We start from the raw sequence: 72,089 nt of genomic DNA, 5'->3' as shown, positions 1-72,089 counted from the left end.
CCAACTTCTTTGGCAAAAGTGATGCCCTCTCTGAGGCTTGAACTCAGGACCTTCAGATTATGAGACTGACGCGCTGCCAGCTGCGCTAAGAGGGCTTGCTGTTGAGCTTGGGCAACATTCATTTTGTCGAAGTGTATTTCCCACCTACTTTACGGTTTCAGCTTTCAAAAACTACAATCAATCCTACTTGAAAATTACTCTGTATCAATCAACGCTGCACTAGGAAGATTCCATACCCACGACCAGAGGAGTCTACGCCTTTCCAGTATTTCATAGGACCGTCTGGGTTCTGCGTTACCAGGATCAATTGTACCTGTCTTTTGCTGCTCGTTTTCCCTTTTCCTTCCCTCAGAAACCTTAGTCACTCTTACACTTTCCATGGTCTCCTCTGTTGAAAAGAGACAGGAGGTTCTCAGTTCATGATAGTTCACTGACCACCTGGATAAATGAATGAAGAAATAGCCATCAAACCTGTCTCTTGATCATACTACTGTCTTCCTTCATATCTCCACTTGCATCTACATGACTGAAGACATTGCCGCTACAAAAATACACAAAATACTTATAATGGCACCCTCTTTGTTTTTTACCCCTTTGTTTTTTCTTGTGTGCTATTAAGTATACTACGAGATTTCTTGCGTTTACGTAGTCCAATTGAATTTCGCTAACAAAACGATGTATCCTAATGTGCACTTTCTAGATGTAATGGAGGCTCAGATAATTATTGTTTCTAAGGTGCCAGAGATGCTAGGTGGCAAAGCCTGAACTGACAAGCACATTTATTTTAGATTCCAAAAGGTGAGTCTTTTCTCTGCTCCTGCTCATTATTTCTCTGCCTGTTTTTCTCCACAGTAGTCCATTCATTCATATACCACATATCTAATTCTCAACCTCCTCCTGGGCCTAGATTTCCAAGTCAACTTTGACTCATTGTCCTCCTTCAAACACCACATTCAGTGATTTGCCAAATACTGAACATTATTCTTGCAGGTCTCTTCTGAATCCGTCAGTTCCTTTCTACTCATTCAGTACATATTTGCTGGAGAGATGCTCTGTGCCAGACACTGTAGTAGGCCCAGGAATTTCAGGAGACATTTGGCCAGCCCAGACCTCAAGAAAAAGCAGGATACATATGGACAAGGAAAGATTCACTTACAGATTTGCCGTTATCAGTCTTCCTGCTATTTAAGTAATTGTTTCAGAAATATCAGTTTCAATAATGTCACTTTTCTGCACTCTGACCATTCGTGATTTCCTACTTATAATATGATCTTGCTTTTCTTTGATTTTTTTGGCTCGGCTTTCTACATAAATTGTGATTTTGCTTTATAAAGTCTATTAGATCCATTGGTGGATGGTGTTGTCCTATTCTCTAAAATGTTTGCTGATTTGTTCTCTCCTGAATCTATCAATTACTGAGAGAGGAGTGTTAATGTCTGCAACGGTAATTGGATTTTTCTATTTTCTTTCTGGTTTATCCATTTTGTTCATAAGTTTTGAAGCTCTGTGGCCAGAAACAGACATATTTAGGACAGTTGTGTCCCTTCGGTGAATAGACGCTTTATAATTATATAACATCTGTCTTTCTATCTGAGGGCCTCATCTCGTGTTAGGCAAGTGAGTGAGATAACCTCTACACTACACTGAGGAAACCCTCAGACTTCCTAAATCTAAGATAGATATATCTAAGATATTCAAGGTATGTATATATCTTAGATTTCTAAGATATATAGGATATATTTATGTTAGATTTATATATATATACACACACATACTTACATTCAAGTCTTTTTAAGTTACATCATATAGAACTCACATATTCACATCACATAAGAAAACAGCAAAAATCACAAAAGTATTACAGACAAGAACCATGGGGATTAAAAGATCAGCTTGTAGTAAAGGGATGAATATGAACCTTGAAGGATGCAGATGAGGACGAATGCACATGAGTTTGAAGGAACAGGCATAGATGTAGGAATTCCTGTGTGAGGAAACATGCCTGTTCACTTGGGATGTGTAGTGCACAAGTGCATGTGTGCCTGCTTGTGTGTGTGCCTGTTTATAAAATGAAAGGAAGTAGTGATTGAAATGCCTGTGCACATGGAGATAATGATTGGGAAAACATTGAGACTTAAGAACCCTTGAAAAAATTCCAGACAGCTTACATAACCAAATTAACATTTAAGAAAAAGGTGTTTAGTGTTGAATGTCAAAGAGCTTGGGAACAGGAAGACTGTAATTGAAGAGAAATGGAAAGAAGTTATAAATAGATTAAAGAATTGAGGTTTATTCACATTTATTCCGTCAGCTTCTGAAGTGAACAGCATGAGTCTTTCCGTAGCTCCAGTGCCCATTATACTTTGTGGTGCAGACTACGTCCTCCATAAACGTGGTAGAATGGGCAAGAGAAACACGAGTGAAAGGTAAGAAAAACATTCTGGAGAGGCTGTGCAGGAAAGATCTATGGTATTTGTCAAGATATTGGTGTAAACATTTGAGGGAGAAGTCTTGACACTGTGGCACACAAGAGATCCTGAATTAATGTCTGATGAATGGAACAATAAATCTAGACATTTCTAAGTATTTGTCAAATGAATAGAAGGATGAACAGATGAGCTGGTGTGGAGAAAAACAGATGATGAGACTATGTGCTAAATTACAGAATGAACAAGAGTTTGTGTTTTCTTATTGTGGTGAAATATACTTAACCCATTTTACATTTAAAATTCTAAGTGTTCAATTTAGTGGCATTAAGTACATTTACAATGTGAGCAACTATCACCACTACCCATTTCCAGAAGTTTCTCAGCATCCCAAACAGCAACTCTGTACCCATTAAACAATAACTCCACATTTCCCTCTCCCCAACAACCTCTATTCTTTCTGTCTACATGAATTTGCCTATTCAAGATATCTAAAGTAGAATCACAAAACATGTTTTTTAAATTGGGAAAAAATAAGCTTTCTGTATTTGGTTTTGCTCCTTACAGCTACATATTCGCAACTCAGGGGTGCACTCGGTGAGTTGACAAACCACTTGTGGGTTTGCTTTCCACACTCTCAGCAGGACTTTCCGGTGACTTGGAACTCCACTTTACAGCGCCCTGACCAGAAAGAAAGCTGGGGTTTTACTCATCCTGCTCTGCCCTGCCTTTTCCAGAGCTGTGCTGCATTTTGGCATTTTGGGTCAAGCTGCAGGAAGGAGAGAAAAGGAACAATTGGGTATATCCCACCCTCTTGGGATCTCTTCTTTCCTCTGAATAAAGAGAAAACAACTTAGAAAATGGGTACTGTCCACTGAACGTTTTAGGGGCTATTATTAGCACTGTTTCTTTATGCCCATAGGTCTTTTACCAGTGAAGCATTCAAGATGGCTGGTACTTCCTCGTTTTCTTCGACAGGTGACTAATGAAGCCGTTCTCCACGTTGTACTGTATGGACATGCGGCCCCAAGTGACAACATCGATCCCACTACCTCTCACATGCTAAGCGAGTACTCTACCACTTGAGCTCATTCGTCGCCTACCGCAAGACTTTCTGCCCTTTCCTTTATTCAGGAGTAGATGTGCGCGACTACCCACCATTTCTTGCGTCTCGGAACAAAGGAAATGTCTCGATTATTAATGGGGAACCAGGACTCGACCTAAGGCGAGTCTACTCAAAAATGGCCAAGGGCAAGGGCATGATGGCTATTCCTCTGCGAGGGAGAGGGGAAAACGTAACCAGGAGAAAGTGGACACTGGAAAAGTCTGGTGCTGTAAGATTTCACGTTCCAGATTTTCAGGGAGAGAAGCGAGCACGTCCCAGCTGGGGAGCGCCCGCCCAGAGCGGCCTGCTAATTTGGCACAGCTATCCCAGGATGACGATCTTTCTTTTAAAAGAGGCGGGATTATCACTTGTTCCTTGCAGCTCTGGACTCCCGGGAAGAAGCGGCCACTCCCGGTCAGATTCTGGGAGACCAGAGAAACCTGTTTTTTCCGTTGAGTTTCAAATAGAGGACCTTCCATGTGTTAGGCCAGCGTGGTAACGACTACACCATAGAAACCCTTTGCATCACAGGCTTTTTATATTTTGAGATGAGCATTAAATACTCGTTTTTACAATTTTTTTGGTTGACAAATACAAAATGTATATATTTATGATGTACAGCATGATGTTTTCATATATGTATACATTGTGGAATGGTTAACTCGAGCTAATTAACGTATCTATTACTTAGTGTGTGTGTGTGATGGGAACACTTAAATCTACTCTTTTAGCAATTATAAAGTACAGAATACACTTATTATTAACTGTAGTCACCATACGGCAGAGTAGATCTGACCTTATTCCTCCTGTTTAACTGAAATTTTGTGTCCTTTGACAAACATCTCTCTAATTCCATTCCTACCTCCCATCTCCTCCCCTAGCCCCTGGTAACTACCATTCTACTCTCTGCTTTGATGAGTTTGACTTTTTTAGAGTTCACATTTAAGTGAGATCGTGCAGTATTTGTCTTTCTGCGCCTGGCTTATTTCACTTAACACAATGCCCTCCAGGTTCATCGACATCGAAAATGACAGGATTTCTGTTTTTTAAAAGACTGAATAGTATTTCATTGTGCAGTTGTAATATTTTCTTTATACATTCATCTGCTGATAGACGCTTAGGTTGATTCAGCTACTTTAGTAGTAATTCTGCAATGAACATGAGAGTGCAGATATCTCTTCAATAGCCCGATTTTTGAACATATACCCGGAAGTGGGATTGCTGGATCATATGATAGTGCTCTTTTTAGTTTTTTGAGGAACTGCTGTACAAAACAGCTGCACTAATTTACATTCCTACCAACAACGTACAAGGATCCTCTTTTCTCCACATTCTTGCCAACACCTGTTATCTTTTGCCTTTTTGATAGCAGCCATTTTAACAGGTGTGGTTTTGATTTGCATGTGCCTGATGATAAATGACATTAAGCAAGTTTTCATATGCCTGTTGGCAATGTGTCTTCTTTTGAGAAATGTCTATTAAGGTCCTTTCTCCATGTTTTAATTGGGTTATTTGTTTTCTTGCTATTGAGTTGAGTTCCTGATGTATTTTTTATATCAACCACTTACAGAAGTATGGTTTGCAAATATTTTCTCCCAATCTATCGGTTGTCTCTTCACTGTTGATATTTTTTTTTGGGGGGGGGGGAGCTGTGCAGAAGTTCTTTAGTTTCATGTAATCTTATTTATCTATTTTTGTCTTTTTGCTTTTGGGGGGGGTTCATATCCAAAAAATCATTGCACAGACCAATGTTATGGAGCATTCCCCATATGTTTTCTTCTAGAAGTTTTAGAGTCTCACATCTTATGTTTGTCTTCAATCAATTTTTAGTTGATTTTTGTATATGGTATGAGATAAGGGCCTCCTATCATTTTTCTGCATGTAGATATCCAGTTGTCCCAACACCATTTATTGAAGAGACTATCCTTTCCTCATTATGTGTCTAGGCACGTCTGTCAAAAATTAATTGACTATAAATGTGTGGATTTATTTCTGCCCTCTCTATTCTGTTCCACTGGTTTATATGTCTGTTTTTCCACCAGTACTATGCTGTTTTGATTGCTATACATTTGTAGAATATTTTTAAAGTCAGGTAGTATGATGCCTCCAGTTTGGTTTTTGCTCAAGATTGCTTTGGCTATTTGGGGCCTTTTGTGCTTCCATATGAATTTTAAGGGTTTTTTTTTCCTATTTCTGTGAAAAATGTCATTGGGATTTTGATAGAGATTGCGCTGAATCTGTAGATCACTTTGGGGGGGTATGGACATTTTAATAATATTAATTCTTCCAATCTATAAACACAGGATATCTTTCCATTTGTGTCTTCCTCAATTTCTTTCATCAGTGTTTAATAGTTTTCAGTATACAGACCTTTCACCTCCTTGGTTAAGTTTATTTCTAAGTATTTTTTGTAGCTATTGTAAATGGGATCTTTACAATTTTTTATTTTGGTTAGGTTGCCATTAGTGTATAGAAATGCTAGCTTTTGTATGTTGATTTTTGTATGTTGTTTTGTATTCTGCAACTGTACTGAAATTGTTTTTTATTTCTAACAGTTTTGATTTTTGGTGAGTTTTTTAGGGTTTTCTATATATAGGATTATGTCATCTACAAACAGGGACAATTTAACTTCTTCCTTTCTAATTTGGATGTCTTTTATTTCTTTCTCTTGCCTAATTGCTCTGGCTAGGACTTCCAGTACTATGTTAAATAGAAGTGGCAAGAGTGGATATCCTTGTCTTATTCCTGATCTTAAAAGGAAAGCTTTCAATTTTTTTCCCCACTGAGTATGATGTTAGATGTGGGTTTGTCCTATAAAGGCCTCTATTGTGTTAAGGTACATTCCTTCTATACCTAATTTTTGAGAGTTTTTAATCATGAAGGAATGTTAAATTTTGTCAAATGCTTTCTCTGCATCTATTGAGATGATGAGATGGTTTTTGTCTTTCATTCCGTTAATACGGTGGATCACACATTTACAGATTTGTATAAGTTGAACCATCTTTGTATCCCTGTGATAAATCCTGCTTGATCATGGTAAATAATTGTTTAAATGTGCTGTTGAATTCAATTTGCTAGTATTTTGTTGAGTATATTTGCATACATGTTCATCAGGGATATTGGTTTGTAATTTTTTTTTTCTTTGTAGTGCTCTCCTCAGGCAATGGGTTCATGGTAATGCTGGCCTTGTAAAATGTGTTTGGGAGTATTTCCTCTACTTCAGTTTTTTGAAAGAGATCGAGAAGAACTGGTATTGCCTCTTTAAATGTTTCATCAAATTCAGCAGTGAAGTTGTCAGGTCCTAGGCTTTTCTCTGATGGTAGATTTATCACTGATTTAATCTCCTTACTTGTTTTTGCTCTGTTCAGAGTTTCTGATTCTGTCTTGCAAGTTGCATGTGTCTAGGAATTTATCCTGTTTTTAGGTTATCCAATTTGTTGGCATATAATTGTTCGTAGTAGTTTTTAAATAATCCTTTGTATTTCTGTGGTAACAGTTGTTACCTCTTCAATTCATTTCTGATTACATTTCTGATTTTGAGTCTTTGCATTTTTTTTCTTAATCAGTCTAGCTAAAGGTTTGTAAATTTTATTTACCTTTAAAAAAAATTCTTAGTTTGGTTGATCTCTTTATTTTTTCTATCTTCTGTTTACTTCTTCTGATCTTTATCATTTCCGTCTTCCTACTAACTTTGTAACTAGCTTAGTTGATTGTTTTTCCAGTCCTTGAGGTGTAATGGATGCTAGGTAGTCTATTTGTGATCTTTCGTCTTTTTTGATGAAAACTCTCTTAGAACTGCTCTTGTATCCTGTAAATTTTGGTATATTGTATTTCCATTTTCATTTGTCCCAAAGTAATTTTTCAATTTCCCTTATGATTTCTTCTTTGACCCATTGGTTGTTCAGGAGCATGTTGTTTAATTTCCACATAGTTGTGAATTTTCAAAAATTCCTCCTGTTGTTGATTTCTTGTTTCATGCCATTGTGGCCAGAAAGGATACTTGATATGATTTCAGTCTTCTCAAATTTGTTAAGACTCATGTTGTGGCCTTATATATGGCCTGTCCTGGAGAGTGTTTCATGTGCACCTGACCAGAATGTGTATTCTGGCTAGGACTTCCAGCACCATGTTAAATAGAAGTGACATTCTACTGTTGTTGGGTGGAATATCCTGTATATGTCTGTTAGGTCCATTTAGTCTAACGTATATATCAAGTCCAATATTTTCTATTGATTTTCTCTCTGGATGATCTGTTCATAGTTGAAAGTGGGGGACTGAAGTCCCCTCATATTATTCTATTGCAGTCTATCTCTTTCTTCAGATCTATGAATATTTGCTTTCTATATTTAGGTGCTCCAATGTTGGGTGCATATAAATTGATAATTGTTATATCCTGTTGATGAATCGACCTTTTTATCGTAATATAAAGACCCCTTTCTCTCTTTTCACAATTTTTGACTTTGTCTACTTTATCTGATATAAGTATATCTGCTCTCTTTTCATTTCCATTTGCACAGAATGTCTTTTCCCATCTCTTCACTTTCAATCTGTGTGTCCTTAAAGGTGAGGTGAATTTCTTGTAGGCAGCATATAGTTGGGTCTTTTTTGGGATATATTTTTAAAAATCCAGTTAGCCATTCTATATCTTTATATTGAAGAATTTAATCCATTTACATGACGGCAATTATTGGCAGTTAAGGACGTAGTATTGACATTTTGTTAAGTATTTTCTGGTTGTTTTTTAGGGTTTTTTGTTCCTTTCTTCCTCTCTTGCTGTTTTGATTGGTGATTGAATTATTTTCTGTGGTAGTATGCTGTTATTTGTTTCTCTTTATCTTTTGTGGATTTACTATAGGTTTTTGTCTCGTGGTTATCGTGAGGTTTACCTAAAACATTTTATAATTATATAATTATAACCGGCTATTTTAAACTTATAACAACTTAAATTTCAATCCCTGTTTATGTATTTCATATGTAGTCACATAACCATACCATATAAGTGAATAGCAAAAAACCAGAAATGTATTACAGAAAGGTGGCAAGGGGCAAGGCCATATTGAAGAGAAGAAATAAAAATAGATATAGCTGAGAAATGAAGATGAAGATGGCACACAGGACAGAAAGAACAGTGATGGTATAGAAATCTTTTAGTGTGTATGTGGGACATACCTATTTAATTGGTGGGGGTGTGTGTGTATGTTTGTAAAATGCGTATTGATGGAAATAGTGTTGGGAAAGCCTAGACATTTGCAGATATATTGAGGAGAGGATTAACTCCAGGCGGGTGGCTTATGTAATCGAAGTAACATTTTAGGAAGAGGATTTTAGTTGTGAATTTTAAAGAGGTTGGAATTGGAGAGAAAGCGAAATAAATTATTAAAAAAATTAAGGATCCAGGTTCATCCTCATTTATTCTGTCAGGTCCTGAGGTCAACAGCATGAGTCTTTCTTCATCATCAGCGCCTAATTCAAAATACACTCTAAATAAATGTTGTAGAATGGATGAAGGAACAGACAAATGAGAAAAGAATATTCCGGAGAGGTTGTATAGGAAGGCTCTACAGTATCTATAAAAACCCTAAGTATAAAGATTTGAGGGAGGAGAAGTCAAGGGCAATTGGGAGTTTTGAACCTGGGTGGCAGACACAAAAGAGATTCTGAATTAATGTCTGATAAATAGAAGAACTATTCCACTTATTCAGAGGTTCAAATGTAGATAGTAATGGATGTTCGGGTTTTTGGTTCTTTCTTCATTGGGCATGTACAGGTTGGGCTTGGCAATTATTTCACTAACACTCCAAGTAAAGGACTGTAAAAGGTAAAGAAAACCAAGAGAATGCAGGCTGCATTACAGAGGGTTGGAGCAGACATCCATTACCCATACTCTGGGCCCAAAATAAGGTTATTTTAGTGGTGATGGGAAGAGCTTTTTGCTAATTGAGACTGAGATTTATGTGGAGATTTAGCCTCAAAAATAAGAAAGGCTGATATCTGACACTGGAGATGACAGACAGAGAGAAAGCCAGAGTCAGGGAATGAAACATTTGGCATAAACTAAATCCTTAGAAAAAAGTCTCACAGGCAGATCAGGAATAGGGTGTATGTGGCAGCAGGCAGTTAACTGTGGTTATTTCCATCTGCCTTGGGCCTCACCTTTGCAGTACTCTGTCTACTGTTTAATGTAATAACATCCAGGGAAAATTCCTCTGGATAACCTACTAAATTACAAACAGAAGAAATGAGGACAATTTTCAAGGTCACACATGAAACCTGGTAGATTTTTTTTCTGTAAGTGCTCAGTGAGCTGGAGATTGACCTAATCATGCAATAAATGCTCAGCAGAAAATGCTGTAAAGCAATTCCTTCCTCATCAGTCCTCAGAATCTGGTGAGGGTGAGCTAGAAGGGAAGGGCAGGAAGGTCATGATCCACACTGAGCTGAGCAGTGGGACTGTCTCTGCATTTCACCTCAGGAAAAGTCTGCTTCACTTTGAGCCTATGCCTTAGAGACACCAAGGAACTGGAAATGGAGTTTCCTTGATTGCTTGGGACTTTGGTGTGCAGTCTCGAGGCTTGAGAAAAAAGAACATTTTCATATTTGGCTCTGCCGTCAGTCTGGTAAGTGGGGTACTCTATTGGCTCGTCTTCTGGCTGCCCGCAGAGGCCCAGACCCCAGCTGTCAGCCTCTGAACTCCGCCACTTTTGCTCCAGACCCAGAACAGTGGACTCATTTTCAACACTGAGGCCACAACTCAAATGTCACTGTCTCAGAGAGCCCTTCTTTGACCTCTCCAGCTGAATCCATGTCCTGTCTCTCTCTCCATCTTTTAAATAAAATTTTTAATAAATTGGAAAACATATTAAATTATTGTTTTATTTTCTATCTCTCCCCTAGAATATAAGCTTCTTGAAAAGCTGACAATCTAGATCCCCCAGTTTATACCCAGTGTCTACAGTTATGATGATACTTTTCTCATATTTTCCTGTTCAGAAATCAGTGACATGCAGAGAGAAAGCTTTCTTCTGTGTGTTTTCTTTCACAGGGTAAGTTCAAAAAGAATTCTTAAACCAAGATAAGATGGCAAGCTGTGAGCCTTTCTGGTTTTCTGGAATGAGCAAGATAATTAGCCACAGGTGAAAACAAGCAAGATTTGTCTACCCATGAAGATTTTGCAAAGTTATTTCTACTTTGTAATCATAAAGTATGCCCTTTTGAGCTCTTACTGGTTTGATGAAAAGGCAATTGGCATGACAAATTTGTAATAAATAGAAGTCATCAGCTTTTCCCAGTGGCCTGTCATGATCCTATAGTGGTTAGTATTCTGCACTGTGGCTGCAACATCTGTGGGAATCTGAATATGACAGTCTGAAGTCTGCTGCTTTTTTAATTAATCCCAGAAACTAATTCTAAGGCTTTAATGCGGAGCTAGGTTTTGTGTTATTTAGAAGATATATAAAGAAAACCTTCTTTGACTCCTTGCTAGGCACTGATTATCAAACCAGACAAGAATGAGAAAGCATGAATTTTGACAATCCATTATCCTTCAGCTTCCCTTTTCTTTCCATCTCCACTCAAGGTGGTATCCACAGTTACATTTAAAAATGAGGAGCTATCCAGATGCCTTGCTCAAAGGTATTTGCAAAGTCTCAGAAGAATAAAACAACAGGTTTTGAAGGTGAATTAACAATGATTTTGTTTTCTGAGAGTGTGCATAGGATTGAATTCCAGGAGTAAAGCTGCGAGGGAGGCCAGCTTTTTATGAAGGGCTTTGAATGTCAGGATAAAATGTTTAAGCACTGTAAGCAAAGTTTGCTGGTAAATGAATTTAGGAGAGACTGTAACTGAATTTGCATTTCAGTACCATTCCAATAGGGCACAGAGTTGAGAATTGAGTGCAAAGATCATGAGGAAGGTCAGGGTATCACCATAATGGTCTAGGCAGAGAAAGTATACATCTTTAATAGGGCAAGACAATGGAGTTAGACACCTTCATTCATTCAACAAATCTTTATGTGGGGGCATATGGCATGCCCCTAGGCTCTGGGGATGCTGAGTGCCTGTCTGAGGATTCAGCCACTGAATGGTTGCTAGATGGCATTGACCCATGGGTCACGAGTATGAGGCGCTTTAAAAATTTAATCTCATGTGGAATTACATGGGGAGATTCCAAGGAACCACTTGCGCTGGTGCGTCCGCGGCCGTCGCGAGGCGTCGGTCCTTCCCCGAGGGCGAGCGCCGGGCAGGCAGGGACTCGCCACCCGCAGCCCTGGAGCCGGGCCGTGAGCGCCTGCGCGGCGCTGGGTCGCTGTCCAGGAGATGTCTGCGCGGGAGACCCAGCTAAGCCTTGTGCGGCTACCTCCTCCTGGCTGATCCCAACCCGGTCCCCCGGCCACTCGATAGAAACACGATTCACATCGTCCCCGTTCCTGAGTGAAGGTCTCGTCTCCCGCGACCTGCTTCGCCTCGCTCGTGATGATTTCCTACACTTGACTAGGGTTCCCGGTGCATTCGGCCCTCCCTCCTTAAGCTTCTGTCCTCTATCCGTTATGAAATCGTGTAACTTGTTTGGTGTGAACTGAGACAGCTGAACTTCGGAAGAAATTAGGCAGGATTCCCTGAAAAATGTGTGTGTGTGTGTGTGTGTGTGTGTGTGTGTGTGTGTGATTATATATATATATAACTGCTCCTTGCGGAGCAGGGCTAATCAGGTAGCGTGCCCAGAGTAATCAAAATTTTTGTTAATTCTCAGGAGGGAGCATTAAAACGAAGAGCCAAAAGTTCTAAAACGGGGGACTTTTCACTCGAAATGGGCTGATGCAGAAGATACCATTAGTCAATTTGTACCAGATTCTTGATTTATTCCCTTGTAAATCTTTTCCAGCCTTCTTCACCTTCCTCCACCCAATCTTTCTCAGGTGTGTTATGATCCAACAAGAGTAATAATGCAAGTTTTATGAAGATCTCCTTATAAAGGAAAGGTTTCGGAAATACTGCTTTCTGTTTACTTTTTGATATGTGGATGATAAACAACACCCCATCTTTCCAGAACACAAGGAGGGGGCGACTTCAAGCTAGCAGTTGAATCAGGAATCTTCTGATGCATTATGCTTTGCATCATTGGCTCTGCTTAAGTCAACATGGTTTTTCAAAAAAATTGTTTTGTGTTAAATTTTATTTGTAAAACTTTCTACCAAATAAAGATGTGCAGATTAAATAAAATTTCTAAATGTGGTTGATAGCACTTGGCCTCCCTGCCATTTGTCTGCTCTCAGCTTTCCAGCTGAAAAAAATGAAAAGATTCATGGTCTTCTTGAAGTGTCATTAGTTCAATTTCCTGCCAGCCTCGGGTCCTTGACCTCAGTGGTGAGGAACGTGAAAGCAGCAGATGATGGAGATTTTAGGATTTTGTTGCTTGAAAAGGAAACCAGGTGTCAGGGACCGGTATGAACAAATGAAATAACAGAAACACTGGCAAATCCTATCAGGCTACTCATTCTCAAGAGTAGTGTTCCTTTCTGTACTTTTAGTGTACAGAGTATTCATCTCAATTGTGACTTTTATCAGAATTGTCAACAGCTGTTTGCTCAACTGTCTTCCCTACTCCATTGTAATATTCCTTGAGGGCAGCACATTCAGTGTCTACAAAAACTAATTTTACCTTAAAATTCTGCACACATGCATGTAGGGTTGAGTGAGAAAAAATGCTTGCAAGAATCAGGAAAAAGTTTTAACTTGTAAAACAGGTAGGCTCACAGGTGTATGATCCTATGCTATTCCAACCCATATGTTTAAATGAAAAAACAGAGGACTGCTATATACAAAAGTGGTTTTCTGGGTTCTTGGATATAATAACTTTGCGGCTCACAATGGCTCTTATATCCTTAAGGCAGGAGAGAGTTGGGGCTGGGCATGTGTCAATTAAATCTAAAGCCACTGACAGACCATAGGGCTAGGCTGGAGCCAGTGGCTGAGAAGTTGGCCTCCTAAGTGAGGAGAATGTCTAATTTGCTGACAGGAAAGCAAAAGCTCAGTGAACCAAGTGCACGCCAGACAGACATTTTTCATACCTTTTATATGGCTGGTTTGAGTTAATGCCAGTGATTAGGATTTAGAACACAAAACCCACCAAACTTCTTTATGAAATATTTAGCACAAAGATCTCTACATTACTAGAAAAACCTCAGGAAACTCTTAGCAATAGCTCCACAACATTAAAAACACTCAACTGGCTTTTAAAAAGTAAATTTATTACCACACATAATAAGTCCAGAGAGTAGAGAGATTCCATCATGTCATCAAGACCCATGATAAATCTTTAAATATTTTGATTTTTTTGAACTTTACACTCTGTCACTCTCAACATATGGGTCTCATACTTTGGCTGGTTCCTCTGCAGTGCCTCAAACTCTGTCCCCTGAGCAGAAAGCCGGGGCTGTATTTACCCAAGTGGCTCTGCCCTGCACTTTTCATAATTGTCTCACATTTAGGACAAAGCTGCAGGTAGAAACAGGGAGAAAAGAGCAGTTGTATATGTCCCTTGGTTTCACAGCTCCTCAAAGAAACAGAGAATTAATTGCATGGTAGATCTACACTATACTGAATGCCAGGAGGGAGCCATCACCAGCCCTGTATTGTTGCTGTTCCTATGTCTTGAACCAAAGCAGCATCCTGTTCTCAGACACTAACTTGGGTTTGGAGACCTGAGTGTTTGGAGACACGATGTCTAAATAATAAAGCTTGGAGAATGTGGGCATCGATCCCACTACCTCTTACATGCTAAGCAAGCGCTCTACCACTTGAGCTAATTCCCCACGTCAGGGGAGCATTATTTATTGTTAGCGGGTGGCCTGGAACACAGGTGATTTCAGGGCCTTCAGCAGGAAAGCAGGGCTCTAAGAGCAGATCTTCTCATTGATGGGCCAGGGCAAACAGCAGTGGCTACTCATTCTCTGCAAAGAAGGAGGAGAAAAGGGAACAAGGAGAAAGTCACAACAGGAAAACTTCACGCTGCCAAAATGTCAAGTTTAGAGTATTCCGGGACAGAAAAGGGCACGTCCCAGCAAAGGAGGACCTGCCTAGACCTGCCCAGGTAAAGCATCACAGATTTTTAAAAAATGATTAAATACTTAAAAATGATTAAATGATTTTGTGTGTGTGTGTGTGTGTGTGTGTGTGTGTGTGTGTGTGTGTTTATAAAAGTGGGACCAGAAACAATTGTAACTGTCTTGCTGCTTTTTTTCCTCTTGTGGCCCAGTCATCTAGCTTTTCCCTTCTTCAGAGATCTTAGTCACTCTTCTTTTCCGCAGTCTCCTTTGTTGATAAGAAACAGAGGCGGTGCTCAATTCATGATAGTTCACTGAGTGACCAACTGAATGAAGGAAGGAAGAAATAGCCTTCCAAGGTGTCTCCCGTTCATACTACTCTTACTGTGTATCTACACTTGCATCTCTATGACTGGAGACATTCACTCAACAAAAAACATAAACTGAACTTATAATCATATCCTCCCTGTTTTTTCCCCAATTTTTTGTGCCATGAATTATACTAGGAGACTTAGGGAGTTTACTTGATGTAGTCTGACTGAATTTTGCCAAAAAAACTATGTCTTAGTCTGCACTTTATGCACTTTTTAGAAGTAATAGAGGCTCAGATAAGTTAAGTGTTCCTAAGGTGCCAAAGCTGCTAAGTGGGAAAGCCTGAACTAAGAAGCAGATATTTTTAGATTTTAAATGTGATTTTTTCCCTCTGTACCAGCTCAGTTATTCTGCCTGTTCTTTTGCACTTTGGCCCATTCATTCATACAACTAATATCTAATTCCAAACCTCTTCCTTACTTACTTTTTGGGCTTAACGTTTTTTTTTTTTTTTCCGACAGAGTGTCACTCTGTCGCCCAGGCTGCAGTGCAATGGTAAGATCTTGGCTCACTGCAATCTCTGCCTCCCGGGTTCTAGTAATTCTCCTGTCTCAGCCTCCAGAGTAGCTGGGACTACAGGTGCCTGCCACCACGCTTGGCTAATTTTTGTATTTTTAGTAGAGACGGGGTTTCACCATGTTGGCCAGGCTGGTCTCAACCTCCTGACGTCACGTGATCAGCCTACCTTGGCCTTCCAAAGTGCTGGGATTACAGGCATGAGCCACCCCTCCTGGCCTGGGTTTAACTATTTTATTTTATGACAGGGTCTCACTTTGTTGTCCAGGTACCGGTGCGTTCTCTGTTCACTGCAACCTCCACCTCCTGAGTTCAAGCGATCCTCCCACCTCAGCCTCCTGAGTAGCTGGAACTACAGATGCATACCACCACACCCGGCTAATTTTTGTTTTTTTTTGTAGAGACAGGTTTTCACTGTGTTGCCTAGGCTGGTCTCAAACTCCTGGCGTCAAGGGATCTGCCCACCTCGGCCTCCCAAAGTGCTGGGATTACAGAAATGAGCCACCACGTCTGGCCTTGGGCTTACCTTTCAAGTCAACTTTGATTCATTGTCTTCCTTGAAACACCACATTCAGCGATTAGTCAAATAATGAACATTATTCTTGCACAACTCTTTTGAATCTATCAATTACTTTCTACTCATTTAGTACATATTCACTGGGGAGATGCTCTGTGCCAGACACTCTAGTAAGATAAGGTAATTCAGAGGAAGTACAGACACCCCAGACCTCAAACGAAGACAAGATAAATATGGACAAGGGAAGATCCACCTCCAGATTCACCATTTTCAGTCTTTCTGTCATTTCCAGCTAAATAACGCCTTCAAAAATGTTTCAAAATAACTAAGTCACTATTTCAAACTCTTTCAATGTTAGCACCCTTCTATATGCTGGACTACTCTTAATTTTCTCATTATAACATGATCTTGCTTTTCTTTTAATTTGTGTCTTTGCTTTCTACCTGAATTTTTATTTTGCATTATGAAATTGATAGGTCCATTACTGGATGGCATGGTTCAATTCTCCAGTATGTCTGTTGATTTGTGTTCTACTAAATCTTCCAATTACTGAGAGAGGAGTGTTAATGACTGCAACTATAACTGGATTTTTCTATTTTTACTTGGCGTATCCAATTTTGTTTATGAGTTTTGAAGCTCTGTGTCCTCATATACATTTGGGACAATATTCTCCTGAAAAATTGACAATCATAATTATTTAGGAGGCCTCATTATTCCTGAAAAGTTTCTCTGCTTTCAAATCTACTTTGTCTGATTTTATATATATACACCACAGCTGTCTTTGATTAGCGCTTGCATGAGGTATCTTTTCCCACTCTTTTCTTTCAATCTGCTCTATAACTTTTATTCTTATTTATAAGTGTATTGCAGGTGGCTTTCTTTAGTCAGCATATTTATTTTTAACACATTCTGATGATCTCTAGTTTTTACTTAATGCATTTAGATAATTTACATATAATGTTATTATAGATAAGTTTTTAGATAGATCTATTATTTAATAATTTATTAACCTTTTTTCCCTTTGTTTTAATTCTTCTATGTTCCTCTGTCTATCTTGTTTTGGTTTATTTCAATCTGGTTGGTAAGTGGTCTAGGGATTACCATATACATATATAACTTTTCACAGTATACTTAGAATCAATATTTTACCATTCAAGTTGAATATAGAAACTTCATCAAGAGTTAGTCCCATTACATTTACCCTTTTATCTTATGTATGTAGTACATCTAGATACAATGACAACTGCATCAGATAAAGTTACAATTTTTGCTTTCAACCATCAAACATACCTTAAGGAACTCAAGAGAAGAATAATAGTCTGTTATGTCTACCCAGACATTTTCTATTTCTGCTTTTGTTCCTTCATTGATGATGTTCTAAGTTTCCTTCTGGTATCACTTTTCTTATCTCAAACCTTTGCTAATTCTTTTCCAGCAGTTTTGCTAGGACTGAGAATGTATTTATTTACCTTCCAATGAGAATGTATTTATTTGCCTTTATGTCTGGAAGATACTTTTGCTCCACATACCATTCTGCGTTGATAATGTATTTTTCCTTTGGTATTTACTGAATGTTATGACATTTTTTTCTGGCTCCTGGGTTCCCGATGAGAAATCTACAATCATTCATTTGGTATTTTATCTTTCATTTCCCTTTGGCTGCTTTCAAAATTGTTTTGTGTTTTCTTAATTTTCCGCAGTTTGATTATGATATGTCTTGCAATGGGTTTCTTTTGGTTTATCCTGCTTGACATTTACTGAACTTTAAAAATCTGGTTTATATCTTTTGACAAATTTGATATATTTTCAGCCATTAATTCTTCTCAGTTTTATCCCACAAAGACCTCTTTGTCCTCTTACAATAATGTGAATGTTTCCAGATTACAATAATGTGAATGTTGGATTTGTTATTTTTTATTTGTCCCTGAGCCTCTGTTCAGGGACAATAAAATCCTCCTTTCTTTCTATAGGTCAGATTCTGTAGGTATTCTTGTTCCGTTTTCAAGTTCATTGACTTTTTCCTTAGTCTTCTGCATACTGCTATTGAGATCATCCAATTAAGCTTTTTATTTCCCCTAATAGTTTTGGTTAATACTTTTTTTAATTCTTAAGTTTAAATTGGTGTTTACATATTCCAAATATTTGGTGAGACTTTCCAACTTTCCATTCACTTCATGAATGCTATCCCGTAATTCTAGGAGCATTGTTATAATAACTGCTTTAATGTATGTGTCAGATGATTTTGACATATGTGTCCTCTCAATATTGTTATTCGAGGATTCTCTTTGCCATGTGAATTAAGATCTCCCTGATTTTTCATAATGCTGAATATTTTGGGGCTTGTAACCTGGACTTCTTTGGATTATGTGATGAGACACTGTGTCTTGTTGAAATCTTAAGGATAATATTGCTATTTTTGTTTTTGCAGGCACACAATTGCCTTGTATTTAAGCTCCAAGTACCAACCAGACTTCCATGTGTTGTTGTTTCACAGATAACTCTATTTGAAAGCCTTGACACTGCGGATGAGAGATCTCTGGAGTGTGTGCAACCAGTGGTCAGTGAGGACTGGAAAGTGGACCATTGTTCAGTTCAGTCCTCAGGCTCTTTTTAGGTAAGTTGTTTGGGATTAGAGCCACTTATTCACAGCTGGCAGGTGCGTCCACAAGCTCATGAACAACTTTATGGGTTTGCTTTCTACAGTATCTGTCCAGGCACATTCTAGTTACTTGACACATCCTGGTTTCAGTCCTCTCACCAGAAAGCCAGGGCTGTATTTACCCAGGTGGCTCTGCCCTGCACTTTTCACAGTTGCCTCACATTCAAGCTACAGGCAGAAACAGGGAGAAAAGAGCAATTGTTTATGTCCCTTGGTTTCACAGCTCCTCAAAGAAGCAGAAAATTAATTACACGGTAGATCTACACTATACTGAATGCCAGGAGGGAGCCGTCACCAGCCCTGTATTGTTGCTGCTCCTACATCTTGAACCAAAGCAGCATCCTGTTCTCTGACTTGTGTTTGGAGACCTGAGTGTTTGGAGACCCAGGGTCTAAATAATAAAGTTTGGAGAATGTGGGCATCGATCCCACTACCTCTTGCATGCTAAGCAAGCGCTCTACCACTTGAGCTAATTCCCCCACATCAGGGGAGCTTTATTGATCCTTAGTGGGTGTCCTGGAACACAGGGGATTTCAGGGCCTTCAGCGGGAAAGCAGGGCTCTACTAAGAGCAGATCTTCTCACTGATGGCCCAGGGCAAGGTGCAGTGGCTACTCATTCTCTGCAAAGAAGGAAGAGGAAAGGGAACAAGGACAAAGTCAAAAAGGGAAAACTCACACTGCCAAAATGTCAAGTTTAGGGTATTCCGGGACAGAAAAAGGCACATTCCAGGAAAGGAGGCCCTGCCTAGACCTGCCCATCTAAAGTGTCACTGATTTTTAAAAAATGATTAAATAATTAAAAATGATTAAATGATTTTGTGTGTGTGTGTGTGTTGTGTGTGTGTGTTTATAAAAGTGAGATAGTATTATCACTTGTTCCTTGTAGCTGAGACTCTCTGGGGATTTTGAGATGGTACAGATTTCTGGAAGGCAAAAAGCTCCTGTTGTTTTCATAACTAGGCCCTTTCAGGAATGAAGCCAGCGTGCTGACCACTACCTTAGGAAACCTCTGGAGAGTGCTTCTTTCACTTGCATCTGAGATATAGGTTGCCTCCTTGCTAAGGTGTGTCATGTACAAGTTACATGTCCAACTATATCTCAGAACAACAACAACAAAATTACAGAGCAGAGCCATAAAGAATAAGAGACAAGATCATATCAGAGTGTAAGAATATGTAAAATATTAGAGTGTAAGAATCAAAATTGAGCTATGCAGAGAAGGAGTGGACATATGGTGGAGAAAACTGGGCTGTTTGTAGGAATTCCTGTGTGAAGAAATAAACCTGTTCAATTTAAGTGCTGTGTGTGTGTGTGTGTGTGTGTGTGTGTGAAATACACATGGAGGGAAGCAGTGATTGAAAAGCCTGGCCACTTGGAGATATGTTGGGAGAGTTTTATGAAAACTCCCAAGAGTAATTGAAAAAATCCCAGGCAGAATGCTTAAATAATTAAAGCAACATGTTAGAGAAAGGTGTTTAGTTTTGAATGTCAGAGCTTGAACATGAGAAAATAGAAATTGAAGAGAAAGAGAAAGAAGTCATAAAGATATTAAAGGATTGAGGTTTACCCGCATTTATCGTGTCAGCTCCCGAGGTGGACAGCAGGAGTCTTTCTGCAGCGTCAGTGCCCATCACACTTCCTGCTGCAGAATACATCCTCCATAAACACCATAGCATGGATGATGACAGAGGTGAATGAAAAGAAAGAAAGACATTCTGGTGATGTTGTGCAGGAAGGATCTACAGTATTTGTCAAGACATTGGGTGGAGAGATTTGAGGGAGAGGAGACAAAGACACTGGGAAGTCTTGAGCCTAGTGTGGTAGACACAAAAGAGATTCTGAATTAATAGCTGATGAATGAATCCACTCATTTATTTGTATTTGTTATGTGAATGAATGTTACATGAATGACCTGGCGTGGAGAAAACAGATGGTGAGACTATGTGCTAGGGTAAAGCAAGAGCTCAAGTTTTTTTTTTTTTAATTTAGAAAAAAATCTGCTTTTCATATCTGGTTTTCCTATTTAAAGCTATGTGATTTGAGGAAAATGGTTTAACTCCTCTGAGCTTTAGTGTCATCTACAAAATTTGGATAATGATACTGAGGGAAGCTGAAAAGCCGTATCAACCAACTTATACAAAAAATAATAAACATTCACTTCCATTTCTAATGCATGGTGCTGAAAAAGTCCTTGTATGTGAGATATTGTTCACCTTTAAGGAACCTGCTCTCAAGAGCTGATGAGGGACTTTTTTTTAGTGCAGTTCTGTTGTCACTGGCTGTTGGGCTCATTTAGTTGGCACCAACAAATCTCTGTGAACATAAAAATAAAATAAAATAAAGATTGTGGAGGAATAGAATACAAACACACAGTAAGGTGAGATTTGCACAACAGAGTATAGTAAAGGATGTGTGCCTGATTCTTTTTGCATTCTCTTTGAATCATTTTTAGCCTTTATTCTAAGTCCCCAATTATTGTCATCCTTCTCCCAACAAGATCATTTCTCTCCACCGCAGATATTCTGGCCAGGCTCTCTGGTTAACCATCTTGATGTCCTGAGCACTCTGTTTGTACTGAGACTCTGATTTATGTTCAAATGATGCTCTTCCATAGCAAGGCTTCCTGCTTTGCCCAAAGAGCATTCAATTTTTCAAGCAATTTAGGGCTCCTTCCTCACCCAGTATCTATGTGAAACCTTAAAGGGAAGCCTATTCTTTCCAGGAAGATAATCCTGTTGTGGTTTTAACCTCAATCTGTAAATTCGCTGGGGTAACTGGGAAAGAAGTCATAAAGATATTAAAGGACTGAGGTTTATCCACATTTACTGTGTCAGCTCCTGAGGTGAACAGCATGAGTCTTTCTGCAGCTTCAGCCCCCATCACACTTCATAGGGGAAGAAAACATCCTCCATAAACACTGTAGCATGGATAACAGAAGGAAAAGATTCTGGAGAGGTTATGCAGGAAGAATCTACAGTATTTGTCAAGACATTGGGTGGAGAGATTTGAGGGAGAGGAGACAAAGGCACTGGGAAGTCTTGAGCACAGTGTAGCAGACACAGAAGTGATTTTGAATTAGTATCTGATGAATGCAAGAATAAATCCACTCATTTATCTGTATTTGGTAAATGAATGAATGTTACGTGAGTGAGCTGGTGTGAAGAAAACAGATGATGAGACTATGTGCTAAGTGAAAGCAAGAGCTCATGATTTTTTCATTTAGAAAGAAATCTGCTTCCCATATCTGGTTTCCCTCTTTAAAGTTATGTGATCTGAGCAAAATGGTTTAACTGCTCTGAGCTTCAGTGTCATCTATAATACTGTGGTAATAATACTTGGGGAAGCTGAGAAACTATATCGACCAACTTACATAAAAATTAATAAACAGTCAGTATAGTTTCTAGCACATAGTGCTGAAAAAGTCCTTGAACGTGGAGTATTGTTCACCTTTAAGGAAAATGTTCTGAAGGTCTAAGGAGAGAGATCAGTGCAGTTTTGTTGCCATTGGCTGATTTGCTCATTTATTTTGTAGCAACAAGCTTCTGTGATGACAAAAATGAAATAAAGTTTAAAAAGTAAAATAGATGGTGGAGAAACACAATAGGGATGTATAGTAAGGTACGATTTTCTAGGCAAAATGGATTTGTACAAAAGAATGTAGTAGTGAAGGATTTGTGCCTGATTCTTGTTGTATTATTTTTGAATCTCATTTAGCCTGTATTCTAATTCCCCAGTTGTTGTAATCCTACCCCCAACAAGATTATTTCTTTGCACCATGAACATTCTGGTCAGATTCTCTGCTTAACCATCTTGACTTCCTGAGCACTCGTGTTTTTACTGAGACCCTGATATATGCCCAAATGATGCCCTTCCATAGGAGGGCTTCTTGCTTTGCCCATAGAGCATTCAATTTTTCAAGCAATTTAGGGCTCTTTCCTCACCCAGGGTCTGTATGAAACCTTAAAGAGAAGCCTGTTCTTTCCAGGAAGAGAATTGCAGTGGGTTCTGACCTCAACCTATAAATCCACTAAGCAAGCTCCTACTGAACACCTATGATGCAAGCTCAATCCAAGAGGCCAGCACTCCACAGGGGGAAGGCAACCGAAGCAGTAGCTAATGCTTACTGAGCAGTTCTTATTGATCAGATCCATCTCTAGGTGCTGTGATCCACCCAAAAATATCCCACAATCCTATTTCCCATGTAAAGAAAGAAGACTGAAAGAAAGGGAAGCTAAATGATAGCTTCAAAGTGACAACTTCCCTGATTCTTCTACTGAAAACTGAATGTGTCACCTCCACACTGCCGAGTCCTTTACTGCCTAATGAGTCCCTCCCAGTAGATATCATCACATGACTTCTTGTTTATTTTTCTTCTTTGCTTCCTGTCTGTTTCTCCCCACTCCTTGCAACTATGACGTAGTATCACAAAGGTGAGAATATCTGTGTTTTATTCACTGTGAATTACTGTACCCAAAACAGTCTCTTAACAAGGTATGCGCTTGAGAAATATTTGTTGGATGATTAAAAGAATAAAAGAGTTCACCCACCCCACCCGATAATTATGTTTGGATGACCTTCAGAGCAGACAATTGGAAGAGAAATTTCCCCTGCTTCCCTTGTCAGCTAGAGAGGTAGACATATGACATAGCTTGTAGTTTCTTGTGTAATTTATATCTCTTCACCACACCTTGTATTCAAACCACTAAGAAGCCAAAAGAAGGAAAAAGAGAAAAAGAAAGAAAGAAAGAAAGAAGAAAGGAAGAAAGAAAGAAAGAAAGAAAGCAAGCAAGAAAGAAAGAAAGAGAAAGAAAGGAAGGAAAGCTCATTTTTAAATTTTAAGCTAATATTTGGACTGTCTTGAAATCATTATGTCATAGCATTTGTGTTCCATTATTTATCACACCTATTTCATTTCCCTTAACGGAAAGAGCGGCAAAAGCTGTACCTTGTCTGATGTTCAAACTCAGGACCTTCAGAATACGAGATTGACAGGTGGCCTGCTGCTCTAAGAGAGCAACTGTTCCTAAGAGCTGAGATCCAGATTATTAAATCTCATTTCCCACACACTGCTGCTTTATCAATTCCTAGCTTTTAAAGAACACAATCAATGCTACTTGGAAATCACTCCTTATCAGCCAGTGCTGCACTGGAAGAATTCCCCACTCAGGACAGGTGGAGTCCACCCGTTTCCAGTATTCACATAATGATAGGACCTTCTGGCTTGAGGGACCAGAAACAATTGTAACTGTCTTGCTGCTTTTTTTCCTCTTGTGGCCCAGTCATCTAGCTTTTCCCTTCTTCAGAGATCTTAGTCACTCTTCTTTTCTGTAGTCTCCTTTGTTGATAAGAAACAGAGGTAGTGCTCAATTCATGATAGTTCATTGAATGACCAACTGAATGAAGAAACAGCCTTCCAAGGTGTCTCCTGTTCATACTACTCTTACTGTGTATCTACACTTGCATCTCTATGACTGGAGACATTCACTCAACAAAAAACACAAACTGAACTTATAATCATATCCTCCCTGTTTTTTCCCCAGTTTTTGTGCCATGAATTATACTAGGAGACTTAGGGAGTTTACTTGATGTAGTCTGACTGAATTTTGCCAAAAAAAACTATGTCTTAGCCTGCACTTTATGCACTTTTTAGAAGTAATAGAAGCTCAGGTAAGTTAAGTGTTCTTTCTAAGGTGCCAAAGCTGCTAAGTGGGAAAGCCCAAATTGAGAAGCAGATATTTTTAGATTTTAAGTGTGACTTTTTTCCTCTGTACCAGCTCAGTTACTCTGCCTGTTCTTTTGCACTTTAGCCCATTCATTCATACACCAAATATCTAATTCCAAACCTCCTCTTTACTTACTTTTTGGACTTTTTTTTTTTTTTTTTTTGACAGAGTGTCGCTCTGTCACCCACGCTGTACTGCACTGGTGAGATCTTGGCTCACGGCAACCTCTGTCTCCCGTGTTCAAGTAATTCTCCTGTCTCAGCCTCCTGAATAGCTGGGACTACAGGTGCTTGCAACCACGCCCAGCTAATTTTTGTATTTTTAGTAGAGACGGGGTTTCACCGTGTTGGCCAGGCTGGTCTCAAACTCCTGACCTCAGGTGATCCGCCCACCTCAGCCTCCCAAAGTGCGGTGATTACATGTGTGAGCTACCCCTCCCGGCCTGGGTTTAACTTTTTTATTTTATTTTATTTTATTTTATTTTATTTTATTTTATGACAGGGTCTCACTTTGTTGTCCAGGCACCGGTGCGATCTCTGTTCACTGCAACCTCTGCCTTCCGGATTCAAGCGATCCTCCCACCTCAGCCTCCTGAGTAGCTGGAACTACAGATGCATACCACCACACCTGGCTAATTTTTGTATTTTTTGTAGAGACAGGGTTTCACTGTGTTGTCCAGGCTGGTCTCAAACTCCTGGTGTCACGGGATCTGCCCATCTCGGCCTCTCAAAGTGCTGGGATTACAGAAAAGAGTCTGGACCTGGGCTTACCTTTCAAGTCAACTTTGACTTATTATCTTCCTTCAAACACTACATTCAAGGATTTGTCAAATAATGAACATTATTCTTGCCCAATTCTTTTGAATCTATAAATTACTTTCTACTCATTTAATACATATTCACTGGGGAGGTGCTCTGTGCCAGACACTGTAGGTAATTCAGAGGAAGTATAGACACCCTAGACCTCAAAAAAAGACAAAATAAATATGGACAAGGGAAGATCCACCTCCTGATTCACCATTTTCAGTCTTTCTGTCATTTCCAGCTAAATAACTCTTTCAAAAAATGTCTCAAAATAACTAAATAACTCTTCCAATAATAGCACTCTTCTATATGCTGGACTACTCTTAATTTCCTGGTTATAACATGATCTTTACTTTTCTTTTAACTTTTGTCTTTGCCTTCTACCTAAATTTTTATTTTGCATTATGAAGTTAATAGGCCCATTACTGGATGGTATGGTTTAATTCTCCAATATGTTTGCTGATTTGTTTTCTACTAAGTCTACCAATTACTGAGAGAGGAGTGTTAGTGTCGGCAACTATAATTGGATTTTTCTGTTTTTACCTTGCGTATCCAATTGTGTTTATGAGTTTTGAAGCTCTGTGTTCTCATGTACACTTGGGACAATATTCCCCTGGAAAATTGACAATCATAATTATTTAGCAGCCCTCATTATTCCTGAAAAGTTTCTCTGCTTTCAAATCTACTTTGTCTGATTTTTTTATATATACACCACAGCTGTCTTTGATTAGTGCTTGCATGAGGTATCTTTTCCCACTCTTTTCTTTCAATCTGCTCTATAACTTTTATTCTTATATATAAGTGTATAGCAGGTGGCTTTCTTTAGTCAGCATATTTATTCTTAACACATTCTGATGATCTCTAGTTTTTAATTAATGCATTTAGATTATTTACATGTAATGTCATTATAGATAAGTTTTTAGATAGGTCTATTATTTAATAATGTATTAACCTTGTTTCCCTTTGTTTCAATTCATCTATGTTCCTCTTTCTCTCTTGTTTTGGTTTATTTAAATCTTGTTAGTAGGTGGTCTAGGGTTTACCATATACATATATAACCTTTCACAGTATACTTAGAATCAATATTTTACCATTCAAGTTGAATAAAGAAATTTCATCAAGAGTTAGTCCCATTACACTTACCCTTTTATCTTATGTATGTAGTACATCTAGATACAATGACAACTGCTTCTGATAAAGTTACAATTTTTGCTTTCAATCATCAAACATACCTTAAGGAACTCAAGGGAAGAATAATAGTCTGTTATGTCTACCCAGACATTTTCTATTTCTGCTTTTGTTCCTTCACTGATGATGTTCTAAGTTTCCTTCTGGTATCATTTTTCTTATCTCAAATCTTTGCTAATTCTTTTCCAGCAGTCTTCCTAAGAATGAGAATGTATTTACTTACCTTCCACTGAGAATGCATTCATTTGCCTTTATGTCTGGAAGATACTTTTGCTCCACATAGCATTCTGGGTCGATATGTCTTTTTCTTTTGTTACTTACCGAATGTTATGACATTTTTTCTGGCCCCTATGGTTCCTGATGCGAAATCTACAATCATTCATATAGTAGTTTCTCTTTCATTTCCCTTTGGCTGCTTTCAAAATTGTTTTGTATTTTCTTAGTTTTCAGCAGTTTGATTATGATATGCCTTGCTATGGGTTTCTTTGGGTTTATCCTGATTGACATTTACTGAACTTTAAAAATCTGGTTTATATCTTTTGACAAATTTGAACCATTTTCAGCTATTAATTGTTCAAAGTTTTATCCCACAAAGACCACTTTGTCCTCTTCTTTCCAGATTACAATAATGTGAATGTTGGATTTGTTATTTTTTGTTTGTGCCTGAGCCTCTGTTCAGAGACAATAAAATCCTCCTTTCTCTCTATAGTTCAGATTATGTAGGTATTCGTGTTCTGTTTTCAAGTTCATTGACTTTTTCCTTAGTCTTCTGCATTCTATTATGGAGATCCTCCAATTAAGCTTTTTATTTCCCCTAAGAGTTTTGGTTAATACATTTTTTTAATTCTTAAGTTTAAATTGGTGTTTATATATTCGAAATATTTGGTGAGACTTTCCAACTTTCCATTCACTTCACAAATGTTATCCCCGATTCTAGGAGCATTGTTATAATATCTGCTTTAATGTATGTGTCAGATGATTTTGACATCTGTGTCCTCTCAATATTGTTATTCGAGGATTCTCTTTGCCATGTGAATTAAGATCTCCCTGTTTTTTCATAATGCGGAATATTTTGGGACTTGTAACCTGGACTTCTTTGGATTATGTGATGAGACACTGTGTCTTGTTGAAATCTTAAGGATAATATTGCTATTTTTGTTTTTGCAGGCACACAATTGCCTTGTATTTAAGCTCCAAGTACCAACCAGACTTCCATGTGTTGTCGTTTCAAAGATAACTCTATTTGAAAGCCTTGACACTGCTGTTCAGAGATCTCCAAAGTGTGTGCAACCCAGTGGTCAGTGAGGACTGGAAAGTGGGCCATTGCTCAGTTCAGCTCTCAGGCTCTTTTTAGGTAAGTTGTTCGGGATTAGAGCCACTTATTCACAGCTGGCAGGTGCGTCCACAAGCTCATGAACAACTTTATGGGTTTGCTTTCTACAGTATCTGTCCAGGCACATTCTAGTTACTTGACACATCTTGGTTTCAGTCCTCTCACCAGAAAGCCGGGGCTGTATTTAACCAGGTGGCTCTGTCCTCCACTTTTCACAATTGTCTCACATTTAGGACCAAGCTGCAGGCAGAAACAGGGAGAAAAGAGCAGTTTTATATGTCCCTTGGTTTCACAGCTCCTCGAAGAAACAGAAAATTAATTACACAGTAGATCTACACTATACTGAATGCCAGCAGGAAGCTGTCACCAGTCCTGTATTGTTGCTGCTCCTATGTCTTGAACTAAAGACACCGAGAGCAGTGTCTTGCTCTCAGACACTGACTCAGGTTTGGGTACCTAAATAATAAAGCTTGGAGGATGTGGGCATCGATCCCACTACCTCTTGCATGCTAAGCAAGTGCTCTACCACTTGAGCTAATTCCCCATATCAGGGAAGCTTTGTTTATCCTCAGCGGGTGGCCTGGAACACAGGTGATTTCAGGGCCTTCAGCAGGAAAGCAGGGCTCTACTAAGAGCAGATCTTCTCATTGATGGTGCAGGGCAAGGCGCAGTGGCTACTCATTCTCTGCAAAGAAGGAGGAAAAAAGGGAAGAAGGAGAAAGTCACAAAGGGAAAACTCACGCTGCCAAAATGTGAAGTTTAGGGTATTCCAGGACAGAAAAAGACACGTCCCAGCAAAGAAGACCTATCTAGACCTGCCCAGCTAAAGTGTCACTGATTTTTAAAAAATAATTAAATAATTAAAAATGATTAAATGATTGTGTGTGTGTTGCGTGTGTGTGTGTGTGTTTATAAAAGTGGGATGGCATTATCACTTCTTCCTTGTAGCTGAGACTTTCTGGGGGTTGTGAGATGGTCCAGATTTGTGGTAGACACAAAAGGGATTCTGAATTAATATCTGATGAATGAATTCACTCATTTATTTGTTATGTGAATGAATGTTACAGGAATCACCTGGTGTGGAGAAAACAGATGGCAAGACTATGTGCTAGGGTAAAGCAAGAGCTCACGTGTTTTTGTTTTTGGTTTTTTAATTTAGAAAAAAATCTGCTTTTCATATCTGGTTTTCCTATTTAAAGCTATGTGATTTAAGGAAAATGGTTTAACTCCTCTGAGCTTTAGTGTCATCTACAAAATTTGGATAATGATACTGAGGGAAGCTGAAAAGCCATATCAACCAACTTACACAAAAAATAATAAACATTCACTTCCATTTCTAATGCATGGTGCTGAAAAAGTCCTTGTATGTGGAATATTGTTCACCTTTAAGGAACCTGCTCTCAAGAGCTGATGCAGGACTTTTTTTAGGGCAGTTCTGTTGTCTCTGGCTGTTTTGTTCATTTAATTGGCACCTACAAGTCTCTTTGAACATTAAAATAAAATAAAGATTGTGGAGGAATAGAATACAAACACATAGTAAGGTGAGATTTGCATAACAGAGTATAGTAAACGATTTGTGCCTGATTCTTTTTGCATTCTCTTTGAATCATTTTTAGCCTTTATTCTAAGTCCCAATTATTGTCATCCTTTTCCCAACAAGATTGTTTCTGTCCGCCACGGACATTCTGGTCAGGGTCTCTGCTTAACCTTCTTGACCTCCTGAACACTCTGTTTGTCCTAATAACCTGATTTATGCTCAAATGATGCTCTTCCATAGGACGGCTTCCTGCTTTGCCCAAAGAGCATTCAATTTTTCAAGCTGTTTAGGGCTCTTTCCTCACCCAGGGTCTATTTGAAACCTTAGAGGGAAGGCTATTCTTTCCAGGAAGAGAACCCTGCTGGGTTGTAACCTCAATCTGTAAATCCACTGGGGTAACTGGGGTTAGCTCAGTTACTCCAGAGCTTGCTCTCTGAGAACTGGATGGTGCTGCTACTTCCCATAAAGGCTGAATAAAAAGAGGCATCTGCAGGCAGGAGAAAGCGCTATGGTCATTGCTGGAAGATTCCTTCTGACCATTAGCTCTCTCTCTGACCTGGTGTGAGAAGGGTGACAAAAATCGGAGACTTGAAAACAGGCCAAAAAAAAAAATGGATTCCAAAGAATTTTAAAAGATCATGCACAAGTTCTTAATTAGATTCTTTTATCCAAATCCATTTTGTCTGGAAAATAATACCTTACTACGTATCTGTATTCTATTCCTCCATAATCTATTTTATTTTATTTTAATGTTCACAAGAAGCTGGATACTAGCTACCAAATGAGCAAATCAGCCACGATAACAGAACTGCACTAAAATCTCTCATCAGATATTGATACAGTCAAGACCCTCATGAATGCCTATGATACAAATTCAGTGTGAGAGGCCAGCTTTCCGCAAGGAGAAGGCAACCAAAGCAGTAGCTAATACTGAGCAGTTCCTATTGCCCAGATCCATTTCTAGGTGCTGAGATCCAGCCAGAGAATCCCACAGTCCTCATTTTTCATATGAAGAAACATGTGAGTGATTCACCACCCCAATCCTCATGTATCATCAGTTGTCAAACAAAGCCAAGTAGCCTTCTGTGCAAAAAGCTCTCCTAACCCCCAGTTGCCTTGATAGGTAAAAGTATTCTTATGACAGTGCTAGAAAAACACGGGCACAAGTGTTCCGGCAAGATGACTAGAAGGCAAGGCTAAAGTTGTCAAGGTGACAAAGTCCCTGATTGTCCTCTTGAAAACTGAACGTGCCACCTCATGTGTATATGTGTATGTGTGGATGCATATGTGTATGTTGTATGTACACACCTACACATATATCTACAAATGCATGTATGTATGCATGCATGTGTGTACACGTGCATGCACACATGTATCTGTATACATGTATTATGTACACAGTATGCATGTGTACATGTATGTGTGTCTGTGCATGTGTAGATGTATACATGCATGTACACATGCATCTACATATGCATGTGTATGCCTAAATGTGTGTACACGTGCATGCATATGTGCACTATACATGTGTACATTACGTGTGTGTATGTTTGTACACGTGTATCTGCACATGCATACGTACATGCATGCGTGTACATGTGAATACACATGTGTATGTATACATGTATGTACACCTGTGTGCACATGCATCTACATATGTGTATAACTATATGTATGTGTGTGTACCGAGGTGTACCTGCATCTGCGGGTATGCATTTGTGTACACATATGTCTGCACATGCATGCCCGCAGGCATGGATGCATGTGTGTGTGTGTGCATGCATGCATGTGTATCCATGTATGTGTGTACACAGAATGTTTGTATGTTTGTGTGTAGGTATTCGTGTATGCATAAATGTGCACATGCATGTTTGCATGCATTTGTTTACACATGTACGTTTGTGTGCATGTGTATGCACATATATGCATGTGTACATGTATACATTGTGCTCATGTGTGCCTACATGTATGTATATATTGTACATGCATTATGTGTGTATGCACATATGTATGTGCACGTGTGTGTGCATGTGTGTACATTCATGTATGCACACATGTGTTATTTATGTGTGTGCATGCATGTATTTGCATACATGCATGTGCACATATGTGCACGCATGCATGTGTGTAGGCATGTGTGTGGATGTGCACACGTATGTATGGACACATGTATTCTTGCATGCACGTGTACATGTATGTGTGCACACAGGCATGTGTAGGGATGTATGTATGTTGTATACGTGTATGTGTGTATACATGTATGTATGTACACAAAATCTGTTTTATGTACACCTAGATCTGTATTAGGGTTCTCTAGAAGGACAGAACTAACAGGATAGATGTGTGTATGAAGCGGAGTTCATTAAGAAGTATTGACTCACACAATCGGAAGTTGAAGTCCCACAATAGGCTGTCTGCAAGCTGAAGAGCAGGGAAGCCAGTCCGAGTCCCAAAACCTCAAAAGTAGGGAAGCTGACAGTGCAGCCTTTAGTCTGTGGCCAAAGGCTCAAGAGCCCCTGGCAAACCACTGGTGTAAATCCAAGAGTCCAAAAGCCGAAGAACTTGGAGTCCAATGTTTGAGGGCAGGGAGCATCCAGCATGGGAGAAAGATGGAGGCCAGAAGACTCAGCAAGTCTTCCTTTTCCAAACTCTTCTGAGTGTATGTATGTATACCTGCATGCATGTATACATATATGTTTTCAATATTTATACACATGGATTCATTTAGGATATTATTAGATCTGGCTTCTTTGATATCAACTTTTCATTATGTTTTTAAATTCCATCTATGTTGTTGGATGACCACTTGCCTGATACTGTTCATTGCAATACAGACTTCCATGTATGAACACATCACAGTTTGTATAACCATATTGCCATTGATAGCTATTACATTATATCTATCCTTCAGTTATTACAAATGATGCCACTCTAAACATTCCTGAATGTGTATCCTGGTACACATAAGCATGCATTTTCTATGCAAAAATGAGTGGAATTGAAACCCTCTTTGCAAAAATTATGACAGTGAGAAAAATCTAACATAGCTGACTATCTTGCTTCTAACTTCACAAACTGTCCTTGTTCATTCCTGGGCATAGGCCAAGCTAACTATGGAGGAATTCATAGTTTAATTTTAAAACAAAGATGATAATAGCTGCTTCCCAAAAGTAACCCCTCCCTGCTAAGGGACTGAAACTACCTTTGTAAAACTAACAAATTAGGCATAAGGTTAAAATTATGGTTCAGGAATAATGTAGCTGGAAGTCACAAGATTGTAGCCTCCTCAGTTGCTCCTATAGATAACATCACTACTGTAAAGCCTAAAATTGGTGCTTGATGTATTTTTTAGACCCTGTATTTTCATGGACCAGCTGATGTCACCTGGACAGGTAACCCATTAAAAAACAAACAAACAAACAAAAAGCCGCCAGCCTGACCAACATGGGGAAACCCCATCTCTACTAAAAACATAAAAATTAGCCAGGCATGGTGGTGCGCGTCTGTAATCCCAGCTACTCAGGAGGCTGAGGCAGGAGAATCGCTTGAACCCAGGAGGTGGAGGTTGCAGTGAGCCGAGATCGCACCATTGCCTGGGTGACAGAGTGAGACTCCGTCTCAAAAAAACAAAAAAACAAAAAGCAAACAAAAAAAAAAAACTTGCTCAGCTGGTCTCATGAACCCCTGATCCAGGAACTGACTCAGTGCAAGAAGACAGCTTTGACCCTTTATGATTTCATTCCTTACCCAACAAATTAGCATTCCCCAGTCCCTATCCCCTGTCCACCAAACTATCCTTGAAAAACTCTGGCCTCCAAATTCTCAGGGAGGTGGATTTGAGCATTATCTTTCATCCTTCCACTTGGCTGGCCCTGCAATTATTAAACTCTTTCTTTGCTGCAAAACCTGCTGTTCTCACTGCATTGGCTTTTCTGCGCGGCAGACAAGAAGAACCTGTCAAGTGATTACAGAATTGCTGGTAAGAAAAGTGTATCTTCAACTAGATACTGCCACACTCTTTTCCAAATTTACTGCATTCACTTGCACTTGCAGTAGCTGTATATTAGTGTTTTTCTTGCTCTACTTAGTTGAAGTCACTGTAACGTTTCTCATTGTGATTACTATGCATGTTCACAAACCATTTCCCTGTTTATTTCATTTTAATCTATTGATTGTATTTAAATGTATACTCTGTATTGTAGCCTCTGAAGTTATCTTAAAAACACAGCTTTTTTTTTTTTTTTTTTTTTTTTTTTGTGGTGCCACTGTTTATAACCCTTCAAGCACTTCCTAATGTTGTCTTAAAAGTCAAAGCTTCTTAGACTTTCATGTTTGGTCTGATATGGTTTGGCTGTGTCCCCACCCAAATCTCATCTTGAACTATAGTTCCGACAACCCCCACATGTCTCAGGAGGGACCCTGTGGGAGGTAATTTAATCATGGGGGTCAGTTACCCGCATGCTGTTCTCATGATAATGAGTTCTCACTAAATCTGATGGTTTTATAAGGGTCTTTTTCTCCTTTTGCTTGGCATTTCTCCTTGCTGCCACCATGTGAAGAAGGGCATGGTTGCTTCCCCTTCTGCCATGATTCTAACTTTCCTGAGGCCTCCCTAGCCATCCTGAACTGTGAGTCAATTAAACCTCTTTCCTTTATAAGTTACCCAGTCTCAGATATGTCTTTATTAACAGCATGAGAATAGACTTACACAGGTCCAATGCTTAACTCTCAAATTTTATATCCCTCTCCTCCTACATTTGAACTCATACTAAACTATTTTTAACTTCCCCCTAAAAATGAAATTTGTGTGTCTCAGTTTAATCATAGTCCTGTGAATTAATGACTCCAATCCTCTCTTCCCTTAACTTTCACAAAGATAACTACTACACATTCTTCAAAAACCTATTTATGACATCCATTGTCTATAAAGCTCTCCCCAGCCTGAAGCCTATGTTAGATTTCCTTACTGTGAGGTCCATGCAACTGTCCATAGTGCTTTCCAGGCTGTATTGCCATATTTCCATATGGAAATTCCTTCCTGGCATTTCTTGGGAAATTTATAATTTTCCAAATCGTGACAAAAATCAGTCAAGAAAGAAGGAAAATGGGGAAAGTATAATTAAAATTCTGCATAGGCAGAATAATGCCCCCCTCCAAGATATTCATATTTTAATCCTCAGAACCTGTGAATCTATTACTTTGCATGGGAACAATGACTTTGCAAATGTGATTAAAGTTAGGAGTTTGAGCTAGAGAGAGTATCCTGGATTATCCAGGTGAGCCTAATTTAATCACATGAATCCTTAAAAGTAAACAACCTCTCTCTGCCATTTCAGAGAGCAATTAAATGACAGAGGATTAGAACAAAGTGACATGAGAAGGAACTGATCTTTCATTGCTTGTTTTGAAGATGAAAGAAGAGGGTCATAAGCCAAGGAATGTAGGAAGCCTAGAAGCCAGAAAGAGCAAGGAAACAGATTCTCCGGAAAGGGACACACGCTGCCAACATAGTGAAACCCAGTTTAAACTTCTGATCTACAGAACTTTAAGATAATACATTTATTAATATATTGTTTAATACACTAAGTTGTGGTAACTTGTTACAGCAACAACAAAAAACTAATTCACATTCCTCTTAGGGCAGGGGTCCCCAAACCCCAGGGCGCAGACTAGCAACAATGTGTGACCTGCCATAGCAGGTGATGAGTGGCAGGCGACCGAGCATTACCACCGGAGCTCCGCCTCCTGTCAGATCAGATTTTCATAGGAACACGAACCCTATTATGAACTGCTCATGCAAGGGATCTAGGTGGTGTGCTTCTTATGAGAACCTAATGCCTGATGATCTGAAGTGGAACAGTTTCATCCCAACACCACCTTGCCCCACCAGTCTGTGGAATAATTGTCTTGCATGAAACCAGTCCCTGGCCCCCAAAAGATTGGGGACTGCTATTTTAGGGTATACAGGGTCATATCTGTCTTGAGAATTGCTGCTTCTCTCTTCCAAAGCGATTTGGGGGCATGATTTCCCACACACATAAAGCCCTTTGGTGAGAGTCTGCTACTCACCAAATGAATAAATTAAAACTGCCCCAATTGTGTTCAAGAATGTCTACCTAGATTTTTGGTTAGCTTGAGGTTGAGGTACTTTATGATTGTTCTCCAAAAAGAAGAATCACCGGTATCTTACAAAACAATTCCATTGACCAGAAGTTATTTCTTGACTATGTTTTACCTGCTTTTTATTTTTATTTTCTACTTTTTTCCTTCACTTGCAAAAGTTTCTCCCATTTGTTTTGAGGGCTTCTATTATCTTACACACATCAGCAAACAGTTGTTGATTGATAAACTGACAATTAATATGCTTTCTGTTAACTGAAAGATATTGTTCTTCAGCTGCAGAAGAGGAGGGACTACAAGGGTCTATACAAGGTTTTACTTGCTCATCTGAGCTGATAATGAATCCTTTTTAAACTACCTTCTTTTCTAAATTGAAACCTGAGTCTACATGACTCACTAGGCAGGATTTACAGAAAATGTATTAACTAGGATACAGAGCCAATGAATATAAAAGGTACAGCACAATGAGACTTACAGATGTAACTCAAACACTCAGGTGCTGTCACCTCTACTGTGGGCAATCTCAGAAAGATTCACTCTATTCAGGGAATATGCTTTAGGTTCACCTAAACTTCCTTATAGTTTACCTTCCTCAGGTTGTGTTAGTACCCTTGAGGCTAGTCCTCCAAGTATATCTGCTTGAGGATGGATTGAATGAAAGGAATCTTGGGAAACAGAAATAGCAAAAGAGAAATCTGAATGTAAATGAAAAACAAAGATATAATAAAATCAAGAGACAGAGACAAAGACAAAAAAAAGACTCAGAAAGAAAAAAGTCTCAAATTTTTTTGCACTTGTTTGGCATCTACGGGCTCAGACAACTTTGGATCCAAAAAGAAACAGAGAGCATGGTTCCCCTTAGAGCAGCAGTTCCCAACCATTTTGGCACCAGGGACTAGTTTTGTGGAAGACAAATTTTCCACAGATGGTGGAGGGGGATGGTTTTAGGATAATTAAAGCATATTACATTTATTGTGCACTTTACTTCTATTATTATTACATTGTAGTATATAATTAAATAATTATAGAACTCACCATAATGTAGGATCAGTGGGAGCTCTAAGCTTGTCTTTGTGCAACTAGACTAGACTCACTGGGCAGGATTTACATAAAATGTCTCATTAACTTAGATACAGAGTCTATGAGTGTAAAAGATACAGCACAGTGAGGTTTACAAATGTAATTCAAATATTCATCTGGGAGTAATGGGAGACAGTGACAGATCATCAGACATTAGCTTCCCATGAGGAGCATGCAATCTAGATGTCTCTCATCTGCAATTCACAATAAGGTTCGCGGTCCTATGAGAATCTAATGCCACTGCTGATCTGACAGGAGGTGGACCTCAAGTGGTAAGGCGGGTGATGGGGAGCAGCTGTAAATACAGATGGAAGCTTCACTCACTCGCCCATCACTCACCTCCTACTGTACAGCCCAGTTCTGAACAAGCAACTAACTTGTACGTGGCCCAGGGGTTGGGGACCCCTGCTTTAAAGAATTTTTTTCTTTTTTTGAGACAGGGTCTCACTCTGTCACCCAGGCTGAAGTGTAGTGGCACAATCTCAGCTCACTGCAGCCTCAACTCCCCAGAGGACTCCAGGGATCCTCCCATCTCAACCTCCTGAGTTGGTGGGACCACAAGTGTGCACCACTACATTCGACTAATTTTTGTATTTTAGGTGAAGATGGGGTTTCACCACATTACCTAGGCTGGTCTTGAGATGATATCGAACTCCTGAGCTCAAGCAATCCACCACCTTGGCTTCCCAAAGTGCTGGGATTACAGGTGTGAACCACCATGCCAGGCCTAGAACTAACATTTTAATGGGTATCTATTACATGCCAAGTCACTATGATGATACCTTTGCATTAATTACTACATTTCATTCTTACCTCAGCTCAGGGAGGGAGGTATTGTCTTATGAACTTGTAACAGTCAAGATGGAAAGACAAAGTAGAGCACTGTAAAACAGATAAGCTGGAGAGCTGGACGGAAAACACAGAAAGGCAGCCATGCATCATTCAGGAAAAGGAATAATGGTGAATAGCCAGATAGATTCAATGTATGAGAGAAAAGGTAAATTAAGAAGAGATGGGCTGGATGCAGTGGCTCACGCCTGTAATCCCAGCACTTTGAGAGGCCGAGGCGGGCAGATCACCTGAGGTCGGGTGTTCGAGACCAGCCTGGTCAACGTGGTGAAACCCTGTCACTACTAAAAATACAAAAATTAGCCAGGTGTGATGGCACATGCCTGTGGTCCCAGCTACTCGGGAGGCTGAGGCAGGAGAACCGCTCAAACTCGGGAGGTGGAGGTTGCAGTGAGCTGAGGTTGTGCCACTGCACCCCAGCCTGGGCGACACAGCAAGAGTCCATCTCAAAAAAAAAAAGCCAGGCACAGTGGCTCATGCCTGTAATCCCAGCACTTTGGGAGGTCAAGGCAGATGGATCTCTTGAGGTCAAGAGTTCCAGAACAGCCTGGCCAACATGATGAAACCCCAACTCAACTAAAATATAAAAATTAGCTGGGCTTGGTGGCGCATGCCTGTAATCCCAGCTGCTTAGGAGGCTGAGGCAGGAGAACTGCTTGAACGAGGGAGGTGGAGGTTGCAGTGAGCCGAAATCGTGCTACTGCACTCCAGCCTGAGCGACAGAGCGAGACTCCGTCTCAAAAAGAAAAAAAAAAAAAGAATAAAAGAAGAGATGACATGGATGAAAGACCTTTTCTGTACTAAGTTAAAATCTAGTTGGAGTAACAGGTACGGAACAATCACCAGAACTCTCAGTAACAAGCTGCAGCAGATGAAGACAAATTGAGGCCACTAACGTTGATTTTGGGTCTGACTCCTGTAAATCTCCATCAACAGTGCATGCATCAGGATCCCCAAAATCGCAAATATGCCTGCCGTAGAGACACAGAAGAGGACTTTCTCTTTTTCAGAGTTCCTTCGTGGAAACTTTCAGCTTAGATTTCGGCAGGAAAAATTCTAACATAGCCAAAACCTGCCATAGTATTCTTTAGCCTTCCTCTGACCCCAGTTGTTTCCTTAAGTACCTTGGGAATTTCCACTGAAATCTTGATTATGTCCTGTTCTTTAGATCATCTGTCTGTCCTTTATTGCATGGTCTAAGGTATTCCTTTTTAGTGTGTAAATCACTTTGGAAAATGATTTAGAAAAATAAAAAGACTGCATGGTGTCTAAGAAGAATTTAAAGGGTTTTCAAATGGAATTCCAATGTATCTACACCTTCCAAAAAAAACTGTCTCCTCAGTCTCAAATCCATTGATCACTTTCCTCTACAACTCATCAACTATCCATACTTTATCCAACCCCAACTCATACCCTGCATGCCTCTGACTTGCTTGCCTAATCATGTTCATCCAACCAACATTAATTGATCATATAAGTAACCTATTTGACGTCACTTTCTACTCAAATTTACCTTTCCACCTCAATATGATTCATACACTAAACCTATGTTGTCCCCTGATCCTGCTCCTTTTCCCTGATCTCCAATCTCTTATCCTTCTACTTGACATTAGTCCAAACTTATATTTCTTATTTCCCAAATCGCCACATCCTTATTCTTACCAAATATTTGACTGAACTAAAGATATAACTCAATCTTTCTCTCCCATAATCAGATCTTATCACATTAGTTCAGTCACTCACATGATCTAACCCTCTTAGGTGATGTCTCTTTATTCTCTCAGAAGGAGAAATCCTAGGAAACTGCAATTCCCTGCCTCATCTTATCACAAATGCTGCCCCTTATAAACGAACTGCTTCCACAGAATATGTTTCCATACAAAGGCTACTTATATGATTGTCAGATGCAATACAGGATGCCCAGTTACATTTAAATGTCGGATAAACAATGAATCATTTTTTTAGTGTATGTCCCATGGGAAAAATATATTCCCTAAAAACTTTTTAAAAATCTATTGTTTATCTAAAATTCAAATGTAACTGGGTTTCCTGTACTTTTTTCTTTCTAAATTTGGCAACCCTAGATACATACACTCTCCATAGGACCAATCTACTTTCCAGTGGATAATCTCAGAAAGAAGTTTCAGACCTACTGGCTTCTAGGAAACAAGATACTGAAATGCACCTTTCCAGGGGCTGCAGTTCACAATTTCCCACTTGCTCAACCCTAGTCACAATAGTCTTTCCATACCCTTCATCTCTATCCTCAAAGCCAGATCCTCTTCAGAACCACAAGAAGTATGTTGCCCAAGCTTAGTCTGGAACTCCTGGGCTCAAGTGATCCCCCCACCTATGCCTACCAAGGAGCTGGGGCTACAGGCATGTGCCACAGTGCCTGGTCAAAAACCTCTTAACTGAAACTCTCCTCCCTTGGTTGTCGTAGTCCACTTTTGTTTTCCTCATAATTTCCTGGCTGCTCCTTCTTACTCTTTATCCTCATACTTAAAACTAAAAATAATCTTTCTAAAGATTTTAAATGTGGGGATAATTGCCCTATTTCCACAGCTTGAAATTCCAAGAATTGCTTCCCATTTCATATAAGATAAATTCCACTAATTGAAATCACATTCAAACGTCTCTGTACTTATTTTCCATCTTCCATTTCAGGCTCATCTTCAGCCAACTGCTTACTTCTATTCCTTCGAGTCTCACCTTATGTCTCATCTCCTACAGAGTCTTTTCTGACTCTTTCTCAAAGTTCTTACAAAGTGCTTCACCTCTATGCCCCCAGATTACCTTATACAACTTCTACCTCTACCACACCACTTAAAACCCCTGCCGTCTCCATACCAGACTGTGAGCCATTAAAGGAGTGGTATTGAGTCTCACTGGCCTTTAATTCCTAACACACAGCATAGTGTCCTGTTTTTTTGGTTTTTGTTTCTTTTTGACATGGAGTTTCACTTTTGTTGCCCAGGCTGGAGTGCCCTTGGCTCACTGCAACATTCACCTCCCAGGTTCAAGCGATTCTCCTGTCTCAGCCTCCCAAGTAGCTGGGATTACAGGCATGCGCCACCACGCCTGGCTAATTTTGTATTTTTAGTAGAGACAGGGTTTCACCATGTTGGTCAGGCTGGTCTCAAACTCGCGACCTCAGGTGATCCACCCGCCTCAGCCTTCCAAAGTGCTGGGATTACAGGCGTGAGCCACCGCGCCCGGCCTATGGTGTCCTGTTAATTGGAGGTGCTCAATAAATGTTTAACTGAATAAAACAATTAATAAAGAGTACTTTGGGCCAATGTCTCCTGAAAGAAAAGGTTGAACAGTTCAATTCTACACATATTCAGACCTTGTTATACGCAGTGCAGAGATCAGAATCCAACTTGCTTAATTTTTATTCCAATAATTTTACACAATACACTCACCACTATTGAGGTAGCCATAAGTATAGTGACTGCAAGCACAGAATCTGGCATCAGACTGTTCACATTACAGCTTCATCATTTAGTAATATGTGATCCTGGGCAAGCTACTTAATCTCTCTGTGCACCAGTTTCCTCCTAAAAGAATACATATCTCACACGATTTTTGTTACAACTGAATGAGACAATAGTGTAAAGTTATTAGAACAGTGTTTGATACATGCTACACACTCAAAATGTTATTATTCAAAATATTAAGACAACCCTGAGTGGAATATTTTGACCTTGAAAGTTTCATTAAAAATAAACATGAAAGTAGAATAAGCTGCAGACCCTCTGCGGAAGAATTCCACTAGTAGGAACATGATTAGTTAATACTGAATACGTGTCTCAGAGACTGCGCTCCCCAATTACTAAACCTCAGAAACTGGCTCACAATCCAAGTCCTTGGCCAGGCTGCCCAGGGTTTAGTTTTCCATATTCCTACTACTCATCTTTTCCCTTTGATAGCTGAGGACATTTAAAAACTGTTTTTTGTTGGTTTGTTTTTTTTGATTGAACAGTTGAGCTGGGAGAATACCCAGTGTTCAACCTAAAGAACTGAGTTCTGTTCCAGCCCACCACTAGGTGATTTACTCTTAGCTGATTCCAAATCAGAAACATAATCAGCAAAGACTGGGGAACCTCCCACAGTACTTTCTCTCGCTGCTGTTTTCTCCACCCACACAAGTCCACCACTTTTAAAAGCATTTCTTCCATCTCGCTGGCCACATCTTCGTGGATGACAGCGCTGCCACTGTGCTTCAGAATCCTCTATCTCTCCCAGATCTTTCCTGGTGTTTCTCTCAGGGTCAGTGGCATCTAATCTTTGTGACTCTACTCCTGGTTTGAGTCCTCGGTTAACAGCCTTGGGGAAACTGTAACATAAACTGCAACGCTGTTGGTGCCGTTTCTTCTTAGACAGGGTGGCAGCGATCGCCTCCCCCCACAGCCGGCCTTCCACTGCGCCAGCAAGACCCCCTCCCACCAAAGCGCCGAGGGCTCCCAGAGCGCAGGCGCCCCCGGCCCCGCCCCTTTCCGAAGACTCGGCTCCTATTGGCCCAGGGGCCGGGGTTGGAACGCCCTAGTGGCCGGAGAGGGGTGATCATGTGACTTGCGGGGGTGGGGCTGCGCCGGCCTCTTCCCAGCCAGCTTGAAAGGGTTTGCGTAGCCGGCCTTGTGGGCCCTTGAAGCGCTCTGTTAAAGCGCTCTGTGGGCGGCCTGGCCCCAACTCCTCTAGTCTAGGCGCGCGAAGGGAGTTGCTCCTAGGTCTTGTCCGTGCCGGGTTCGCTTTTCTTTCCTTCCCGAAGCCTGGCCCTTAGATCTACTATCGCAGAGTCTGCGGCCGCCAGGAAGCCCAGATTCGAGTGTCCGGAGAGTAACCGGAAGTGCTGTCCCCAGGCCTAGGGGCGGCGCCGGCGGCTGCCAGGGTAAGCGCGGCCTGCGGGGCCCAGGGGTGGGATGGGTGCGCGGTGGGACCCAAGACCCACGGCCACAGTCGAGTGGGAGCAGCCCCTGTTCCTGGACACTGAGCATGTTCTGGTCTCCGCTGACGGCGGACGGAGGACTGAAAGATGGTCAATGAAAAGTTGAAAGAAGAGAACCTTAGTACGGTAGTTCCTAGAGATAATAGTAAACACTGCAAGGCACTTTTCAAAGCAATATAATCTTTCATATATATCGAGGAGAAAAAGGACCTTGAATGGATTTTTCGCTTCATCTTCAGTGCAGAAATTAGTTATGTTGCAGTTGAATCTACCTGCAGAAAAATCTGGTTTGTTTAATCTTCCTATAACCATTTCTTTTTGGAAAATGGAATTACAGATAACTTTATATTATATACACTTATCACATGCCCTTTGGGGTTTGTAGTGGTAGACGAATGGGTCTTTGATCTTAGGAGTTGAGATAATACAAACAAAAACAATTAGCAGAAGGAGAAAAAACAAACGAAAAACGAGGCTTAGGGCTTTGTTATGAAGTTACAGTTAGTAATAGAAAGATTCTTGACATTTTTCTAGAGCTGGTCGGAACTGATGGCTACCAGTGGCAGGTACTTCCTGCAGGAGAAACAGTGTAAGCAAAGATGGGAAGAGGTAAGCTATGGTTGAAGGATGCTCACTAGAATGGAGAGGAAATGGGACCAGTTTTCTAGGCCAGCTCTAGAAAAATTATGAATTATAAATTTCACAAGGTCATCGTCTACATTATTGATTTTTCCTCTAGGAGAGGCAAGAATTGAGTGTTGTGAATAGTTCTGAACTAGAGACCTTTTGAAACCAAAAGGAAGATGGTCTTGAGTCTTTCTTGTTACGGTAAGTGGTATACCAGGCTCTGTTTCTGTATAAATGTGGATGGGGGCGTGGGGTGGGGCAGGGTGAAAGACAGGAAAGTATGGGAGAAGATATATGGAAAAAGAGAATGCCCCTTTCTTAGCTCCTAAGATAGCAGAGTGATAAAACTGAGCCCTATCCTACCAACTTAAGGCTATTTTCTACTCCTTTTCAACATGCATGCATATTCACATTAGGCTTGCAGTAAAATTGCTTTTTGATTGATTTGTAGCACAAAGAGGGTAGTATGCCTAATGCTTAGGCAGGCTCTGGAGTCAGAAGATAGGTATTGAAATCCTGGCTCTGCTACTTACTATTTGTAAGTTGTTGGGTGATTATCTAACTGCCCTAAGCATCGGGTTTTCCATCTATAAGATCCAAACACTGGTATTAATACCTATTTTATAGGGTCCTTGGGAGGACTAAATGAGATAATCCATGTAATCAATGAAAAATAAATGAGAAATTTCCAAGCCTAAGGCCTATAAACACCGTCTAATTTTTAAATAATGCTTTACTAACTTTGTCTCTTGGTCCCATATACCCTTTAAGGATAACCATGAACTCTCAAGTTGTATGAATTAGCCTGTCTGCTTGGACTTTTGTTGTGTTCCAGTTTATTCCTTTCACTTCGACCCTAGGCAGGAAAGAGTACTAGTCTCTTCCTAGGATGGGGCAAGAGAAGCATCCTAAAGGAGGGTACCCTGGAGCTAAGACTTGAAAGATGTATTTGGGCTTGCTAGATGAACCAGCCAGGGCTACTGGTCTAGTCTGTTATACAGCTACTGGGGGTCCAAGGATAATGATTGCCTTTTTGTTCTGGTATTTGTTCACACTTTTCATTTATTCAACAAATGTACTCTAGGTACTAGGGATATTACAGTAAGCAAAAGACTAAGTCCTAACCCTAATAGAAGTTATATTTTAGTAAAAAGACAAACGAATAAATATAAAATGTATACCATAAAGTTGAATGGTGATAAGTGCTGTGGAGAGAAATAAAATGTGATAAAGCAACACAGGCTATTTTAGATAAGGTAGTCAGGGTATGCTGCTTTTTGAGGAAGTGATCTTCAGGCAGAGACTTGAGTCCAATAAAGGAGTAAGCTGCATGGGGAAGAGCATTCTAGGCAGAAGGAAAAAGTGCAAAAGCTCGGAGATGGCCTGTGAGGCTGAAGATAACGCAGAGGTGCCACATTATGTAGAGCAGTAAAAACTTTGGATTTTATTCTGAGTGTGCTAGAAAACAGTATTTTAAATTAGGGAAGTGTCATGATTTTTTTTTTTTTTTTTTTGAGATGGAGTCTTTGCTCTGTCATCCAGGCTGGAGTGCAGTGGCACAATCTCAGCTCACTGCAAGCTCTGCCTCCCAGGTTCACACCATTCTTCTGCCTCAGCCTTCCAAGTAGCTGGGACTACAGGCGCCTGCCACCACACCTGGCTAATTTTTTTGTACTTTTTAGTAGAGACGGGGTTTCACCGTGTTAGCCAGGATGGTCTCAATCTCCTGACCTTGTGATCCGCCAGCCTCGGCTTCCCGAAGTGCTCGGATTACAGGCATGAGCCACCGCGCCCGGCCTTATGATCTGTTTTGAGGTTTGACACCCAGACTTATTTTTTAGGTGTTGACATCTAAAAAAAGCTTGGATATGAATAGGAAAATTATTTCCTTATTTATTCAGTTTTTTTTTTCTTCTTCTTAATGCCCCACACTTCATTGGTTGTTTAGGGCAAATAAGACATCTTGGACTGATAACTTTAGGGAATAATGTAAATGATTTGCCTGGCTGTGACAAAACTAAGAATCCTTTATTTTCACTCTATTCTCCTTTTGAGCTTAACAATAATACAAATTTTAAAAGACAAAACCTTTTATGAACCCCCCATCTTATAACAGCTATTTGTCTGTATCCCGGCATATCTTTACTTAGTTGTGATTCTGAGTTGGAATTCTTCCTTTTCCTTCTAATATTTCTCCATAATTTTTTTCTAGTTTTTGCATAATCTTCATATTAATCATTAACTGGCCAAATTTTTTATTAGTTATTGCAAGTGGGTTTTGAACAAGGCTTTGCACAAGAATCAGGCATAGAAAATGGGCTTAATACATGTTAGTGGTTTTGTGCATGTGAAGGTAGAATTAAGAAAATAATAGAATCTACCATTTATTAAGCATCTACTGAGACCTAGGCATTGAGCTTAGTACCGGCAGTGTCTTTGTTCTCATAGCAACTCTGTGAGGGAAAAAGAGAATATTGAAGTTGAAGGAAATTAAGTTACTAACCCAAGTTCTCACAGCTACAAAGGAGGAGAGTGGGAATTTGAACCAAAATCTGCATCCAGAGCTTAAACTGTCAGTATTAACCACCAAAATAAACCAACCTTTAGCCACTATGTTTTTTGAAAACCAAAATAAAATACCTTTTAATTTTGAATAAGTACAGATATACAAAAAATTGCAAAATGGTACAAAGAACTCCCATATACCCTTCACCCATATGCTCTAAATGTTAACATTTTACCATGTTTGCTTTATGATTTTGCCTCTGTCTATTAAACAAACGTTTTAGTCTGTTTTGGGCTGCTATAACAGAATACCATAGACTGAGTAATTTGTAATGAACAGAAATTTATTGGCTCATGATTCTGGAGATTCGAAAGTCCAAGACGGGGGCTGGCATCTAGTGAGAGCCTTCTTGCTGTGTCATTTCATGGCAAAAGGGCAAAGAGAGGGTGAGAGCAAGCAAGAGTGCTCAGAAAGGGACCAAACTCATCTTTTTGTGAGGAACCGACTCCTGAAATAATGGCATTAGTCTATGAGGGTGGTGCCCCTGTTACCTACATACCTCCCATTAGGATCTGTTTCCCGACATCATTGAATTGGGGATGAAGTTTCCAATGCATTAACTTTGGAGGACACATTCAAAGCATAGCAATACACATATATATATATATAGATTTTTCCCTGAGCCATTTGAGAATAAATTGTAGACATGTCTCTTCTCAAACAGAGAATCAAGCCATGGAATCCTGCTCTCCTATGCATGTACAGTACTGCTAGCTACATGCCATCCCTAGGAGAACTGAGAAAACAGTCATTCGAATACATTTTCTTTGGGGACTTCTTTTCTAGAACCCTAATTGAGAAAGCCTGTCCTAAATATTCAGTTGTATATTTCCTAAAAACAAGGATATTCTCTAGAAATTATCATTACCATTATCGGAGTCAGGAAATTAACATTCATACAATAAGTACTATTATCTAATCTCCAGACCTTATTCAAACTTAGCCAATTGCTCCACTCATGTTGTTTAAGACAAAAAGAAAAAAATGTTTTCTGTGGACCAAGATCTAATTCAGCATCAGTCATTTAATTTAATTATAATGTTGTCCCTATTGTGAACATATCTTCAGACTTTGTCTTTCATACCTTTGACATTTTTTGAATATTTAGGCCATTTATTTGGTAGTTTCCCTCAGTTTGGGTTTTTCTGATGTTCCCTCGTGATCAGATTCAGTTTAGACATTTTTGGCAAGATACCGCAGAAGTGATGTTATGTTTTTCTCTTTGCATCATATTAGGAGGCTCATGATGTTTTATCTCATTACTGGTCATGTTCACTTTAGTTGAGGATACCATTAGGTTAAGGTGGTGTCTTCCAGGTTTCTATACTGTGAAGTTACTCTTTTTGTATTTATAATTATTAAATATCTAGTGGGGAGATATTTTCAGATTATGTAAATATCTTGATTCTCATAAAATTTTTCATCCAGTAGATTTTTGCACAGTACTCTTCTTTTGATTGAACATCGTGAAATTTTTAATTCCATCATTTCTTCTATATTTGTTTGCTTTTCTAATGCAAAAAAACTTTCCCTTCTATACACTTTTTTTTAATGAGTACAAATTCATGGATTCTTATTGTGTGACTAATTTATTACTGTTATTACTTATTTCAGTGTTCTGCTTTTTCCAGATTTGTACAGTGGCAGTCCTTCCATCCTGAATTGTGGGTCCTTCTGGCATATTGCACCACTTTTTGAGCACTTCCTTACTTTCTGACACATCAGGATGGTCCAGGCTTATCTTATACTTTCCAAACCGTGGAAATAGCCATTTCTCCAAAGAGTCTTGATTCTTTTCAATGGAGAATGGTATTTAGAAACCCATGTCTGAATGCTTGGTATACTCATTACTACTAGGATTTTATTGTTTCCATGACTTCTCAGCAAACATTACTAGGAAAAAAAAGTAAACATACGTAATTTCACACATATATACATTTCTTTATTCTCTATATAAACCTTAAAATCTTGACTTATACTGATACTTCTAATTCCAGTTAAACACTACAGAGTTCATTCTAGCCTTTCTCTCTTCTGTTTGTAGCCTTCTTCATTGACAATGGGGAATCTAGGTGACATTATCCATAGTATATTTACTTATTTATTCAGTCCTAGGATACACATTAAGTAGTGTACCCTTATCCCAACAGGGGAGAAAATCTGTACTGATTCGAGTTATTTTTATCTTTAGATTGAATATACATAGTCCCAATATTGTGTTAGAGTTATTTTTTTTCCTCTTCTGTGTAGTTGTTATTTATTTGAAACACAGGCGCATTTGTTTTTATGCTTTTCTCCTCCATCTTGACTAGTTCATTAGTTCATTCATGTATTGAATATGTAAAATGTAACATAATTCTAAAAGTAAAAATATGTGTGCTGTGTATTCATATTCTCAGAGAAATGTGACTCTTCTCCTCCACCCAATTCTGTTTTCCTGTGCCATCAATTCCATTTTTATCTGCCTTGTAATGATAACCAATCTCATTAGTTTCTTGTTTTTTGGGGCAAGTGGAGAACTACATATATAATTTTTTATTTTTACTTTCTTACATAAAATACAACATACTTTTTTACACTTTGCTTTTTTAAATTTATAATTTATCCTGGAAATCACTCCACATCAGTTGATAAAGATTTTCCTCATTCTCTTTTACAGTTGCATAGTACTCCATTATGTGTGGATGTATGTACCATAGTTTATTCACCATTTTCTTACATACAGATATTTATTTTAAATATTTTCCCGTTACAAACATTACTATGAGTAATTTTATGCTTTATATTTTCATGTTATTGGAGGTGAATCTTCAGAGTCCATTTCTAGAAACGGGATTGCTGAGTCAAAAGTAAATGTATATCTAGTTTTGTTACATATTGCCACATTCCCCTCCGGACGAGATTGTACCCATATGCATTCCCTCCAGCAACGTATGAGTTTGTTTGTTTCCTTACAGTGTTGACCGCAAAATGCATTGTCATGCCTTTTAATGTATACTGATTTAATTGGTGATACTGGTATTTCATGTACTTTTAAAAAATTATTTCTTTTTTTATAGAGTTACCAGTTTGCATTCCCTCCAGCAACATATGAGTGTGTCTGTTTCCTTACAGTGTCGACAACAAAATACATTGTCATACCTTTTAATATATGCAGATTTAATTGGTGAGAACTGGTATTTCATGTACATTTAAAAAATTATTTCATTTTTATAGACTTTATTTTTTAGAGAACTGTTAGGTTCATAGCAAAATTGAGCAAAAAATACAGAGAGTACCCATATGTCCCCTACGACTCTCTTTACCCTGACACATGCACATACCACACACATAGCACACACAGCATCCCCCGCTGTTAATCTCTTCAACAGAGTGATACATTTCTTACAATCAGTGAACTTAAGTTGATACATCATTGCCACCCAAACTCCATAGGTTACATTAGGGTTCACTCTTTATGTTGTACATTCTATGGGGTATCTACAATTTTTTTTATTTTTTTGAGATGGAGTTTCACTCTTGTTGCCCAGGCTGGAGTGCAATGGTGCGATCTCAGCTCACTGCAACCTCTGCCTCCCAGGTTCAAGTGATTCTCCTTCTTCAGCCTCCCTAGTAGCTGGAATTACAGGCTCCTGCCACCAGGCTCAGCTAATTTTTTGTATTTTTAGTAGAGACGGGGTTTCACTATGTTGGCCAGGCTGATCTCGAACTCCTGACCTCAGGTGATCCACCCGCCTCAGCCTCCCAAAGTGCTGGGATTGCAGGCATGAGCCACCATGCCTGGCTTGACTTGCCAGTTTTTTAAAACTGGTTTGTTTTCTTGTTGAGTTTTAAGAGTATATGTATATTTTTGTATATTTTGGAGATTTTTAAATGTTTGGAATAACAGTCTTTAATCAGATGTGTCTTCTGCAAATATTTTCTCCCAGTCTGTGGCTTGTCTTCTCATTCTCTAGACAGTTTATTTCATAGAGCAGATATTTTAATTTTAAAGTCCAGCTTATCAATTTTACTCCATGGATCATACCTTTGTTGTTGTATCTAAAAAGTCATTGCCAGCACAGGCATGGTGGCTCACGCTTGTAATCCTAGCACTATGGGAGGCCAAGGTAGGCAGATCAGTTGAGCTCAGGAGTTCAATACCAGCCTGGGCAACATGGTAAAACCCATGTCTCTACCAAAAATAGAAAAAATTAGCCTGGAGTAGTGACACATGCCTGTGGTCCCAGCTACTCAGGAGGCTGAGGTGGGAGGACCACTTGATCCTGGGAGGCGGAGGTTGCAGTAAGTTGAGATTGCACCACTGCACTCCAGCCTGGGACACAGAGCGAGACCCATCCCAAAAATATAAAGTCATTGCTATACCCGAGTTTATCTAGATTTTCTCCTATGTTATCCTCTAGAAGTTTTATAGTTTTGTGTTTTATACTTAGGTATCTGATTCATTTGGGGTTTGTAAATTTTTTTTAATTGAGAAGTAAGTATGTATGTATTTATGATGTAGAACATGATGTCTCAATATATGTATACATTGTGGACTGGCTAAATCAAGCTATTTAACATATATTACCTCACATACCATTTCTTGTGGTGAGAACATAAAATCTACTCTCAGCAATTTTCAAATATGCAATGTATTTTTATTAGGCATGATGTAGAACTCTAGAACTTACCTACAGTAGAACTCTAGAACTTATTCCTCCTGTTTAACTGAAATTTTGTATCCTTTGACCAATTTCTTCCCAACCCTGCTATGTCTCAGCCTCTGGTAACCACCATTTTACCATCTGTTTCTATCAGTTAGACTGTTTTATACTCCATATGTAAGTGAGGTTATGTGGTATTCATCATTCTGTGTCTGTCTTATTTCACTTAACATAATGTCCTCCAAGTTCATTTATGTTGATGCAAATGAGAGAATTTTATTCTTTTTTTTTTTTTTTGCATGTGAATGTCTAGTTACTTCAGCACCATTTGTTGAAAAGACTGTCTTTTTCTGCCTTGTATTTATTGCCTTTGTTCCTTTATCATGGATCAGCTGACTCTATTTATATGGGTATATTTTTGGACTCTATTCTGTTCCATTTATCTATTTGTTTTTTCACCATTACCACACTTTCTTGATTACTATAGCTTTAGTCTTGTAACTTCAAATAGTACAGTAAGTGTTGAAGTTAGGTAGCATCAGTCCTCCAACATTGTTCCTGCCCTTCAGCATTATGATCGCTAATCTAGGTCTTTTACCTCTTCATATAAACTTTGTATCAGTATGTCAGTATTCACAAGATAATTTGCTGGGATTGTGTTGAATCTGTAGTACAAGTTGGGAAGAACTGACTATTTGACAATATTGAATCTTCTTATCCATGGATGTGGAATATCCCTCCATTTATTTAGTTCTCTTTTTTATTTCTTAAAGTTTTCAAATTTTCTTTGCATAAATTATGAACATATTTGGTTAGATTTATACTTAAGATGTTTTATTTTTTAGAGTGTTAATGTAAATGGTATTGTGTTTTTAATTTCAAATTTTACTTGTTCATTGCTGGTATAGAGGAAAATAATTGATTTGTATGTTAACCCTGTATTGTACAACCTTAACTGTAATCACTTCTTAGTCCCAGGAGTTTTTTGTCGATGATTTTTTCAGATTTTTACATATATGGTCATGTCACTTACAAAGACAGTTTTATTTCTTCCTTCCTAATCTCTATACCTTTTATTTCCTTTTCTTGTCTTGTAGCATTATCTCTCTATTCCAGTATTATGTTGAAAAGCAGTGGTGAGAGAGAACATTCTTACCTTGTTCCTGATGTTAGCTGAAAGCTTCTAAGTTTTCACCATTAAGTATGATGTTAGCAGTGATTTTCTTGTAGATGTTCTTTATCAACTTGAAGAAGTTTCTCTCTGTTCCTAGTAATATCACTTATTTTAATTTGCATTTCTCTAATTATGAGATTGAACAGCTTCTCATATATTTAAGGGACATTTTTATATTTTGTGTGTGTGAGAATTGTCTTTTGCTTATTTTTCTATCAGATGTTTGTTGTTTTCCCTCAATTTTTAAGAGATCTTTATATATTAGGTATATTGTCCCTGTATCTCAAATATTGTTACAAATATTTTCTCTTAGTTTGCCCATTGACTGTTGACTTTGTTCATTTTTTATATATATAAAATGTTTTTGGCCGGCACGGTGGCGCACGCCTGTAATCCCAGCACTTTGGGAGGCTGAGGCAGGCAGATCACCTGAGGTCGGGAGTTCGAGATCAACCTGACCAACATGGAGAGACCCCCTCTCTACTAAAAATACAGAATTAGCCAGGCATGGTGGTGCATGCCTGCAATCCCAGCTACTCAGGAGGCTGAGGCAGGAGAATCACTTGAACTCAGGAGGCAGAGGTTGTGGTGAGCCAAGATCACGCCATTGCACTCCAGTCTGGGCAACAAGAGCGAACTCAGTCTCAAAAAAAAAAAAAAAAAAAAAAAAAAAAAAAAAATATATATATATACACACACACACATATATGTATGTATATATAAAAGAAAACTTTTAAAAAAAGTTTTTATTTTTAGTCAAATGATCAGTCTTACAGATAGAAAATTTTTGGTACCCTAAGATTAATGTAGAATTTACTTTAGTTTTCTTGTAGTATCTTATCGTTTCCATGTATACATTTAGAACCCTAACCAATTGGGAGTTTATATTGGTGTGTGGTATGAAGTGTAGACCAAATTGTACCTATTTTCATGTGGCTACCTTGATGTTTTACCATCATTTATTAAAAAGTCCATTTTTGCCCTGGTGATTTGAGATGTCATCTTTATTGTATACTAAATTTCTATATGTGTTTGTGTTTATTTCTGGATTTCCTTTTCTATTTGTCCCTTTATCTAATTGTGTTTTGGAACTCTGTTGTTTTAATATTAGAAGCTTTAAAGTTTATTTTAATGTCTCATGGGTTTAGTTACCCTTCGTAGTCTGTCTTTTCATTGCTTCATGGCTGTCCTTGTTGGTCTTTTCAAAGTGAACTTGAGTAGCAACTGTACAGCTTAGGCATTGGAGATTTTTCTTTAAAGGGCCAGAAAGTATTGTATTTAGGCTTTGGTGGCTATCTGGTCTCTATTGTGACTACTCAATTCCGCCTTTCAATACATTAATGAATAAGTATGACCCTATTGCAGTAAAATTTTATTTGAAAAAAACAGGTGGCAGGCCAGAATTGGCCTGTGGGCCGTAGTTTGCCACCCCTTAGTCTAGTTTCATAAAGAAGCTTGTTACTTTTATTGAGATTGCATTGTTTATAAATCTTAGGAGGGAACATCTTCATAATGTTGAATTGTTCTATGCAAGAACAAAGGCTGTCCTTCCATTTATTCAAGTCTATTTTTGGGTCTCAGGAGGGAGAAGTTTTCCTATGCTTTATTTGGCATGGCTATGTTTTATTTATTTCTAAGTAGTTTTATATTGCTGCTGTTATACAAAGGTTGTTCTCTATCATTGTGTGTTCCAATTAGTTATTCTTTATATTTATGTAAAAAACTGGTGGTTTCTGTGTGGCAAATTTTATATCCTGCTACCATACTGAATTCCTTTATCATTTGAGTTAGTTTTAGCATTGGTCCTTTGTAGGGTTTTCTAATTCTACTATTAAATCACCTCCAAATAGAGATAGTTTTACTTCTTTCACACCTCTAATTGATTTTTCTAATTGCATTGATTAATACTTCCAGGTCAGTGATTGAAACGAGAAGTATTGGCCATACTTGCCTTGTTCCTGATCTTAGTAAAAATTATTGTAGTTTTTCTAACTTAAGGTACTGGATGAAGGAATGTATGTTTTATCATATTAAAAGGAAATATCTATTAATTTCCACTTTCTTGAATGTTTTTATCCAGAATAGATGTTGATTTCTGTTGCAGGTTCTTTCACTATCTATGGAGATAATATATTATTTTTCTCCATAGGTCTGTTCATATGGGGTATTATATTTAGTGGATTTCCTCATATTGAAAGATAGTCTAATTTTGAACCAATTTTGCAAAAATTCCACTTGGTCATGGTATATTATTTTCTTAATGTGGTATTGATTTTTGTTAGTATTTCTCACATTCATAAAAAAATGTTAGCCAGGCATGGTGGTGTGTACCTATACCCCAGCTATTCAGGAGGCTGAGCCAGGAGAATTGCTTGAGCCTAGGAGCTTGAGGCTACAGTGGGCTATGATTGTGCCACTGCTCTCCAGCCCGGGTATCAGAGCAAGACCCCGACTCTTTAAAAAAAAAAAAAAAAAAGCGATATTGGATATTAAAATATTTTTATGCTCTCTTCATCAGGTTTAGTTACCAGTGCTATCCTTATTTCACAAAAAGAATTAGGAAATTGTTCTTCATTTTCGGTGCTCTGGAAAATATGTATGAAGCATTGTATTTATTTGGTCTGTGTAGATTTATAGAATTATTTCGTGAAATAATCTGGGCCTAGTGCTTTTTATGGAATGGTTCCTTTATAACTTTTTTCTATTTATTCTCTGCAAATTGGTGTTTTAAGACTTTATATCTTTAATGGAGTCAACTCTAATAAATTGTGTTTCATAAAGAAACCCTTATTTTATAGTTAATCATATTTATTTATATAGAGATTTGCAAAGTGGTTTCATGTATGTGTGTTTTTCTGTTCGGTGGTTATTCTTCCTTGCCATTTCTTATTTTGTAAATGTGTGCTTTCTCCCTTTTTTTCCATTAAGTAACCTAGTGGTTTATCTGTTTCTTTAAGTTTTACAAAATAAGTATGATTTTGATTTATCATTAGATTTACTGTCTTTTTGTTCTCTAGTTCATTGATTTCTCCTTTTATCTATTTTTGTTATTATTTTGATTTTTTTTCCCATTAAAAAACAAAATAGAGACAGGATCTTGCTATGTTGCCCAGGCTGGTCTTGAACTCCTGGGTTCAAACAATCCTACTGCCTCGGCCTCCCAAAGCACTGGGATTGTAGGTATGAGCTACCATACCTACTTATTTATTTAAAATAGAAATTGGGTCTCATTAATATTGCCCAGGCTGGTCTTGAACTCCTGGGCTCAATTGAAATTTATTTTTTTCTTAGCTTTTGATCTAAGAATTTAACTTGTTCATTTAAATTCTTCTGTTTTTATTGATTAAAGAAATATAGGCATGAACTGGTTTAAATTTATCCCATAGATTGTAATATATAATATTTTTAATTATGAATACTTAAAAATTTTGTTAACTTTTTCATTGCCCCTTTTACTGAATAGTTTTTTAACAGTTTATTTTCCCCCCATTTGAAAGGACCTTTGGTCGCTTGATATTTTAATAAATTTCTAGTTTTGTTGCAGATTGTTTCTTGTAATGTTTCTTTACGATAATGATGCTTCCTTTATTACATAATATATGACAGATTTTTGTGGATGATTCATGTGTTCTTAAAAAGAATGTGTACTTATCAGGACATACGGTTTAATATAAATAAGATTTACTTATTAATTAGGTTATTTAGGCCTTCTGCATCATTACTTCTTGGTCCAGTTTGTATGTCTTTTATTGAGAGTGGTATATTAAGCTTTCCTATTATTAATATTTTTATCTCTGTGTCTTTGTATCTGTTTCTCTGTTTTTCCTTTGTAAATGTGCCTGCTGTGTAATGTGATACATAGATAACCATGACTTTAGTGTAATTTAGAAAGTATTATTATGTTTAATGCTTTTGGCTTGAACTCTACTTTGCCTGATATCAGGATCAAAAGCCCTACTTTTATTGTTTCTGTTTGCCTAGTGTTCCTTTTCCCACCTCCTTATTTTTAGCCTGCCTGAATCACTTTGCTTTAGGTGTCTCTTGTATTTAGCATATAGTTAGGTCTTGCTTGTGAGCCAAAACGAAAATCTCTTTCTTTTAATAGGTGTGTTAAGCTCATTTATATTTATTGATATAGTTGATGTTTGGTTTTAACAATGTCATATTATTTGTTATAACTGTATTTTGTTACTTTTTTTTCTACGATAGGTTTTCATAGCTCTTTCATGACTTTCTGTTTTGAATGTTTGATTTTTGTTATATTAGCTACTTTTGTACTTAGATTTATTTATTTATTTATTTATTTATTTATTTATTTATTTATTTATTTTGAGGCGGAGTTTCGCTGTTGTTGCCCAGGCTGGAGTGCAATGGCCTGATCTTGGCTCACCGCAACCTCTACCTCCTGGGTTCAAGTGATTCTCCTGCCTCAGCCTCCCAAGTAGCTGGGATTACAGGCATGTGCCACCACACCTGGCTAATTTTGTATTTTTAGTAGAGACAGGGTTTCTCCATGTTGGTCAGGCTGGTCTCAAACTCCCGACCTCATATGATCCGCCTGCCTCGGTCTCCCAAAGTGCTGGGATTACAGGCGTGAGCCACCGCACCCGACCATACTTAGATCTTTTTTAATGCCTTTAGTTCATTAAAAAAATAAATTTTTATATTTAACCTTTAATTATTTGGTTTTTAAGGGTTTCTAAAATTTTTCTTTTCTAAAAGGCCATTTCAACTTCAGATGGTTTTTTAGTTTAATAGTGTACTTTAATTCTCACCTGCCATAAATACAATATAGTAATCCCACCTTATTTGTGGGGGATATGGTCCAAGACTCCCAGTGTATACCAGAAACTGCAGATAGTATTGAACCCTAAATGGCTTTTTTTTTTCTATACATACTTACTGTGATAAAGTTTTTTGTACTTAGAGTGGGTTTTTCTTTCTGGCAATGAATTTTAGGTCAGTCTTGCCCACTGCTAGCTCTCTTCTCTTTACCTCTCATTCTCAGATTGTCCTTGCTCTCCTTGATAGCTTATGGCTAGAATGTGAGAGACAGCTATATGGGATTTGGTGACAGTGTGGGCTTTGTATAGTACATTTGTTCTTCTTATTTTTACTGCTTTTAAAGGATGTGTTGAGAGATTTGGATTTCTGTAGCCACTGTTATCCCCTCTGACTGTGTTTTATTACCACATTCTTTATATTTCCTCTAGAGATATTTTCCTTTTTTTTTTTTTCATATTTAAGTCAGTTTTCTGTCCACTGACTTCCATGGCCAATTTTAAATAATTGGCGTGCAAACACTGCATGTTCTCACTTATAAGTGGGAGCTGAACAATGTGAACAGATAGACACAGGGAGGGGAACAACACACACTGGGACTGTAGCAAGGTGCGGGGGGAGGGAGAACATCAGGAAAAATAGCTAATGCATGGTGGGCTTAATAACTAGGTGATGGGTTGATAGGTACAGCACATGTTTACATAGGCACACGTTTACCTATGTAACAAAACTGCACATCCCGCACAGGTACCCTGGAACTTAAAATAAAAATAAATAAATAAATAGATAAATAAATAAATGGTGTGAAAACTTACAGGTTTTCTGAAAAGTCTCAGTTGACAATTACGTTTTACAACTTCCCTCACTTCTGTATTTAGGGCTACACTGAGTTTAGGCCCCATACTGAAGAGGACCAAAAGGGGGGAAAAAAAAGAAATAAAATCACTGCTGGTTGAATGGCATTTAAAATTCTGCTCTTTCCTGACTCGCATGCTATGTGCTTTTTGGAGTTGTCAAATAACTGGGCCATACATTCTGTCCAGACTTCATAGTTGGATTCAATGGGATGACATCTGTGACATGTATTTACTCCATCTTACCTGGAACTAGAGCCATAAAACATGTCATTTTAATACTAGCAGCTATAAGCTAAGTGTCTTAGAGAGCCTCAGCTGTATGGCCCTATATGTTGCCTGGGTCCAAGTAGTTCCATTTTTGCTTCTGATCCTCAGTAGCAGGAAGGTTGTTGAGGGAACTGCAAGTCCCATTAACCTAAGGATAAGGCAGGTTAAAACTTCTAGAGAAAGACATCAATGGTTAAGTGTGGACTCTCTAACTTCTTTTTTTGCCCCTAATTGACCACCTCCTGGGTTGTTTGTGGTTGAAATATAAATCAGCTTAGGGTGTTATAAATTTTGAATAACCAAAATTGTGATGATTACGTGGGTTGCAGTGGTGGTAAGGTGGTAATTTTGTTATAATCCCAAAAATACTTTGTAGTCCCTATTACACTTTGGATCAGGACAGCCTGAGTTCCTGTGGGGAAGATAATGCCTTCGTGTTTTCAAGATACCACCAAGATTTAGTGTTAGGAGCCCTTTCCTTCAATGTTGTTATAGTTGCAAAGGAAGCTATAGATTGTGCAGATGGGTTATAGATTCTGTATTTGTCCTTTTCTCTAAAGAGTCATATGGGATGATTTAAGACTCTACAGAATTGAATTTAAGGGATTAGATAAGAAAACCCATCTGTTCTTTTTAACTGTAGTTTACCCATTGTTAAATCCTTTGAGTGTAAATGATCTAGTGCTAAATTCTCTCATTTATGGCTTTTTATCCTTGTCTTTGTGTTTTACAGAATGCTATCTTCTTTGAGAAGTCAAATTGTCAGGATCAGGAATGTATGTTTTCTTCCATCTGGATTCTAGGTAAGCTACAGTTACTTCAGTATTTTGAAGTATCCCTTCTCTTTCCCAGACTCCATCTCATCAGAGTACCTCCCATTCTTTGTGACATTCAGTCCTTTTATCAGACAAGGAGAGAAGTAGAATTTCAATGAGAATTCATACATGTACTCAGCAGATGCTTATTAAGCACCAACTTTGTACCTGGCATTACTGTATATGGTAAGGAAAGATCAAACAAAACAGACATCCTTGTCATATTTTAGCAATAGACAATAAACTGAATAAAGTGAATTATATAGTATGTTAGAAGGTTTTAAGTGCCATGAAGAAAAGTAAAGCAGAAAAGGGGAATAGTGAATGCTGGGGCATGAAGACTATTCACAACTTTAAACAGAGTGGTTAGGAAAGGCCTTCCTCAGAATTGACATCTGAAAAAATAGTCTTTGAAGGAATTAAGAGAAATTCATACACACATCTGGAGGAAGAAAGCTATAGGCAGAAGAAAGAAAGGGCAAAGGCCCTAAGGGTAGTATGTTTGGATGAGGAACAGCTAGGAAGCCATTGCGGCTGGATTAGAACATGCAAAGAGAAGAATAATATAAAAGGGTGTCAGAGAGGCAGTGACAGGCTAGCAGGGCAGCTCAAGTGGGCCTCTTGGGCTATTGTGAAAGTAAGAAATAAGAGTGGTTTGGAATGGAATGTAACAACAGAAGCTGGTGAGAAGTGGTTAGACTCTGGATGTGTTTTGAAATGGAGCCAACAAATTTGCTGATGGCTTGATTGTGAGGTGTGAGAAAGAAGAGTGCAGGATGACTTCATGGTTTTAGCCTGAGGAAATAAAGGATGAACTTGCCATAAACTGAGATGAGGCAGGTGATAGGTGGAGGAGATCTGGAATCCAGCCCCAGTATAAGTCCTTTGCTCACTTCCTTTGACTATAAGGCAAAAACAGATACTTGCCATTTAGCTCTGTAAACTCAATTTAATAAAAGAAAATAGGAGTAATGCTTGTGATACGTTAGGCTTTGAGGATTGAGATTATGACGGTGACAGAGTATACTGTGGTCTTGTAGTCTAAGGAGTTCTGTGATACCGTGAAAGTCACCTGAAAGATGTAATTTGGACCAAAAAAAAAAGTAAATTCTAGGACAGTTCATAGATCATGGAGATATGCTCAAATATTTCTGAAGGGGGCCTACCCCTCCACACCTGTGGGTATTTCTTGCAAGGTTCTGTGGGTATTTCTTGCAAGGTGGAGACGAGAGACTGAGAAAAGAAGACAAAGAGAGACAAAGACAGAGACAAAATATAGAGGAAGAAAAGTGGGCCCAGGGGACCGGCGCTCAGCAAGTGAGGACCTGCACCAGCACTGGTATCTGAGTTCCCTCAGTATTTATTGATCACTCTCTCACTATCTTGGTGAGGGGGATGTGGCAGGACTATAGGGTAATGGTGGGGAGAGGGTCAGCAGGAAAACATGTGAGCAAAGGACTCTGTGTCATAAATAAGTTTAAGGAAAGGTGCTGTGCCTGGATGTGCACATAGGCCAGATTTATGTTTGACTTTACACAAACATCTCAGTGCAGTGAAGAGCAGTATTGCCTCCAGCATGTCTCACCTCCAGCCATAAGGCGTTTTTCTCCTATCCAAGTAAATAGAATGTACAATCGGGTTTTACACCGAGACATTCCATTCCCAGGGAGGAGCAGGAGACAGATGCCTTCCTCTTATCTCAACTGCAAAGAGGCCTTCTTCTTTCACTAATCCTCCTCAGCACAGACCCTTTACGGGAGTCGGGCTGGGGGACGGTAAGATCTTTCCCTTCCCACGAGGCCATATCTCAGGCTGTCTCAGTGAGGGGAAATCTTGGACAATATCCAGGCTTTCTTGGGTAGAGGTCCCTGCGGCCTTCCACAGTGCATTGTGTCCCTGGGTACTTGAGACTGGAGAATAGCAATGACTTTTACCAAGCATACTGCTTGCAAACACATTTTTACCAAGGCACATCCTGCACAGCCCTAAATCCATTAAACCTTGAGTCAATACTGCACATGTTTCTGCGAGCACAGGGTTGGGGCTAGAGTTACAGATTAACAGCACCTCAAGGCAGAAGAATTTTTCTAAGTACAGATCAAAATGGAGTTTCTTATGTCTTCCTTTTTCTACATAGACACAGTAACAGTCTGATCTCTCTTTCCCCCACATATTTGAAATGTAGGATTTTAATCACTGTATTTAGCATAAACATGTCTGTTTTGTTTAGCTTGTCTACTTCAGTTTTGACTTCCCTATTCTTGTTAGCCTTGCAGTGCATTTTTCTCCCATTATGTCCCGTGGTGGTCACAATACTACATTTCTTGTGGATCTGTGTTTTGACTCTGAAGAAATTGCACTACTCCCACCTCATTCAGTTCTTTCTCCTATCCCTTTAAGTTTTAGAACAGTTCTGAGTTGACATTTGAAATCTTGGTATATCTTTTTATATTTATAAATAACTTTTACTTACTACAATAAAATTGAGTAAAAGTAGCAGCCTCTGTGCCTTTCGCAAGGAAAGCATACAAATTGCTGAATGGAAATTAGAAAACTGTTGTTAACAAATTGATGAAACAGAATGTTATGTATCATCTCATTACCCAGAGGTAACCATGTTAGTACCATGTGTTTTGGATCCTTTTGACTTCCTGTTTTCTCTGAGTGCACATGTTCCTTTGTGTTCTGGTCCATTACACTTACTAATTTGCTGTATTCAGTGAGCTTTAATATCATTTCCTTTACAAATAGGCTCCAATCTAATATCTAGTTTCTTGGATTCTGGACCTTTTTGATAATTTAAGAAACCGTGTACCTTCTCCCCAGAAAAGTGCACATATACTGTACATTTTGCAGTCAAAGTTTTCATAAATTACCTGGGAGTCTGTGGATGCCAAGTAAGAACTCCTCTTCTAGGTTTGAGTACCTACTCTGTGCCAGGCACTTTTCTAAGTGCTGGGGAAACAATAGTGAATGAAGTGAGCCAAAAATCCCTGTCTTTTAGGGGCTTACATTCTATGGAGAAAAACAAAATAGGAAAGGAGAGGAGTGTTGTTTTTGTGAGTCAGCTGGGACGGAGATGTGGTACAGTTTAGAATAGGGTGGTTGGAAATGACTTCACTGAGAATATGCCTGTTGAGCAAAGATGTGAATGAGGTGAGAGAGAGAGCCTTGAAGATTCCTGGAGGAAGAGCCCTTCATCCAGGAAGAGATATCAAGGATAAAGACCCTGAAATGGGAGTGAGTCTGGCTTGTTTGAACAACAGCAAAGACTCAGGGTGACTGGAGTGCAATGAGTAAGTAGAGGAAGAGCAGAGAAATGGATCAGAGTAGTAACTAGGAGTCAGATTTCTTAAGAGCTTGTAGGTTTCTAACAGAAGCAGTTTTGGTGGAGTAGTGAGGGTTGATTATTTAATTGGAGTATGTTCCAGAAACCTTGGAAGACAGAAATTGGAGACAATGAGCAGGTTTATTTATTTCAAACCGTTTTACTGCAGAGAGGAACAGAGAAATGGGACAACAGCCTGAGTGTGAGGCAGTTGAGAGGTTTTTCTTGTTGATTGTGCTTTTGTTTTTGAGAAGAGAAATAATATTGGAATGGTCCAATAGGAAGGAATAAATTGATAATGCAGGAAAGGGAGGGTGGAATTGCTAGAGTGATGTCCTTGTGAACAAAGGGGGTATACAGATGGAAAGGCTATCCTTAGATTGAGCAAGGAAGTTTGTCATCCCTGGTAGCTGAAGGAAAGATGCAGTACGTGACCACACTTACAAGAGGTTGGTTGATGTGGTGGGGGCATGTGGAAAGGATTTTGGTTTTTGTGTATGTGTTGTTGTTTTGCTTGCTTGCTTCCATTTTCTTGGTAAAATAGGAAGCAAAATTATCAGGTTATACTCTTTAGGTGACAGACGGGTCTGAATGTATGAGGGAGGGTCAAACATGAAAAGATCACTGAAGAGAGTTAAGTGTGAAGGATATGAAAAATGGCTTTTTTTCTTCCTTTTATTTCTGTTCTTTAGTCTATTTTTGGTAATTGATAAATGCATTGACTTATTACTCCCTCTGAACTCTCTTGTATCAACCTAACTTTTTTTTAAGATACTTGATCCTTTAGGTGTTTCTGTATGTTTACATACCTCTAAACCACAGAATGAGGAGGAAAAAACTTTTTTTTACAACTTTTCACCATGTAAAGAAAAGCCTGTTATAAAATCTATGTTCCAAGCCTAGACTTGTATCTATAATCAGTCAGGATTTTTCTTTTTGAGCAAGTTATGTGCTTATATAATCATATCAAAGCAGAATCTTAAGCCCCTTTGTCATAATAACAGTGATAGTAAGAGCCAAAACAGGGCTTACCAGGAGATTCATAGCGATTTAATATTCCACGGAACCGTGTAAGGTAGTTTCTATTATTAATCCACTTTACAGATGAGGAAACGAGGCATACAGTGGTTAAGAAACTTGCCTGATATCACCACTACGAATTAGAGTCATAGAAACCTTACTTTTCTCTCTGGTCACTGGGAATTCTAATGATCATTAACTACTTTCTTCCAAGCTTTCTGCAGAAAGGACTCCAGAGATACTCATTCACTGTCCCTTTTGATTTGCTTTCTTCATGAGCAGGCATAATAATTATTAGTCTTGTCTTGATTTCTCAACTGAAGCAAGGAAAGATGAAGAGCTCTTGTTTTAAAATTACCCAGATTCATAGAGAAAAGAGTTCTTACTTGCAGTTTCCCATATGTATTGCTGATCAGTTTTATATTAGCAAAGAGTAAAAGTAAATAACTGATTTCAAGCCATATAAAACCTAGAAGACTTAGGGACTCTGATACAGAGTTTGTCTTTTCTGCAGTGATTTTAATTTTGAGAATTTTTTTCTTAGTCATAGGAATATAAATAATATTTCTACTTTGTCTCACAGGGTTGGAAATACCAAGTAAGGAATTAACATATATGATGCTGGAAACTTGTAGAGGCTCATGATTGAAAGGCCTGAAACAGATGTATCTTCCAAGTTCTTATCAAGAAAATGACTGTGAGGGCAACGATGGGTCAAGAAGACCAGCGGAAAACTCCCTAGGAGAGAGCCATAGAAAATGTACACTTCAGAAGAGAAATGTAATCAGAGAACTCAAAAAAGGAAAATATATAATGTATGCCCTCGGAAGGGTAAAAAGATTTTTATTCATGTGCATGAGATTATTCAGATAGATGGTCATATATACCAGTGCCTTGAATGCAAGCAAAACTTCTGTGAAAACTTAGCTCTTATTATGTGTGAGAGAACCCATACTGGGGAGAAACCTTATAAATGTGATATGTGTGAGAAAACCTTTGTCCAAAGCTCAGATCTTACTTCACACCAGAGGATCCACAATTACGAGAAACCTTATAAATGTAGCAAATGTGAGAAGAGCTTTTGGCATCACTTAGCGCTTTCAGGACATCAGAGAACACATGCAGGTAAAAAATTCTATACATGTGACATTTGTGGCAAGAATTTTGGTCAGAGTTCTGATCTGCTTGTCCACCAGCGAAGCCATACTGGCGAGAAACCATATCTATGTAGTGAGTGTGACAAATGCTTCAGTAGAAGTACAAACCTCATAAGGCATCGAAGAACTCACACAGGTGAGAAACCATTTAAGTGTCTCGAGTGTGAAAAAGCTTTTAGTGGGAAATCAGATCTTATTAGCCACCAGAGAACTCACACTGGGGAAAGGCCCTACAAATGTAATAAGTGTGAGAAAAGTTACCGACACCGTTCAGCCTTCATTGTACATAAAAGAGTTCATACTGGGGAGAAGCCCTATAAGTGTGGTGCCTGTGAAAAATGCTTTGGCCAGAAATCAGACCTTATCGTGCACCAGAGAGTCCACACGGGTGAGAAGCCGTATAAATGCCTGGAATGTATGAGAAGTTTTACTCGGAGTGCCAACCTAATTAGGCACCAGGCAACTCACACTCACACTTTTAAATGCCTTGAATATGAAAAAAGTTGTAACTGTAGCTCAGATCTTATTGTACATCAGAGAATTCACATGGAAGAGAAACCACATCAGTGGTCTGCGTGTGAGAGTGGCTTCCTCCTAGGAATGGACTTTGTTGCCCAACAGAAAATGAGAACTCAAACAGAGGAGCTACACTATAAATACACTGTATGTGATAAAAGCTTCCACCAGAGTTCAGCCCTTCTTCAACATCAGACAGTACACATTGGTGAAAAACCGTTTGTCTGTAATGTGAGTGAAAAAGGTCTTGAGCTTAGCCCTCCCCATGCGTCAGAAGCCTCACAGATGTCTTGATCAGGCGAGAAGCTGTAATACCAATATTAAAAATTATTTATGTATCAGAGAACTCATTAAGATGAGGACAAATCTCAGACTTTGCTCAGAGCTCAGAATTCAGTGGGGACCAGAGAGCCTGCAATTGGAAATATGAGAAATTCTTTGCCCAGAGAGCTGCCCTATCAGAACACCTCATCTTCACTCCAATGAGAAATCTACAGATGCCCAGAGGTTTTGAAAACTTACCGTCTGAGCTCAAATTTGATCACTCACAAGAGGATTCATACAAGTGGGAAACCTTAGAAATGCACTGAGTGTGAGAGAGCTTTCTACTAATGCTCAGCCCTTCTCGTTGTAAGAGAATTCACACCGGAGAACAACTTTTTAAATGCCTTCAGTGTCAGTTGTGCTGCAGACAGTATGAACATCTCATTGGACCTCAGAAAACCCACCCTGGGGAGAAGCCCCAGCAAGTGTGAAAAAAGCTTCTAACAAAACTCTGACTTACCCATCAGAGAAGCCATACTGGTGAAAAATTGTATATTTGTCTTAAGTATGGCAAAAGCATTCATTGGAGAGCCTTACTTGGGTTTGCACCCCAAAAAAAAAAACCCAATCTGAGGAAAGACTGCAAGTGTCTGAATGAAGAGTGCTTGTCAATGATCAACTCTTGTGGTACATCAGGGAACTCACATAGGTGAAAAAACCCATACTTACCTTGAGTCTGAGAAAACCTTTGGTAGAAGCTCCTGTCTTATCAGGCCCCAAAAAACCTGTTCTGCAGTGAGAGATTTAACCGTGGGTGAGAATCTATGTACATATAATATGTATGAGAAGACTGTTCTCATAGTTAGTTGACTCATATGGTAGAGAGGACTTTACATGAAATCAGTATGAAAATAGTTTTTTAGATACCCAGAAGCTTGTTCTGGGAGAAGCTAGGGCGGGTCAGAGTAGACCTGATGGGTAACTCAGGTAAAGATGCTTTTCTTTTATCTGAACTACTTAATGATTGCTTTACTTTTACTTTTTAAAAAATTCAGAAATCCAATAAAGGAAAGGACTGTAACCTTATGATAGAAGGTGTGGCATGCGTTACTGTTGGGGGAAAGGAGTATATTGACTTTGCCTTGGTTGATATTTTTATGCTTGTCTAGGATGGGACTAGAGTGTTGATAGTAACATGGCAGCCTTTTGCTGGCAGTGAAATGAACTTAAGAAGCTAGGGAGTAGCTATCCTAGATCAAAACTCTCCCAATAGTTTTCCCTTTGCAGGACCAATCTTATAAAGAAACAGCATACTCAGCTTTTTACTTAGTGTCAGTTGAGGCATACTCTCAAAAGTTTTTTCCCCTAAAATATCTTTCAAGTTATTACTGGTATTTGAAATTTCAAGTTTAGAAATTCATTTCTTTTTAACTCAAAGTGCAGATTTCATATAATGATTATGATGGTTTTAGTGTCCATATTTTTGTGACTTCACTTATCATCTCTTTCAGCAGTAGCTACCCACAATCAGCTCCTAGTAAAATGGCTACAGGAAAACTGAAAGAAAAGTTTAAGCCTGAGTAGGCATAGAGTAAAAAATGCATAATGATGCATTATTAATATAAGAGTAAGGCTTTTTTTATTTTGAGTATCCTAACTCCAAACCTAGTGTTCTTTTCACTCCATTATCCTGCTGTTTATAGCAAATCAAGACCCATAATGATACGTCTTTCATTTATTTCAGTTCTGCCAAGGAAAGAGAAAATACCTTTTAATCCCAGGGAAAGGATTGCAATCACCACATTATAAGGTATATGGCGTGGAATGCAGAATTCTAAATACTAGAAGGGAAAAGTAGTTGGCAGATTCATCAGAGGCTTAAGGATAAGTACTTGTTTCCAATTTAAAAGTATAATTAGGATTGTCTTTAATGTTCTCTAGAAATACTATAATTAATCTAGAGATCTATCAATGGTCACATCTCAGTTTTTTTCTTCCCTGAGATTCAAAGATGTGTAATACCAATACTTCAGATTCCTATAGTATTTGGGACTTTGTAGACTAGTGAATAGATACTTTGTTGCTAGTCCAAATCCTCTGATTTTGGTTTGATTTGTCCTAGCAGATCCCTGAGCTTCAGAGAGTATTGCCATTTGGATTCATGGAGTTGGCGAACTGCTACACTGCTACCTTGTGTATGGCTCTAAGCTTTGAGCCTAATGACTGGTTGATGATCATGATAATATTAGGGCCAGTGAATATAGCTCATAGTGATAATAAGGATTCTAGGGTATTTTTTTTTCTTTTAGAAAAAGATCCTGGAAGTTTATTTGATCTGACATGTTTTTGTAATATTTAGAAATAGCTCTTGTATCGTAAAAAGTTGCCCAGTATAAGACACACAAGATGTATTTTTTTCTCTGGTGAAAATCATGCCTATCACTAGTATATGTTTGACATTTGTAGTATACTTAAAATAGTATTGGGTGTGAGGCATGGTGGTGATGAAAAGTAGTCCTTACGGCTACTTGTTAGTCATTAGAGAGAACACGGAGAAGGGGTCGAAGTTGGTATCATTAACAGGGCAATGACTTGACCCTTCTTTCAACTGATCTTACTGGTAGTTGTCTCTAGTTTTTAAGTAAATTAATGATGGACCATCCCCCAAACAGAGAACTATGGGGGTATGAAACAAGGCTGAAGGCTTTTAACCATGGGAGAAAAAGGTGTTGGTATTATTCATATAGCATAACCTGAGGTTGGAGAGGACCACTTGGGAGCCTGTAACCAAAACTAGAAGGTAACTTCTGGGATGGACGGAGGTTCCCTTGAAGCAGTGCCAACCTAAATCTACCTCAGGTAAGTAGTTAGATTAACTTTTTCAAGATTTCAGACCAAACAAGACAACTTGTATTCAATTGATGTATTCCTATGCTTTAATGTTTTTGTTTGCCCTTAATTATTAAATAAACATTTGTTCTGAAAAACTCCATTTCCGTCTCCACTGTATTGAGAGAAACAGCATTTCCTCTACACTTGGATTAGAATGAAGTGGTTAATAATGTGATACTTAGACATGGAGGTAGAGATAACCACTGGACCATCTCTATAATTCCAGCAATTTTGGATGCTGAGGCAGAGAGGAACAGAAGGAATATTGTCTATGCTTCGCTGTGGACATTGCATCCTTTTGGAACCTCTGCACCACATTCCATAAATGGAGCTAATAGTTTGAACTGACCATGTTTGAGGCCCTGCTGAAATTCATTAGCAGCAAAACCATCTATGGTTTTTTTGTGTGAGTGACCCCCTCAAAATTAGGGAAGATTTTACATTTATAATTCCTAGTGAAATCCACATTTGGTTCCAATTCTTCCCTCTTGGTCTTGTTTGTTGAATTAGAGTGGCATGGAGATGGTATAAAAATAGTTGCTCTAATTTACCCACCATTATAAAGTTTGTCCTAGTTTATGTCTGTCTGCTCTACCAACAGAGTAGATGCCAGAGTTTTAAGTGGCTTTCATTGTGAGAAGAGGATAAGAAGGAGGTATGATGTGGATGAAACAGGGAAGGGAAAAGGTACAGCTTTAAGTTTGTTTTTTCCTCCTGAGATTCATATAGAGTTGTGTAGGTAGAACAAGACTTGCAGCCTTCATGCTTATTTTTCTAACTTAAAGTGATATTACTCCCAACATTGAAGTGGACTGTTGTGAGAAATATTTCTGGGAAAAATAATAACTGTGACCCCCAGAAGTAACTGAAAGAGAAATGATGTGTGCTTCAGTGTCTCTGGTGAAGTAGACAGGGAAAAGTGCTATCCAGCGCACACACCGCAAGTGTTTCTTGAAATGGTCTTTACATTGTTTATTGAGAAAAGAAACTCATAGTGCAATTGAAGCTTCTTTGTCCCTGAAACATCAGCTTGTGTCATCACTTTCCCCAGGCAGGGATTTGGATTTTAAATGAGTGAGAGAAGCTGAAAGCAGTTAACACTTGCAGAGGGAATCCTTCTATCTGGCAAAGGAAACTTAAAAAGTTGGGGTAGGCCAGACGCAGTGGCTCACGCCTGTAATCTCAGCACTTTGGGAGGCCCAGGCGGGTGGATCACGAGGTCAAGAGATGGAGACCATCCTGGCCAACACCTTATTCTTCGAAAAAGCTAATAAAAAAGATAGTCCCCTAGACAGGAAAGTTAATAGAAAATAACAAAAAGATAATGCAGAGAATCAGTAAAACCAACACCTTATTATTCTTTGAAAAAGCTAATAAAAAAGGTAGTCCCCTAGACAGGACAGTTACTAGGGAAAGCAGGAAAAAATAATTAAGATTTTTAAGTGGTGGCATTTATGTATCTAAGACACTTGATGCAAACACTTAGACACTTAGACTCAAGCAGAATGAAGCCAAACACGGTGGCTTATACCTGTAACCCAGTACTTTGGGAAGTGGAGGCAGGCGGATTGCTTGAGCTCAGGAGTTTGAGACCAGACTGGCAAGACCCTGTCTCTACAAAAATTAGCCAGGCATGGTAGTGCCCACCTGTAGTCCTAGCTACTCTGGAGGCGGAGGTGGCAGGATCGCTTGTGCCCAGGAGGTAGAGGCTGCAGAAAGCTGAGATTGTGCCACTGCTCTCCAGCCTGGGTGACAGAGCCAGACCCTATCTGGAAAAAAAAAAAAAAAAAAAACTCAAGCCAAATGGCATAAAGATTGAGTTGTACGATTGTTTTCCCTTAGAGTACTGACTTTGTGGCCCCTTCATTGCTGTAATAGGTTCTGCTTCTGAAACTCAAGAGCTACAACAAACAAACAAACAAACAAACAAAAAACCCAGTACCCATTTTGCTACTTTCTGCTATCTCCTTTCCCAGATGCAAGAACACAGACCAGTCTAAGAGTGTGACAAATGGATTTAGGAAATGGAGGTGGGCTGCAAATGCTGCTAAATAATACAAATGCCATTGTAACATACACACTTAGCTCAGTTCCAATTGAACTCAAATGCATGAGACTCCAAAGTGACAAGAGCAATCTTCTCCACCAAATAAAAACCTAGAAGTTAACCATACAGCAGAGTCAGTTTGGAAAGTAAGTCACAATCTATAGGGTTAAATAAAACCCATCTGATGAGAATTTATGATTTTCAGGGCATGACTCTCCAAACCCCTTAGATAGGAATTTAGGCAGGATAAAAAACTGGAGTTTAGTCCTCACAGGTAATAATCACTAAATTGCAGAATTTTAAAAAACAGGTTATAGAAGTTGATCCTGCAGTTATGCAGCTTATAAAGTGTTGGATTGATTTCAACACATGGCATCCTGGGAATTGTTTTATTTTATTTTATTTATTTTATTTATTTTTTGAGACAAGGTGTGTGTCTGTTGCCCAGGCTGGAGTACCGTGGTGCAGTCTCTGCTTACTGCAACTTTCACCTCCTAGGCTCCAGCCATTCTCCCACCTCAGCCTCCTGAGTAGCTGGGACTACAGGGACGAGTCACCACACCCAGCTAATTTTTGTAGAGATGGGGTTTTCACTGTGTTGTCCAGCTGGACTTGAACTCCTGAGCCCAAGCTGAAGTGATCCACCCACCTCAGCCTTCCAAAGTGCTGGGATTACAGAACTAAGCCACTGCACCTGCCCACTTTTCTTTTCTAAGCTAGACTTGATGTCATGGGGAATGCCATTCTCTTTGTGAGCTATGCTCATATTTTCATTGTGAGTCTCCAGCAGAGGCCCATATGCCTACTAATAACCCACTTCTCATTGGTCCACATGTTAGTGGCTTGTATTATAGGAATCCCCAAGGATTCTTAAGCTTTGGTCTTGAGAACTCTCATACATTATGTTATTTTTAAGACAAATAGCTACACAGTGTCACGTGGCCTTTCCATCTGTTAGACAAGCCACTTAAGCATGCTTTATGCCATCATCATTGGCCTTTGTAACCCCTATTGATCAGTGCTCAAAACCAGAAAACCATTGTGTGCCCTTTACTCCTTTTTGTTTGAATTCTTAATTTAATTTACTCATATTTTCCAACTTAATTTTATCGCAATTACAGCCCTCAAGAATGAGACTGTATCCAGATACATTGTGAAATCTTGCTCTGTTTTGCTAACGGATAATTTTATTAGGTGATTCTTTCTCACGTTCATGGCATTTCACATTCATGACGTTTCCCCTCCTGGGTTTTATGTGCTGGACGAGTGGGTATATGATGCGTCCCCTCTACAGACATCACGAGCAAATACAGCACCTTCACAGGTCGGGCCCCTAATTCAAAATGAACCCTGGGGCCGGGCGCGGTGGTTCAGGCCTGTAATCCCAGCACTTTGGGAGGCTGAGGCAGGCGGATCACCTGAGGTTGAGAGTTCAAGACCAACCTGACCAACATGGAGAAACCCCATCTCTACTAAAAATACAAAATTAGCTGGGCGTGGTGGTGCATGCCTGTATCCCAGCTACTCGGGAGGCTGAGGCAGGATAATCACTTGAACCCGGGAGGCAAAGGTTGCAGTGAGCCGAGATCGCACCATTGCACTCCAGCCTGGGTAACAGGAGTGAAACTCCATCTCCAAGAAAAAAAAGCCCTGGGATGAAAGCAACTAAAGAGACGATCATTTTGACCCTGTGCTTCATTTTTTCCTGTGGGCTTGATATGATTGTTTCCTTCAGTCTAGGTTATTTTTCAAAAACTGAACCTGTTTTTGAATACTAAGAAGTTCATTGGGGTGAACTTTGCCTTTTTAAGCCCTGTGGTACTTCTTTGCAATGACAACCACCTCCACAGATTTTGGGCATCTGCTTTGAGAAAATGAGAAATCAACAACCAAAAAGAATGCAGTTCAATAATCATAATTCAATTACAAATATAATTATCTCAACTAATAAAGAATAAAACCTGATCATCCAGGCCAGACATAGTGGCTGAAACCTATAATCCAGCACTTTGAGAGGCCGAGGTGGGCGGATCACCTGAGGTCAGGAATTCGAGGCCAGCCTGACCAACATGGAGAAACCCCGTCCCTACTAAGAATATAAAATTAGGTGGGCATGGTGGCGCATGCCTGTAATCCCAGCTACTTGGGAGGCTGAGGCAGGAGAATCGCTTGAACCCGGGAGGCAGAGGTTGCGGTGAGCCGAGATCACTCCATTGCACTCCAGCCTGGGCAACAAGAGCAAAACTCCATCTCAAAAAAACAAACAAACCCTGATCATCCATATTGTCTTGTCCTTAGAAAAATAAATCGTAATTCCTCAAGCAGGAAAATAATATCTACTAGTAAGAAAATTAAAATAATTGTTCTGAGTGAAAAAAGCCAATACTAAAGGTTATATACTGTATGATTCCATTTATAACATTCTTAAAATGATAAATTATAGAAATAAAGAACAGCTTAGTGGTTGTCATGTATAAGGGTTGGGGAGTGAGGTGGGTGTAGTTATCCAAGGATACATGATGGATCCATGGGGTGATAGAAATGTTCTGTAGCTTGGCTGTATCATTGTCAATATCCAGGTTGTATGATTGTACTAATTTTGCAAAATAGTGGTTATCATTGGAAGAAACTGGGATTTCTCTGTATGATTTCTTACAACTGCATGTGAATCCACATTTATCTCAACATTTAAAGGTTAAAAATTTTGAAACATTACATTTAAAACGTCTCCTTTGATCATCCTTACTTAAATCTAGTCACTTAATTCCTTTCCAAAGACAGTGTTATCACATTGTCATGTGTCCTTCTACAGACATTTGATATATATGCACATAAAAATATTAAGTAATATTTGGTAAGATGTAGAAATACAGTTGCACAATCTCTTTACACTTACATATATGTTTCCAAGA

At 38.9% G+C, this 72,089-nt stretch overlaps 1 protein-coding gene, 1 long non-coding RNA gene and 2 other non-coding genes across 7 annotated transcripts; 1 reads left to right on the top strand and 3 right to left on the bottom strand.

Annotated features, from left to right (window-relative positions):
* Positions 1-22: 22 nt before the first annotated feature.
* Positions 23-95, bottom strand: TRNAM-CAU (transfer RNA methionine (anticodon CAU)). Its single transcript has one exon. It is a non-coding gene; the product is annotated as a tRNA-Met (tRNA).
* Positions 96-13,757: 13,662 nt separating this feature from the next.
* LOC117980552 (uncharacterized) lies at positions 13,758-28,147 on the bottom strand. The gene is made up of 3 exons (XR_004671877.3): positions 20,206-28,147; positions 17,269-19,258; positions 13,758-14,480 (listed from the first exon to the last, which is right to left on the bottom strand). It is a non-coding gene; the product is annotated as an uncharacterized LOC117980552 (long non-coding RNA).
* On the bottom strand, positions 19,044-19,116 carry TRNAA-AGC (transfer RNA alanine (anticodon AGC)). The gene has a single exon. It is a non-coding gene; the product is annotated as a tRNA-Ala (tRNA).
* Positions 28,148-41,425: 13,278 nt separating the features above from the next.
* On the top strand, positions 41,426-67,230 carry ZNF322 (zinc finger protein 322). 4 transcript variants are annotated; one of them, XM_003804412.3, is made up of 5 exons: positions 41,824-42,162; positions 42,754-42,828; positions 42,959-43,047; positions 57,872-57,941; positions 62,885-67,230. In XM_003804412.3, the coding sequence occupies exon 5, from the start codon at positions 63,060-63,062 to the stop codon at positions 64,266-64,268; it is 1,209 nt and encodes a 402-aa protein (XP_003804460.1). In that variant the 5' UTR covers positions 41,824-42,162; positions 42,754-42,828; positions 42,959-43,047; positions 57,872-57,941; positions 62,885-63,059; the 3' UTR covers positions 64,269-67,230. The 4 variants fall into 4 exon arrangements, with proteins under 4 accessions (XP_003804459.1, XP_003804460.1, XP_008957890.1 ...); XM_003804411.3 differs by lacking the exon at positions 42,754-42,828 and having other exon boundaries at positions 41,426-42,162; XM_008959642.4 differs by lacking the exon at positions 42,959-43,047 and having other exon boundaries at positions 41,838-42,162.
* Positions 67,231-72,089: the final 4,859 nt, after the last annotated feature.

The sequence above is a fragment of the Pan paniscus genome, chromosome 5 (assembly GCF_029289425.2).
Source record: "Pan paniscus chromosome 5, NHGRI_mPanPan1-v2.0_pri, whole genome shotgun sequence".
NCBI lineage: Eukaryota > Metazoa > Chordata > Mammalia > Primates > Hominidae > Pan > Pan paniscus.
Note: the sequence above shows the minus strand (reverse complement) of the source record. Positions and strands in the feature narration are given on the sequence as shown.

Bases quoted from the DNA above. Each gene is read 5' to 3' on its own strand.
- ZNF322 (XM_003804411.3), top strand. From the start codon at position 63,060: ATGTACACTTCAGAAGAGAAATGTAATCAGAGAACTCAAAAAAGGAAA.